Source organism: Lotus japonicus, chromosome 3 (assembly GCF_012489685.1).
Source record: "Lotus japonicus ecotype B-129 chromosome 3, LjGifu_v1.2".
Classification (NCBI taxonomy): Eukaryota; Viridiplantae; Streptophyta; class Magnoliopsida; order Fabales; family Fabaceae; genus Lotus; species Lotus japonicus.
In genome coordinates this window covers 84,992,870-85,064,251 of record NC_080043.1, presented here as the reverse complement: position 1 = coordinate 85,064,251, position 71,382 = coordinate 84,992,870, and the positions used below count along the sequence as shown (strand labels likewise).

Here is a 71,382-nt window from a genome sequence, read left to right as displayed (position 1 = left end):
TAAAAGATAACATGAAAAGTATATAATTCAAAAGAACATTAAAAAATATAACATGCTAAAAGATAACATGGAAAATATATAATTCAAAAGAACATTAAAAAATATAACATGCTAAAAGATAACATGGAAAGAATTGGATATGGTAAGTGATAATTATACAATTACAAAGATAACATTTTTTTTTGACAAAATTACAAAGATAACATGATAAATAGATAACATTGAAAGTATACAATTCAAAAGAAATTTCAAATTAAAGTAAAAGATAACATAGAGATTATGGCTTGGCTGACGGATGTAATTTTTATGGTGTCTCATTCTTTGCAGGTAGAAACTTATGAAAAAGAAAAGGAAAATGTGTCACTTCATCAAATGCATTTATACATTGCTATTATTTATTTTGTAATAAATTTCCCAGTTTAAGTTATTTTCACATTTTTAAGGATCTTTCCGAATCTATTTGTTATGTAATTTGGTTCATTGTACCTCTAATTAAAATACTATTTCAGATGTGGGTCATTTTAGTATTCTAAGTTATGTCAATTTGGAAGAAATTTATCTTATATTTTATTAATTTGTTTTTAACTCATGGTGATCAACGAATGGAAGATTATACCTATGAATATAATCCGTACATGATTCTGCGTACGATAGTGTTCTCTCTAAAATCAAAATTGAATATCAAACATAATCAAAACATACCTGAATGTAACTCAATTCAGTTAAAAAAATGACCATATAAAAATCATTATTCATTACTCTTAGCTTTATTTTTTTTCTTTTTCCATATTATTCTCCGTGCGTCGCACGGGTTCAGATACTAGTTTATAAGGGTCAGATAGGCTCCAAGAATAAAGTTTTTAATCAATGGATCAATGTACTCAATTAGAGTTTGAAATTTTAGAATTTATTTTCTCTCTTGCAACCAATTGTTTTGAATGCATAAAGTTGTTCTTATGAGAGAAAATATATCACAAGGGCAAGTATAAATCCACATTGGTCTAAGTGCTCTTAATAGCCAAAAGAAGTGATTACATGTGGACTAAAAATAATATGCTCAAAAGAATTTGACATAACTAATTCAAGGTTTTCTAAACAAGTGACCGAAAATCCATGATGAATTTGACATAACTAATTCAAGATTTTCTAAACAAGTGACCGTAAACCCATGACATAGCAATGCACGGGTGACTTTTGTGATATAAAATTTAAATTTTATGTCATATTATATTTTAAAAAAAAATTAAATTTTTAATTACAAAAATGTATAAATGGTTGTTAGAAATATATATTTTAAGTTTTTTTCATATTATATATTCATATTTAAAAAAAATTAAAATAAAAGATGTTAATGTCAATTGAGAAAATTTCTTTAGATTATAATTTTGCATAAGATATTTTAATTTAAAATCATAATAATAAAAGAAATGACATCAAGAGTTTAGAATGATAAATTTAGTTTACTACCTTGAATCAGATCAAAATGAAACTCAGAAACACCCGAAGTCGTTGGTTTGTTTTTACTCCCTTTTGGACGATCCTTCCTCGAGTCACCCACCAACACACTCCTGCCACGCTTCTTTGGAGGCCTTCTTCTCCGTTTCCTCAATATCATGCATATTATTAGAAAATAATTAAATAACTTCTATTCTGTCGACACGTGTTCCCTGATTCCAAAACAAATCTTAAAACCAAATTTTAAAAGATTTGTCATAATTATCTAAGATTCAAACGAACCCGCATAATCACGTTCATGATTAATTTATGTATCATATACAATAAACATATTCCACATGCAACGCACTGGAAAAAAAAACACTAGTTTGTAATTAATTAAAACCAAATTAGTCAAAGATTAATCAATCATTAATGTGTCAACGAAAGATTAATTAATGAGGGGGCTCAATACAAAATTCAAATATGCATTAGTCTTTCAACAATGAGCCTTCATACAAAATCTATATACTTATTAAAAGAAAATTCTTATCCACAAAAAATTAACACATGACATTGCCAGAATGATTTTCCTCTCACCCCTCTCTCTGGCTGACAAGTGTCACAGCCAGAGAGACTTTCACAAATTAATTATACAAATCGATTTTCCTATAATTTTGATTCTTTGTCCCCTATTAAATGAAAACATTATAAATGAGTCATGAGTCTCTCCAAAATAGAATTCATGCACAACCCATTATAAAGGAGCTATGGATCAACCAAAAGCCCACAACGATGAAACAATTAAAAAGCCATAATTGCAAAAGAAACAGAAAAATTGTTCAGAGTGGGAATTGGTCAAGGCATCTACAACATATGCCTTCAATTTCGCAAACGAACATATTGGAAAAACTAATCACATTTTTCTGAAAAAGTATTGGAAGATAAGTAATTAAATGCCGAGACTTATTTTGGGGTGTGATCCACGTTTTTTGGCCTCAATATCTTCCACCTTTTTAAGCCTAATGTAAATCTGGGCAATATTAATTTCAGTATATCAATTTTGATATGAACATACATACTTAAATAAAAAGAATAAAATTTGTTGTGCAACGGACGGGTAAGAAACGCTAACAAAAATTAATTGGGTTTCTTTTATTGTTAAATAAATAAATATAATTTATAGAATCACCTCATAGATTAAGGAGTTAATATTCAATTTAAGTTAATGCATTTTCTTTTTTAAAAAATTGTAAACAAAATTGAGTTTGAAATTTAAAATGAGTACGAAATAATAGTAATTGAGCCAAATTTTCGGTCAGATTTTAAAACATTTTTCTTAAATGAGTACTGTATATTTATGTTTAAATCACATGGTAAAAAACTTTCACAAGGAAAAACATTTTACATTAAGAATAATTCAGGTAAAAACTAATAATTTTTCCTAACTCTTCATTCCCCTCCAACCCTTATGTCTCATAGCTTTTACCAGTTTTGCTAACTCTCGGGAACAATTTTTCATCTAATTTAAGTATATTTTTCATAATTTTAAAAATATTTAGGATTAAATATAAAAAAAAATTATCAAATTTTGCAAGTTGTGTGATACCATTGTGATTGATTTTGTTTGGTTAAATGCTTATTTTTTTATTATATCTTTATTTTTTAATACGTGCCTAAATAATGAGATCAATATTCGCCGTGCAACGCACGGGGTAAAAACGCTAGTTCAAATGAAAAGGGGCTTGTAATATTTTGGTCCAAATAAATAGAAGTGTGACACTTGTAAGTTAATGAGAGGGGGTGAGTGGGAGTTAATATTGGAATGTCAAGTCATCTAGATGGGGCTCATAGTGATTATTTTTTCTACATAGATAATATTGATTGATATTTTTTTTTTAAACTGATATTGATTGATAATGATAGGAATAATTAATTAATTAAAAAAATTGAAAATTAAAAAACTCAAATCATTAATTACTTATAAAATTATTAATTAACAAATACTATTAAAAAATACATTAACCATTCATCTTAATCTCATCATCACCATCTCCAAAAAAAACTCAAATCAAAGGCTATGTTCAAACAAGCACCCAGGGAATAAAGATACCGGCATCTACCAACAAAAACGAACCTTCATAACATAAAAAAATAGATCCTCTCCATTACCAAACTGGGTTTCAAAAATCACATTAACTACAATATATTCTCATCTAAGACAAGCCCCAAACATCAAGGCTATCACAGCACCTTCCCCAAAATTTTAATAACCTTCCCGTACCTTCAAATTCACACGTGTAAGCAGCCATCTACTACAGCAAATGTCAGTACCCAAAAACCACATTAGACACCATGATGAACTCACAGAGTAATCCCCACGAAGCCAAGAACATTCAAAAAGGGGTTTAGGTTTAGGATTAACAAGATTGTTGGCTCTTGTGCGGTTGTAGAGAGAAGATGTGAAGAGGGAGGGGATGAGGGGTTGATGATTTTGAGGTTGATAAGGGAGTGGTGGTCAGTGGGTTGGTGTTGTGATTAAAGAGAGAAAGATTGAAGATGCGTGAAGATGATTAGATGATAGATGATTAGGGTAATTTGTTCACAACAACCATTCTTATTTTTTTTTAAGTTTTTATCAAACTTTAATTTTATATTTTTAATTAATTGTTTAAAGTTAATTGAATTATGGCTTAATTACAGTTTTCGTCCCTGATGTATAGTGCTTGTGCAATTTTCATCCCATGTGTTTAAAACGAGCGATTTTGGTACACCTAAGTTTGAAACGTGAAAATTGGGTCCATCCGTTAGTTCACCGTTTAATACTTAACTCCGTTAGCCTATGTGGACATCCAAAATGGTCTGGAATTACTACCTGCACCACCCTTGATTAAAATAATTTATTTTTTGAAACAAAAGAATTGAATTAAAAGTAAATTTAAAATAACTCAACCCTAGTTCCCAAATCTATTACCCGATTAACCTCACCAATCTTAGAAACCTTATCTTTTTCACCTTCTTCTTTGTGCACATCGAACCCCCTTTCTTCCTTCCCCTTCAATCTCCTTCAACCGATTGTGAGGAAGTGTGTGATCGAACGGCTCCAACGGAAGAATCTCCAATGGCTAGTGGGCACGCGCGTGGAACACGAGGCTCACAGGGACAACGACCAGGAAAGGAGCATGTGGTCCCTGAACCTGAACGAAGAACATGCGACAAGCCACATCCATAGAACCTTCTCCCTGGGTTCTCTCTGGTCCACGACGTCCTAAGTGGAGAAACAACCCCACAATCGCAAATCACTCTTCTGCCATGGGGGTCACCCACACTCGTCGCAGACGACGACGAAGCTTGAGGCACTCGCCCATTCATGTCCATTCACGAAGCCTGGAGAAAGTTCTTGGTCTGGGTTCTTGGTCTGGAGAACGTTAGTCTCGAACAACTGATTTCTAGGGTTTAGAATTGGGAAATTTGGGACTGAATCCTTATTTAAATGTCCATGGTAATTTTTTTATTTTATTCATCTTTTTTTTAATCACATGGAAGCTTATCTGGAGTCATAGTGGCAGTACAGGTCATTAATGAGAGCCACGTATGCCAATTTAAACGGTGAACTAACGGATGGACCCAATTTTCACGTTTCAAACTTAGGTGTACCAAAATCGCTCGTTTTAAACACAGGGGATGAAAATTGCACAAGCACTATACATCAGGGACGAAAACTGCAATTAAGCCTTGAATTATACATGTGAAAATTAAATTTTAATTAAAAAAATTTCCACATCAGCCATTAGACCGGTCAACATTGCTCCGGCGTGCCATTTGTCACAGCCACTAGAGCGCCACCCATGAATAGGGACTAATCCCAAAATCTCTGCAATTTCAGAGAGATTGGCAAGTTTTTTCAGAGGAAGGACGAATATCTAAATGGGCTACAATTCTAGGGTCTAATATAACCCTTTTCCCAAAAAAATGATATATGAAACTAAAGTAGAGTTAACAGCTCAATAATGGTAAGCACACAAGTTACTCTGGTGAGAATAATAATATGTTATTTTGCTTTTTCATCACACCAAGTCTAAGTTCATCTGCTAAGAGATTACCTCTTAAGATGCGCAAATTGCACTGATCACCTCAGAGATTTATCATTGTTGCACTAACTTATCGTCTATTCTTAACAAGACACTAACCACTCTTATTTAATAGGAACGCATTAACTTTTCCTCAGGTTTATTAGTATTGCTTTAACCTCCTCTAAAATTTATCATTATAACATTCAACACTCTTCTTTTATTCCTAATAATATATATATCAAAGAAGGGAGATCAATCAAACTAAAGGGGAGTTCAGCACAATAATGTATATCATTATAACATTCAACACTCTTAAAAACATTTATTTAACCCTGTGTGATGCACGGGTTTAATACTAGTATACTAATATTACTTCAGCTTTTGATTCTGAGCAGTTTCAGATTCATCACTTACAAATCTTTCAGAAAACTAGTTCATTGAGGTTTTGAACAGCATTGGCGTCATGCTTGGCAGGGCCAGCCTTTTCAGGTTGTTGTGCCGCGTTCATTTCAGCAGCTGCCAGCTCCTGATATTTGCCAAGTACCAGTTCCAGCTGATCACTAAGACGTATGGCTTCAAGCCACACTAAAAGTTCATCATTTGTACTGGTTTCCAAAATCTCCATGATGACATGAAGTGATTTCTTGCACCTATCCAACCACCTCAGAGTTGAACATTCCTACAACCACATACAAATAATGGAATTCAAAAATTCTATCAACAAATACAATATAGAAATTGAAATTCTATCAGCAAATTTGAAATATGGTCACAGGTGCAAGTCCCAGAAACGGCCTCTTGTGTAAGGAAAAAAAAGAACAAGGTAAGGCTGCATACAATAGACCAAGTGATATTGGTTAACATGGAGGCGGGAGCAGATAGTGATATTGTAATTCTCTTAACATTTCTAATTGGATAACATGGAGGAAAGGAGGGTGGGGGAAAAACATTTTCTCTCTAAACCCTTCTGCATAAGAAAAGGAGGGCATTGAAAAGCAACTTCATTCAAGAGCTCGGGTAAACATCATAAAGTAGTAAACCAAACACCAACTCATTCAGGTAACACCGCATTTCTTCTATTAGAATTCGGGAAGTTTGACTCTAGCTCAAAACCTAACTAAGCCGTGAGTTGCTCAACATTTTATAAGGCCTATCTTGGTCAAATCCCTAGTCAATGTGGAACCTTAACATCTTCTAAGGTATTTAATGGGGGCCAATGGTGGAGAGCCAAAAATCCGCCATATATGACAGATAATGGGGGCCTATGGCAGATTATGTCGGATTATTGCGGGATCTCGTCAATGGCGGAGGGCCAAAAACCAAGGCTAATATTTGAGAACAGAACAGTGATTACTTGAACTTCAAAAGGCTTACCTTCAAAGGTTTTGGGTCTCCCTCAGAATGTAATATGCTAAAGAGTGATTGAAGACTCTTTCGAGCAAGCACAAGATACTTCTTCTGCTCTTCAACTAACTTGGCTGGGCGGCGTCCTTCGAGAAGAAGGAGGTCGATCTTCTCTTGATCTGACATAGGTTGGTATCTATCGAGGAGATCGAAATGGTCTTCTTCAGGTGTAAGAGACTCCAAGGTATGCCTAACATGAACTGATTTTCTTCCTGAAATGTCAGATGAAACTCTGTATGCCAGACCCTGCCATCAATCAGGAAAGATGTAGGAATCAAATAAATTTGAGAGAGAAGGATGCAGAAGACAGTATAATATTAAAATAGAAGTCATAGTTATGCACATGAAAATCAAAATGGAGTACATAGAATAGAATGCAGGTTCAAAACTAAGCTGAAAATATGTGATAGGTAAACATAAGTGTTATTCATAAGCTATTAGGAACAAGTTATAGAAATAAGCTCATAATAACTTAAACATGAAGGGATAGCATGAGTCAAAAGAAACTGACCCAATAAACATGATTAAACACACCACCACGGGGAACTTCACGTGACTCAGCCCAAGCCATTAACAACCTGAAAGCCTTCCTTCGATTGCCATAATCGTTTTGCGGGTTTTCAACCAACCGAACCAAGTCCTCGTGAAGGTTCTGAGAAACAACTTCAGTGTAGAACGCGTCACAGTTGTGGCCAAAGGATTCCAACAAAAGAAGAGCACGAATCTGCACATCACGGCTCTCATCATTGATCTTCTTCTTAATCACCTTAACCACCTCCGAAGCGTTCAACTCGTTGCTTTGAATCATCCAGAATATCATCAGATTCAGGCCCCAGTTCGTATTCTTCAGCGTTAAGGCCTCGTCCACCATCTTCCATGGTGCCGACAGCGTCGGTTCCTGTTCCTGTTCCTGCGACATCAAATTACCCTCATCCGCCATCGAGAGAGAGGAGGAGGATCATTGTGGTGTTGGTGTTGTGTGCCTATAAGAGAAGATATTACACTTGTATCTTGGGCCTGGCCCATTATTGAATGAAATTCTCCTTCTCCCCCTTGGGGGCCTAGCCATGGGGCTTGACACCTCACTTATTCGATACGTGATTTAAAGTTATGTATTCAATATCAGATATAAAATTTTGTATCTGTTTCAATATGTAAAGATAGAGACATTTTCAAATTCATTTGATACAAAACTTTAAGTTTCGTAGGGTAATTCAGGGCCCCCCGACGTTTCAAAAATGATTCAGTTGGCATCAGTTACAACTCCTGCAGAGCCGATGAGTTGTCCTTTTGGAGTGTCGTTTATAGAAGTTGAAAAAGGTTTTAACCGCTCTGGGCTGGATTATCTATTAACTTGTGGGTGTCCTTTTGGTTTTCTCTAACTTATACTTTACGAAATGCTTTTACCTAACATTGAATTTATGAAATGATTTTATCTAACTTAAACTTTGCGAAATAACTTTCTCTAATATTAACTTTTTGAAATGATTTTCTTCTATCTTAATTTTCTCTAACTTTGCGAAATGATTGTTTCTAAGTTTAGCTTAGTGAAACAGTTTTATCAAACTTTAACTATGTGAAATCTTTTTCTCTAACATTGAATTTATGAAATGATTTTCTCTAACTTAAACTTTGCGAAATTGTTTTCTTTGACATTAACTTTGCAAAATGGTTTCATCTAAGTGGGATAATGGTGGACATTCCCGAGTAAAATTAACTGGCTTCCAAACCCCGTTATCCACCAAGCTCTGAATATGACAAGATAATCTCTCCATACAGAGTACAAATAAATAAGGGGACATAGGACCACCTTGTCTTAATCCTCTCCCCGGTTTGAAGGATGATAGTCACTCTCCGTTCCACAAAATAATGATTTGAGAGGAGGAAATGCAGCTCATTATTAGTTTCACCAAAACGCTAGGGAAACCATACAGTTCAAGAGTCTCTTTGAGGATAGCCCAAGAAACACTCTCATATGCTTTCTCCAAGTCAATTTTGAAAGCCAAGTCCCCCAATCTAGACAAGGATTTACTCACATGGTGCACAATTTCCTAGGCCAGAAAAACATTGTCCATTGTCCCGTGTCCAGGAAGAAACTCATTTTGCATAGGTCCCACCGTGTCATTAAGGAATTGCCTAATATGGTTCACCAATACCTTGGTAATCAGCTTATAAGTTACGTTGCACAAGCTGATCGGCCGGAAGTCTCTAATAGTTGTTGGTTGATCCACTTTTGGAATAAGTACTGCTAAAACCTCCACCAATCCCTCGTCAACTTTACCCTCCTCAAAGGCTACGCGCACCAATTTCCAAAGAGCATCACCCACCTGCTCCCAGTACCGCTTATAGAAGAAAGGTTGGAAGCCATCCACCCCTGTTGCTGTGAATGACTTCATGGACATAAGATCCTTCTTCACATCCTCTTTGGAAACCAGCTGCACTATCAAGAATCGCACGACTTCCGATAACTGGGGAATATTATCATGGGGTAGTGTCGCTGCTACAAGAGCCTCATCTGCTGCAAAAAAGATTCTGAAAGTAATTCTGGGCAATTGCTTCCAACTAGTCACTATTAGAATACCAAGATCCATTCTCAACCTTCAAGCGATGAAAATGTTTCCTCTTACGCCGAATCACAGCTTGAGCATTGAAATACACGGTGTTCCTGTCCACGAACTTCACAAAATTATCCCGAGCCTTCTAAAACCACAACAATTCCTCTTGTCTCAAAATAATCTAATACTCCCGTTGTAATTCTGCCTCAAACCGCACCAAGTCCGATGTTATCATAACATCCAACTCTCTCTGGATCCCTTTCAATCGGCTCTCAATGTGCTGCTTTCGATGGACTCCACGCGCGCGCTTTGAAGTTTTACCTTGTAAGACCCTAAATTTATTAAATAATTATATAATAATAATAATAATAATAATAATAATAATAATAATAATAATAATAATATGTGGCTTGTTGGCTTTGACCGTTGTCTGTTTTGACTATGTTGCCACTAATTGTCTTTGTCGAATGATTGACCGTTTGTTGGAAATGAGGAAATGATTAAATTGCATGGTGTGCATGGGAATGTGAGAAATTCCTTACGAGATCATTTTTGTTGTTGTTGTTATTATTATTATTATTATTATCAATTTAGGCTAAATTATTGTTGTGTAGCATAGAAGTTGTTTTGAAGTTAAACGGTTGTCATTAAGCAGCAAAAATAGATATTAAATAGAAATAGACTTAGGAAAATTATTAAATTAAAAATATAAGTCATGAAAATAAAAATAAAATTGAAATAACTCTATTGATGACTAGGAGAGAGAAAAGGGGGGTTAGAAGATTTATTTTGGATTTGTTTGGGGATTTTCTATCAATCTAGATCAAATCTTTTAAAAATTAAAAAGGATGATATAAAATTGAAATAAATTGATATTGAGTCTTTTTTTTTTATATAAAAGTTGATATCAGGTCTGATATGACTTAAGATAATTATTTTAAAAAAATCCTTGACTGATATGTATTTTTTAACTAAATGTTAATGTAGAAACTGTATCTTGAAGATATTTGTTTGAAAATTAAAATATGGGTTCTAAAAATGTTAGAAAATCTTCTGAGGATGATTATAATTTTTTTTTGAAAGTGAGGATGATTATAAATATTTTAGAAGTAATTAAATATTTAATTTCGGAATTTTTGTAATTTTATATTAATTGATTAATTAAACCTAGAAATATAGAATTGCTTGTTAATTAAGGAAATTAAGCCATTTTAGTTTCAAATTTTAAGAGAGACTTCTAAATTAGGAGGAATAACTTTATATTGATTATTTATCAGTTTTTATATGATGCAAATTTAAAATGTTTAATTTAGAAATTTTCAGAAAGAAAATCTGCTGAGTTTTTTTTGAAAATTAGAATAAGGGAAAACTATTAAATCATGACTTAGGAAGAGGCAAAAAGGGGTGAATTCAGAATATTTCCTCCTCTTAGAGTGGGTGTGGCTGAAATTTAGGAGGCGTAGGGTTTAGGTTAAGAGTTTTCTTATAAATAGGACCTTTAGTGTGTGGGCTGAAGCTGTCTCCCTCACTTACAAAAAAAAGAGACTTAATTCCATTTTGGGCCCCTGATCTTTCAAAAATGAGCGATCGGGGCCCTCCGTGTTTAAACGTAGCGGTCAGGCACCCTAACGTTTAAACAACGTGCGTTCCAAGCCCTTCTTTTAAGTGTCGTTTGTTTGACCAAACGGAGCCAATGACGTGGCTTTTCTTTTTCATCCTTAATTCCACTTTGGGCCCCTAATCTTTAAAAAATGAGCGATCGGGACCCCCCGTGTTTAAACGTAGTGGCTAGGCACCCCAACGTTTCAAAAATGTGCGTTCCAAGCCCTTTTGTTAAGTGTCGTTTGTTTGACCAAATTGAGCCAGTGACGTGGCTTTTCCTTTCATTTTACCATTATCTTTTTTACCCAAAAATCCCCCCCCCCCAATTCACAAACACGATTGCCCCCAATTTTTACCCTAATTTCATCCTAATTTAGCACGAGAAGAGAGATTGAGAGGATAGAATTTGTGCAGCTGAATTCGGATGAAATTAGGGTAAAAATTGGGGCAATCGTGTTTGTGAATTGGGGGGGAATTTTTGGGTAAAAACTATAATGTTAAAATGAAAAAGAAAAACCACGTCACTAGCTCTGTTTGGTCAAACAAACGACACTTAACAGAAGGGCTTGGAACGAACGTTTTAGAAACGTTGGGGTGCCTGACCGCTACGTTTAAATACGAGGGGCCCCGATCGCTCATTTTTGAAAGATCAGGGGCCCAAAGTGGAATTAAGAATGAAAAAGAAAAGCCACGTCACTGGCTTCGTTTGGTCAAACAAACGAAACTTAACAGAAGGGTTTGAACGCACATTTTTGAAACGTTGGGGTGCCTGACCGCTACGTTTAAACATGGGGGGTCCCGATCGCTCATTTTTAAAAGATCAGGGGCCCAAAGTGGAATTAAGCCAAAAAACAAATACACTTGAGAGCATCACACTCAATTGCCCTTGCTCGCTCTATAGCTGAATCCCTTCCTCCCTTTGTTAATTAAGAGTGATTTTCCTTCCTTCGTTCGTTGAGGTTTGTCCATCATCGAAACTCCTTCTCCTTGGGTCGTGAATTATACTAGGGCCATGGGGGTGGTTTTATCGTTTTTATCACCTATTGACGGTAAGTATTGTTCTTTTGTTTAGGTTCCCTCGTATGCGCTACCACTTAAGGAGGTAAGGGTAGTAGTATCTTGAATAGTGCGTGAGTATGTATGTTTTTCATTTTTTTGCATGATACGTGAAATGAAGTTGTAAAAAGGTGTGTGAATATGGTTGTATGTTTGTGCTATATGTTGCTCTTACATGTTGATGCATTCTTGTTGATGAAATGAGAAACATGTCTTAAATTTGGATAAAAAATTGTTGAACCATTGAAATTTTGAAAAAAATTAAATGACCCCTTCGTTGTTGATGGTCGTGGGCCTTGAATGCTAACAAGAGCATCTAGGGTTTGAAATTTGAAGTGGCAACATGGTGGTTATTTGTCTCATCGTTGTCCCATCTCGAGGAGATATTTTGAATTACTCGACAACGTGGTTGTCTAGCCTTGTGAGGCTTTTGATCGATCCATCTTGGTAGAAGCATATAGGCATTAGGACTAACCTAATTCGTATGACTTGTTATTGTTCTTGATGTTCTTTTGTTATCTTAAGTTGTTGTTCAAACTAATATTTGAGTTGTCGTTATCTTTTATTTAAAAATATTTTCTCATCTTTTACTTCGAAATTGAAATTCAATATCTTATCTTATCTTAAATTTTGAATTTTTGTTGTTATTTGTTTTGAGACTAACCCTTAATGTTTGCTACTTGTCTACTTGGGCGCTTAACGCTTTAGATGACGAGTCGTAGTAATGAAGTTTGATTGTTCTTGACGACAAGAGTGGATGGGTGACAGCTTGTGCTAGGTGACGAGGCTTTGAGGCGACGAAGATGGAAAGCGTGCAAGTGAATGTTTATTAAATAATTTTATACTTTGTTCCGTACGCCGATATTATGTTTGTTTTGGATTTTGAATTTTGCGCTAGTAGTTTAACTAGGAATTTTATCGGGAAACCAAGGAATTCTGGGACTACATATGGAAATCCAACACTCCACAAAAGGTCAGAATGTTTCTATGGAAAGCAAGTCACAATGCTCTGGTCGTGAGGGACAATCTATGAAAAAGAAGGATAGTGCAAAATCCTTTGTGCTTGATCGGCCACCAAGCCCCAGAATCCATTGAGCATGGTCTGTTGCACTCCCCTTGGACCAGACCTATGTGGTTTGGATCTCACTTGCAGTGGGACCCGGGCATTCCAATACAAACAAGGCTTGATTCCTAGATCTTTGAAAGAGTCCATCCAATGAGGAATGACTCTGATATGCTCCGGCATGCCCTTATTTCCATAAGTTTTGTCCTCTAGCATATATGGAAAAGCAGGAATGATTGGGTCTTTCAAGGGAAACATCCTGACCTAGTGAAGACTCTTAGGAAAGTTCAGGTGTTTCAAACAGAGTGGCATCACCTACTGGCAACCACCCCCTCCAGGCATCATTAAAGCAAACACAAATGCTAGTTGGTGCCAAGGTTTCTTGAGGCAAAGTGTTGATGTTCTTGCCAGGGATCACCAAAGCCAGCCTCTTGCAGGTTCTGCAAGGCAGGTGCTAGCCCCAACCCCACTAGTAGCCGAAGCCATGTCCATGAGAGAGGCTGCCACTCTGGCCCTTAATCTATAATGGACTCATGTCTCCTTTGAGTCAGATAACAAGCTCCTGATAGAGGCCTGCAATAGCAGGAAAACAATAGAGGGATCAATAACATATTTCATGACATTTGGGAACTAACCAAGAACATGACATGGAGAAGTTTCAATTGGGTTGCACGATCTGGTAATGAAGCTTCCCACAATATTGCAGATCTAAGCAGAAGAAGGACCCGAATCCTTCAGAGATGCCATGTTAGCTCAAGAAAGAAGGTAAAGCAGTCACATGCAGTCTCGGGCTGTACCACAGTTTGAGATGCTATTTCTCTATCCTTGACTACTATATGCCAAGACTTGTTGAGTGGGTAGAAATAGTTAGTACTTGTTTGTGGTTTGTTGGCTTTTGTCTTAATTATAGGACTGAGAACAGTTATTGTCTAGGACTCGTTGTTGCATGTTGTTGTTGTTATTTTCCTCAGTGTAAATCGGGGTTGTAGTCCTAGATTGGAAGTTTGTACCTTGTGTCTCTTTGGACTGAGGCCTAAGTTTGGACCTTGTGACTAAAAAAAATCCTTTCTTGGTTTGTCAAGGGTGTCCGACACAAAAAAAGAAAAGAAAAGAATTGTGACTTTTTTTTTATATTGATTTTGCTCTGCTAGGGTTTTTCTTGTGAGCTGCAGCTCCTCCCCCTTAGGGGATTGTCTCCCTCCTTTATGGACGTTCTTTACCTACTGTTGTTAGGTTTTCTTCCCACATTAGTTGGGTTTCTCTCACATTAGGTGAGTTTGTACCACTCTAGGTGGTTTATGTACCCAAATAAGTGGGTTTTTTTCTTTTCCCTTGTATTTCCTTTCCACCACCACCTTCCTCCATTGAAGCAGGTCTACAACCTCCATCACAAACTCGCCGCCACATCTCTCACCATCAGATCTGCATTCTCTTCGCCATCTCGCTGACTGTAGCAGATCTTGGGCACCGCCGCCGCCGCTTCCTCCGCCGCCTCAGCCTCTGCTTCGCAACTAGCAGATCTGTGCAACCACCTCCATTTCGCCGTCATCAGGGACATCCCCACCCCAGCCAACTCCTCCATCATCATCAGATTTGTGCCTCCACTAGTTATCACCGTCTGTGCTTGCCACCTCGCTTTTCTCCCTTCGCCACCCCCACCCTCTACAGCGGTGCCCTGCAGCAGTCTCTCTTCCTTTGCCGTTGTTCACCTCCGTCTTGGTTACCTCTGCTCTCATTCTCAGATTCATCTGAGATATGTATGGAATCTTCAGAAGCCTATGTCTTCCCCATATTTCTAGAGTTAGCGTTTGGACCCCCTGGTGCCGCTGAAGCCTTGTTGAGTTTCTTGTTAGCAGCACGATCAACCACGGCAGAGCCGTTTTGAGTTTGGTCTGGGAAGCCTTAATCAAAAAGAAATTTTCTATTGGCTTAGAAGTCTTTTAGCTACTTTGGTTTGTGGGGTTTTTAGGTGTTTCTGATTAGCCTTTAGGGTTTTGCACCATATAAAAAAAATAAAAAAAAGGGTGTCCCTGACTTGGTGGGTGCTGTAGTGGCTTGACAGTACCTCTAGCCTTGTGTTGCATTTTGGAGTAATATTGATATTGATGCATCTTTGGTTACAAATCCCAAAATCTTGAAAACCGATGTGATTCTTGTTGGAGAAAAGGAAAACAAACCAATGGTGAAGTTTGCAAGTAAAGCTACTCCCTCCGGTCTTATTTATAAGCAACAAAAAAAAATCACATAGTTTAAGAAATGTAGTTAAACTAGATAAAATGCATTAAATTTGTCTTAAATCAAAATAAACTTCCAAAATTGCCCTTTGTTATTAGTGTTGGAAAGTGGAAAAGAGAGAGAATAATTAATGAGACACATTTTACAAGTTAGAATTAATAAGGGCATCATTGGAAAAAATTAATTAATATAGCTCAAACTTTCATTTGGTTCTTATAAAAAGGACCAAGGTTTTTCTTCTCTTTCATGCTTATAAATAGGACCGGAGGGAGTATGTAATTATAAGATTGAAGGGTCGAGAGATACATGGAGGATTGAAGAGGTGAAATCAAAAACAGGTTGGTGAAAGAGAAGACAGAAATGAAGTTGACCCACACCATACCCACCCAAAACCAAGCAACTAAACATTCTTCCACCCTCAATCCCAATGCGCACTCCCAAATCCCCCTTCATCCAAGACTTGCATATTTCCTGCTTAAGCAAAGTGCTTAATTTAAAGGGGAGTTGACCATTGGAAGCTGTGAAAGTCACCATAACACGCGCGAAGGAGACAACCGGAGACATTGCCGAGTGGGCCCCCCACCAAGTCCATGCTTTATACCGGTGATATGTTCTTCACATAATATCAACAAAAAAATATTATGTTCCTCACATGAAAAGTTAGTTTTCTTTTTACAACTTGGAAAATAAGTTTTTTTTTTTTTTACTTTGGAAACACATTAAAAAATTAGTTTAAGTGCCTATTGAAAAACTATTTTTTTGAAAGGACCTATTGAAAAACTATAAATATAATAAATTTTCAAATAAAAATGCTTTTTCAAATAAATTTAGTATTATATTAAATATCTTAGTCTCCGAATGATAGCTCAAGTGGTAAGAGCTGGGGGACATAAGAGTTGGGTGAAGAAGGTTCAAAGGGTGCAATTTATCTTTCCGATGTAAAAAAAATCTTAAATATTTTTTTGGTATCTAAACATTATCCAAATAAAATTAATATATCAAACTTATTTTTTAGTAATATCGAGGAGCAAGAGCCCGAAAAGCAAAAACACTACAACACATGAGCATTCAGGGAGGTAGAAGTCTCAATTGTGTCCTGACACAACAAGCTACGACACTCCGTTAACGGATAATTCAACACATGAAGTCCAAAACCAAGGGCATGAGCACTTCTGGCAACACTGTCAACTACTACATTCGTTCATATTTAACTGCCCGGAGAGAGAAGAAAAACACACATATTAAGGAGTGCAATTAATTTTATTAATTTTCATAAAAATATTATTTATATTTCTATTTTATCCTCTAGAGTGTGTTTTATTTTTCCTCATTTATTTATCATACAATGACACTATCAAGAAAAATATTATTTAATATTCTCTTAAAATAATAAGTGGATAAATATATAAGAACATATTTTTTCCTTCAAAGTAGACGGTTAATAAAGAACTGATGTAGTACAACATTAGCCTTTAGCAAGTAAATCCACAACGGTGCGAATAGCTCATAGCTCGGCTAACAAAAAATTAGAAGTACTCATTCTTTTGCAGTACCCAAACTTACTTTTAAAACAAAAGTATTTAAATATAAATCATATTGCAATCAACCTACACTAACTTAAATTCCGTTAAACAAACTGACATACACTCAAATTTTAATTTTTTTAAGCTGAAATTTAAATACACACTACACACTAGATGATTAAAGTGAATGACTATGACAATACACACATCCAGTTATATATAAAAAGTAAAAATTGAAAGAAAGCATATATAGCAAGAAACAACGACTTCCAAATTCAACGGGACAGTACAGATTTTTAATTTTGTATCAATGGAAAGTGGAGTGGAGTGGGTGTACAGAATCACTGAATCAGTGATATGGGTCCTGGCTGCAAGAAAAATGAGCAACTGACTTGAAACTTGAAGTGCTGTCCGGATCAGGAGCCAAAGCTTTTTTATTTTCATCATCGTTCTATCGCTGTCTTGATCATTTGGAAAGATAGGAATGTCATTCATTCATCTACATATGCAGGTGTCACGAAAATGGTATAGTTAGGCAGTTATTTGGAGTGACGCAAACGGAAATATAGAGCATGGACTTATATCACTCATATAATAGTTTCTTAATGTTTAGAAACATGTACTCACCTTTAATTTCCATTTTCAATTTCTATATATATAGCAAAAAAAAAAATCCATGCATATATATATGTATCCATTACTTTTCATGATTGCTATACCTCGTTTAATTTATTTCTTTTCTATTCTTAAATTTACAATGAACATATTTGTCCAAACCATCGAGAAATAAGAATGCTATGATTTTTTCTAAACTCGGGTTAGTTCTTTTGTGACCCGATCTTTTCTAAACTTGTAGCTCATCAAGTTTTTATAGTCTAGAGACGAGCTCGACTTTAAAAACTTACCCGCTCAATATTAATTTCAAACTAAGTGAAAGATAAGTTTAACTCCCCTAACCTTTCCCACGAATCCTCTTACTTTTGTATATGGAATTTTAACACCTAAATTAAATAATGAAATAAAAGTAGATAGTTATTTGCGCCACAACAACCATCTCACTGTATCAATAATGATGTGTTTACTTTTTAGTTAAAAATCACTTCGGTATATTGAAATTTGAGAAGGCATATTACGAGGTCTTGTATCACTATAACATTTGTTGTTCTTTATAATACTGGTTTAAACAACACACAAAAAGTGTTGCCTAAAATGCATCAGAAATCAACGTGTGACATGTCATATATGTCTCATTAACATGTTTTTTTTACAACACTAAATAAGTGTTTTAGTGTTACGATCTAATAATAGGGAACAATTATTACGTGACATGCAATTATTGTTTTTTTCACACAATATGCTACATTTCCTCACAGTATTATTATAGAGTACGAGAAACTGTTACTAAAGAAAATAGGTAATGTCGAAACATGAGACAAGTGAAAACTGTTAAATGAAGCTTAGGAAACTTTTTTTTATGTCTATGATTTGATTACACATTTCAACAATACTAAAAAGGTAAAAAATGTTGAAATGTGTAATGTATGAAACGCAAAAGAAACCTTAGACCTCGGTTAGAATTAAGTGGAATCAACTAAGAACCATGCACATAATCATCAACAATATCCCGGATAAAGTTACCTGAAGTCATTAACAAAATCAAAAACACATGTGCTAGCTGTTCTTCTGTGTGCAATATTATTTAACTTGACTAAACGGAGCAACTGTAGCCGTAATTTACTTACCGTGTAGCCTGCGTTGTTGCTGGCACTCTCAAGTCTCAAACTACAGGCCCAGTAAATTGTGGTTCCCTACTTCCCTTCTTTGAAACTTCCTCTCACTTTCCCAGTTGGTAAGTAAAGCCAAGTTTTTTGTGGAACATTTTTGTACTTGTTTTTGTGGAGTTAATTTAAACACCTAGAAGACTAGACCTTCCCTTAGCTTAGCTACCCAATCTTCCATATTTCCAATTACATCACTTGTAAATTAATTAAAGTGCCATATTCTACTTTACAATTTCACCCCCATTGTGCACTATCTGATTGGATGATTTCCAAGTTCTCTAACCTTGATCCAACTCTCTTCTTCCCTATATATACTGTACTTCCACTGTGGTATATGTACTCCAACTCACTTCTCTTGTTCTCTTCACTGAACATTTGGTGTTACACTCCAAAATTCAAATTTCTATTTCTCTAGACATGCCTCAAGCTCCTAAACACTTGCATAACATAACAAATAGCAATACTAATACCACCCATGACAACAATAAAAGAGCACTCAAATTCATTGAAGAGGTCACCAGCAACACAGATGAGATTCAAACAAAGGTCCTTTCCCAGATCCTTTCTCGCAGTGCCCAAGTTGAGTACCTCCAACGCCAGGGCCTAGATGGTCATACAGACAGAAACACTTTCAAGAAGGTCATGCCTGTGGTCACTTACGAGGACCTCAAGCCAGATATTGATCGCATAGCTAATGGTGATGCCTCCCCAATTTTGTGTTCCAAACCCATATCAGAGTTTCTCACTAGGTGAATATCCCTCTATACATGAACTTAGTGCATGTTTGCTTGCATGAACTTACTTTGTGTTTCGTTACTTGTTGGGTAACCTCATAGTCAATTCTGATATAGAAAAATGATGACAATTAAATGGCAAGCTTGAAAGAGTAGCTTTCTTCGTTAAAAGTAATCATACCAAAATCAATTATAAATTTATAATCAATTTTGGACAATGTTGATCTAAAACACACAATTTATACATGCGTTATTTAGTTAAGGTGGATGTGGAAATGTATTGTCACAACATTATTCCCTTAGGCACATTATTCCCTTAGGCGGTTTGAATCAAGTTTCCAAACTAATAAACAATTACTTTGACATCTACCTACTATAATTTCTCCACAACATCTTCGATTAATTTCTCTTTTATCGAAATCAATTCTCACACAGAAAAACTATTAAGTGTGTGTTTGGATTTCTGTTGAACTTAACGTGGATCCACGTTGAAGCTAACGTGTCAAAATCTCACTTCCCGGATTCACGTTAAACTCAACATGTCAAATTCTAACTTCTCCATTGGTACCTTGAGATACATGAAATCACATTTACGTTGACTCTAACGCCAATATGTACTAAGTGCTCGTTTGTTGGATGAAATTGATTTTGGTAAAATTGAATATGGTAAAATTGAGTTAAAATGAGTTGGAAGTAAAGTGATTTATGTTTATATGAACACATAAAAGTGATTTTGCTCAATAGGAAATGATTCTAAAGCTCCCATGCATGGAGGATGTTTGATTCTAATATTAGAATTAATTGTAAAAGTATTTCTAAATATGCACTTTGTATAGAATCCAACTCAATGTTACTTAGAAGTTCAGACTTCACTGTCTAACGAGAATTAAATTCATTCTAGAGGATTTCACCAAGAATCAATCAAGCTATTAGTTATCTCAGTAACTATACATCTTTTTGTAGCAACTAATTTTCTTTGGTTTGCTGTTATATTACTTATTGAATGAAGCTCTGGAACCTCTGGTGGGGAGAGAAAACTGATGCCAACAATTGAGGAAGAGCTAGAGAGGAGGTCATTGCTCTATAGCCTATTGATGCCAGTGATGGACCAATTTGTTCCTGGTTTGGACAAAGGCAAAGGGATGTACTTTCTGTTCATAAAATCAGAAGCCAAAACCCCTGGTGGACTCTTAGCTCGTCCAGTTTTAACCAGCTATTACAAATCCTCACATTTCAAGCACCGCAAAAGCGATCCTTACACCAACTACACCAGCCCCAATGAGACCATCCTCTGCACAGATTCCTATCAGAGCATGTATGCTCAATTGCTCTGTGGACTCTGTCAAAACGAGGATGTTCTTCGTGTTGGGGCTGTCTTCGCTTCTGGTTTCATCCGCGCCATTAAGTTCCTCGAAAAGCATTTATTTTACTTATGCCATGACATTAAAACAGGCACCTTGGACCCCAAAATCACTGACCCTTCTGTGAGAGAAGCTGTCTTGAAAATACTCAAACCAGATCCTAAACTCGCGCGTTTTATTGAATCCCAATGCAGCAATGGATCATCATGGAAGGGGATTATTACTAGGTTATGGCCAAACACCAAGTATGTTGATGTTATTGTCACAGGAGCAATGTCTCAGTACATTCCTATATTGGACTATTACAGTAACAATCTCCCTCTTGTCTGCACCATGTATGCTTCTTCTGAGTGCTATTTTGGCTTGAATTTAAACCCTTTGTGTGACCCTAGTGAGGTTTCTTACACCCTCATTCCCACCATGGCCTATTTTGAATTCTTGCCACTGAACAAGGTAAATGAACATGCTGACTCAATTTCTCACTTGGAACAAGAAAATTTAGTGGATCTTGCTGATGTGAAATTGGGTCAAGAGTATGAGCTTGTTGTCACCACTTATGCAGGTAACTTAACTAATCAATCAAATTTCCAATTCTCTCCAATACCCTGATGGATTTTTTTATATAGTTCTAAACTTTACTAATCCAATCTTCAAATTCAGGTCTTTACAGGTACCGGGTTGGTGACATACTCCGTGTAGCTGGATTCAAGAACAAGGCTCCACAATTCAACTTTGTATGCAGAAAGAACGTGGTTCTGAGCATTGATTCTGACAAAACCGATGAAGTTGAGCTGCAAAACGCTGTGCAGATTGCTGCTGAGAATCTTGTTCAGTTTGGTGCATCCCTTATTGATTACACAAGCTGTGTGGACACGTCTACAATCCCTGGTCATTACGTTCTGTATTGGGAGATTAACATGAACAATGGGGATACCCCTGTTCCTGGTTCTGCTTTTGAAGAGTGTTGTGTTGCACTTGAAGAATCTCTAAACAGTGTGTATCGTCAGGGCAGGGTATCAGAGAGTATTGGAGCGTTGGAGATCAAGGTGGTGGAGAATGGGACATTTGATAAGCTCATGGATTTTGCTCTGAGCCAGGGTGCTTCTATAAATCAGTACAAGACACCTCGTTGTGTGAAATTTGCACCACTTGTTGAGCTTCTGAATTCAAGAGTTGTTTCCAGTTACTTCAGTCCTAAATGTCCAAGATGGATTCCTGGTCGCAAGGAGCGGTGCACTTGAAGAGTTGAAACTCTTCAAAAGGAACTAGTAAAACATGTCACTCTAGTTAGGGATGATAGGTCGAGAGACATTCCATAGACATACATGTTAGCGGAGATTTTTAACCTCATAAACATTAGTGACAATTAAAAATCGATGTTAATATGTATGTTCATTGTGTGTCTACCAGAAACATATAAAAAATATATGCTCAATCGTTTTCACAAGTTTTAATATCACTTGGATGTTAAGTTACCTTGTGTGGCCTATTATAGGAATTTTTTTTGCAAGGATGTTATTAATGTTATGAAAATAAGGAAAATAATTGTTCACACACTCTTTTCTACCCACATCAAAAGTAAAATGTTACTAAAAGAGAGAAAAATGAAATATATATTTAAGGATGTGATAGACTTAAAACAGAGATAAGAATCAAGAGGGGTGAAAATGAGATAAAATATCAAATGTATATGATATGGCCAAATTAAACATCTTAAAATAACAAGCAAACAAAGCAAAACTACTTTGGGACAGGGATGCATGAATCTTTTCTAGAGAAGCAAGTAAATATGTCATTCTAATTAAAGCGATATATTTTTTATCACATAATATATTATATTCATTACTTTTCTTTATTTTTTTCTTTAACTTGTCTAAACACATTGATTTTCTACCAAACATAGTTCAACATCTTATTCTTATAATATTATTGCATGGGAGAATAGTACATTTGCAAAATTAGATTCCTACTTTTTAAAAAAGAAGAGAAAACGCCAACATGGTTGGCGATTTATGTAAAAAACGAAAAAAAAAAAACAAAAACGCCAATAGCATTGGCGATTCTTTAAAAAAGTAAAAAAAAAAATAGAATCGCCACTGACAGTGGCGATTTATACTAGTTTGGTAAATAAAAAAAAAGTACCCCAAACCTGTAATTTCCAAAATAAATTATACCATTAGGGTACAAAAGCCTTTTTCACTTCCAAAATAAATTTATTCGTCGTTATTGGGCCATGATTTAATAGTTGATGTAGATGGATCGAGAATTTGGAATGGACCCGATCTATCATGTTTTCATTGCTTTTTTTTGGACACATTTCCGTTCCCTTACCTTCAACTTCAAAGTTCAAAGTACATTTCAACAAAAAAAAAATGTTCAAAGTACATAAACTACCAAAAAAAACTATTAAAGTAATATATTATGGATAATTTGGAACTTTTTTTTAAAGGTAACTTTGAAATTAATTAATTTAGTAATATTTTATATTCAATCTATTGTCGGCAATATGTATATGTGAGACCAAGTCAGAATAATGTAGGGATGGCAGAGAAGCCCGAACCCATGGGCACCCGACCCGACCCGACCCGATTTCTTGGGTGAAAACCCGAGTTAAATGGGTTCGGGTTCGGGTTCGGGTTTTACCCGATCACTTTCGGGTTCGGGTTTGGGTTTGGCCAAACCCGCACCCGAACCCTACCCGAACCCGGATCTGTATAAGTGAAACCTAAGTATTCTGCTTATGCAGTACAATATATGCAGCATCTTGCATATTAATTTAACAGTAACATGGCAATTACAATGTTACATTACATAATATAGCTCTCTTCACAGTCTTTTTCAGGTCGGGTTTCCGAGTTCAACTGTTTGTTTGAGGTTGTGTGCGGGTGTGGGTACGGGTCGGGTGAACCCGAAACCCAATGGGTTCGGGTGTGGGTTTAAGTTCACCACCCATTTCGGGTTCGGGTGCGGGTGCGGGTGTGGGTTTTTGATTTCGGGTTTGGGTTTGGGTTTGGCAAAACCCGCACCCTACCCGACCCATTGCCATCCCTAGAATAATGGAACCATTCATTTTATAATATTTGGTGATGTGATTTTCTCATGTGTTTACAAGTACGTGTAGAAGGGGATAAAATGTTCTCCAACACTTTAAAGAAGTCATTTCTTTTGATTGTATCATATCAACTTTACTTTATCCACCATAACTAGTTTTCAGAAAGAAAAGGGGTGGTATCTAGAGAACACCTTCATTCAGACAATTAATATAGTGGTGACCCATAAAATTATTACGATTGATAACAGTTAGCACACGTTAAGAATATCATTTTGATTCCATGATCAATTTCGTGGTTTAGCAACACAAGCTAGCTTTGTTCATGGTCGGTTGTGTCAACTGTTGCAAGCGATCAATTAAAGTGGCACTGGCATACTCTGTTGGGGACTATTGAGGTTTGGTACCTAATTGCTTTTTGTTTTTGTCAATAAAAAATTGTTAGTTGCAAGAACTGGTTTTTAAAGCGGCCCTTTTACATGGGCTTGGAAAGTGTTGTACTTTTGAATCTCTCTACTTTGAGTTGACTCCCAACCTGCAAGCCTGTACTTAGGCTTGGCCCATTTGTGAGGGGTGCTACCTTTTTTGAATCAATTAAAAAAAGTTCTTGAATGCTTCTATTTTCCCAAACCTTTAAGATGCATTTAATTTTTAACATCATGTATAGAAATCATGAATGTGAGAGAATGTATTAATTTCTGAAAGAGTTAAAACATTTGCTAACATGATTTACAAAAAATGCCATAAGGTTGTTATGCTTGAAAATCACAACATCAAGGTAAAAAAATCAAGTAGAGCATAGCATTTGAAAATTCTGAAGATAATTGATCAAAATCTACAAGTTTACAAGGCATTTGACAAAATCTTCATGAAATCATAACATAGTCTACAAGTTTGATCCATTTCAAATCACCCATAGATTAATCCTCATCTCTCAGAAGCAAGACAACACATCTAAAACTGGTATAAGCAAACTGCAATCAAAAAATCAAATTACATACAAAATTGCTTGCTTTTGTTGCAGAACAGAAACAGGACAAAAAACAGAGGAAGCTAGATTTTCATGTCTTCAGCATCAAAATGAAACTAAAAAACCATACAAATTTACCCAATTGATTACAATTTACACACTCAAATTGTAAGAACTTCAACTTTTCTAACCACTGTTTCATGCAGTAAGCTCAGCCATCTTAAAAGCTCTAGAAATCCCATGAACAACGAACTTCTCTGAAGTGAACAAATCAGGTGCCACAATCTCAACGCCACTAATCACCACCCCTGGCATGAAATCCAGAACTCCATCAACTTCAAGATCCTCACCAGGCACCACCGTCTTCAGCAAAGTCCTCACCGGTAGAGAAGAGAGTTCTCTGTAGGTAATCCTCTGAGGCAGAACATGAAGCCTCACTGCTCTGTCAAGCAAAGTTGCAGGGTACCCAATTAGCCCCAGATCAGGAGGAGCAAAGATCGTAGCAGAAGAACCCCAGTTCATTGAATCTTTCTCAATCCCACCAAGAACAGAGTGCAATGCGATTGAAAACGAAGAGTACCCTTTTGAGCCAAGAACCTGAACAATGCGATTCCACTCAGAAACGTTCTTGGAATCTGCAAATGTTGTTGAATTTGTAGCGTTTTGGTTTGAACGGCAAGTGGGGGAGTGAATGAAATCGGAACCTCCTTGAAGATCTTGACGACGCAGGGGAGAAAACGGTGCGAGAACACCATGAATAACGAAATGCTCTCCGTGGAAAATGTCAGGGTTTGATACCTTGACATGGTTGATCTCGAGTGATTTTCGTTGAACCTTTGTGAGGGAAATGTTCTTTTGACGAAAGAGGGTCTCCATGCAGGTCCCTGTGGGGTGGTGTAAGAGGTCTTTCATGGAAGCTTTGGTGGTGGTGGTGTGGTAGAGGAGGAGGCTTTTGAGGAACCAGCGAGGGAGGGAGGTGTTTCTGAATGCGGAGTCTTTGATGGCGAAGAAGGTTGTGTTTTGTGGAGGGAGGAAGAATGGTGGTGAACGGTGGAGGAGGTCAGCCATGTGTGTGTACCCTGCTTTTCTGAGAGCTCTGGAGGCATTGCGTGAGAGAGATTGGGTTAAGGGTGTGATTTCTTGGGATGGTGATGAGTTCTTGGAACTGGGGTGGATTGTGGCGGTGATGGCTATGACTCCTAGTGTGATAGATGCGGCGAAGTACACTGAAAACCAGCACCAGCAAGAAGAAGCCATGAGAAGTTGAGAAACTCTCTCTCACTATGTAGATGATGAGATGAAGATTGTGTTGTGCAAAGTAGAAGAAGAAGAAGATGGTGATGTTAATGAAGAATGAAGAATGAAGAATGTTTGTTTCTTTTGGAGGGAGAATTGATTTAGGACCGTTATTATGAAGTAAGTTGGTGGTTATGTAAGGGTTGAAATGAGTCAAATGACACTTTCATGCCCAGTTGATGTATTTGATGTAGGATGCAGGGGACTAATTCCTCTGGGTCTTTTTGGGCTGGATTTCTTGAATATCATGTGGGCTTTCCCTAACATATTCTAGGCTTGGCCTGGTTGTAATGACTTTGTCATAGTTTTGGAAAGGTCCAGAATTGAGCTGGAAGTGAGTCACAACTCACAAACAGTTGGCAGCACTTTTGCTGATATTGCAAATACAGTTTCCTATTGTTACTATTTTTTTATGATATAAACCCATTCAGCAAATTATGTTAGTCTCTCTTAATATATAACTTTCTAGAGTTTGAATTTATATCATCACTATTATAAGCATCTAACTTATCTATTATAAACAATTCTTAGTTCCTTTTGTTAGTTTCCTATGTCCCAAAAGAAGTCATATAAAAGGAAGAAAATCTGTTATGGATTGCCATGCAAAGTAGACATGTGGCTTCTCCATCTACAAGGTTATGGAGGCACCGACCTTTGAGTAGAAAGTTTACCACCCCAACACCTTGGACAACTAAAACAATTCAACAAAATTGTTAAAAGAAAATGAAAAGGAAGATTTACTAGATTGAGTGCATAATAGTCAAATCATGGGCCCTTTATGTTAGATTTGCCTTTTTGCCTAAAATAAAAAGAGCAAAGATACTATTATGTCCCTGGTTCAAAGTAATCCCCTTGATCTTTGTCCACAACATAAAGAAAGAATTCCAAGATTCAATCATACAAATCAATGCATAATCTCAGGCTAAATGCATGTGTTGGTTTAAGTAAACCTTTTAGAACACTAGTGCTTGATGGATTGCCTATTAAGAAAACCACAGGAATCTTAAATAGATACTTTAGCAAATGGCAATCTGGATTTAGAAAGCTCATTCTTCAACTGACATATTCAGTTTTTTAAGACAGTTTTTCTAACTGAACAAAGTTGTTGAATTGAGAAAAAAAAACACATTGATATATTGATATATTCCAATAGAAAAACACACACTTAGCCACTTGTGGCTTTCATATGGAAGAACTCCAGAAAGTGCTACAAATTTGTCTCTTAATTCAGTCATACATAACTCAAAGTATACACTACATAGCTCAAAGTATACACCTAATTGTTTAATTAAACGATGTTAGTACTTGATGGGTTGCATAAGGAAAATGATAATCGACAGAAACTTTAATCTGAATCACACATTCATATTATGTAAACATTATCATAGGGATATATGTTGATACAATTTTCATCAATGCATTTGTTCCTAGTTCCTAGACTAATCCAAAGGGGAAAAAAAATCAAATTGACAAAATCATTGAACTAGAACAGGTCAATGACCACTGTCCCTTTTCCTGGTGACCCGAATGTAGCAAAAGACAGCAGCAAAAGTAGCAGTAACAAGGCCACCTAGGATCACACCACCACCAGCCACTGATTTGTCTGTGGAATGATGCTTCCCCATCCTTCTATTATGTGGAGCCTCAGCTACTTCTTCTTCTGCTTTAGACTTTCCTTCTTCCCGTGATGCAGAGCTAGCAACTGATGCATGATTTGCAACTAATTTCTCTGTCTTCTGATCACTTGGCTGAACTTCTCTCTGTGTTTTAAGCTCCATTGACATTGGAGGCTCAGACTTAGCCTCAGACTTCAGTGCCAATGCTTGAAGTACCAAGATCTGAGTTACCAAAACAAAAACAAAAACAAAACCAACCCTGGTCATAGTGAACAATGTTAGTAGATTCTGGTTGATACCTTAGCAGAGATTCCGAATTCAAGAGAAGATTAAGTGTTAAGTAAAGAATGTGGTGGAATGCACACGGGGTGAAGGGGGTTTTATAGAGAGGAGAATGAAGGGCCAAGATCATTTGTGGGGGAGGTTCATCTGGCAACAAAGTAAATGGTCCCACTGATAATAAATAAATGTAAATGGGCTATGATGTGATTATGAAAGATGGAAGGAGGAGTTTGGTTTGGGGATTAAAAAGAGGTTGTGGACTCTGGGGCTTAGGGCAGGGATGCACTGGTTTGATGACAGCTACTGCTCAATCCCCTCTCAACTGAACCATTAAAAACCATTTTATTTGTATCTGAATTATCCATCATTTATAATTTTAGTTAACTCATTGTTTCTCTTTTTTTATCCTTAGTTTATAGTAATTCATTGTTAATGATACTCCTTTCTCATCATCAACTACATATCATTTTCATATTTTTACAAATTTGCTAGAAATGTAATAACAGTGTAATCACTAACAAATTAGTAAAACTAAACTCATTTTATCATTAGTGTTTGATACAACTATTTTTTCCCTTAAAAAGAAATCCCTGCCTTATTGAAAGGCTTTTTCTTTGGAAACCTAATCTAATTATCTAATTATACTATTAAAATGATGACTGGACTTGTGTAAGTTATGAGAGGCTGTTTGACTTTGTGTTGGGGTGAATATGAAATCACATTCGTTTAATGTAATGAATGCATGTTTTTAAGGGTGTGAACAATGAGCAATGAACATCGAAAAAAGGAGTGTGAACGGTAAGCAACAAATAGCGAATGAAGGGGCACATTTGGCGGCAACAATTCAAATGAATTGATAAAAGCCAAGATTAAATTTATTAATTTCCTTTAACATTCGAATACTAACGCTCAATGTTTCAATTTATCACTTATTTCGGTGTCTTAACGTTTGTGCCTTTTTGCAAACGTGTATCCAAACATTGAGAGCCTTCAAAACATGTTTCTTTGAACTCAAAGTGCAATTGGGAATTGGGAGGGAAAAACATCAAAACAAACGAGCCTTAAATCTAAGCTATGGTCCCAGAAATGGTACTACTAGCCTGTTTGGATTTTGACTGACGTAATGAATTTTATTTTCCAAATGAAACAATATTACATTAATTTCAAATTCCAGATGAGGGATAGTTCAGCATAGAATCCCTTTTAGCCTAATTGTCCTTTTGGGGTTTGTAATGCTTGGAAGAAAACAGTTGGCAATTTATATAGCTGGAAATTAGAAGGTGGCAGTTGGTCAATGAATTGATTTCCTATCACTCTCTCACCATAGGTATCATCAATTCTAAATTTTGGGTATAACAACTCTAGCTGCGGGTCTAGCTCTATAACCATCATAGCAACTAGTATAACAACTCATCATTAGTCACTAGACTATTTCCCCACCTCACAAAATTCACTTAATTTTGCATTGACATGACCTTAAACAGATAACTTCCATCTTTGTTTTTTTGTCAATAAAAGAGAGAATGGAACCTTAGCCCAAATAAGGGTCTGATTAAAGATAAATTAAAGTCGGATTTACACTGGGTAAATCTTCATAATCAGGTGAATACAAATACAAGATCTAGTTCACACTGGAAAAAAAGTACAGTAAGAACTATAAAGCCAAGCAAGTATAAGCAGATAGAGTACCCACATGAAAAACCAATTCCCATGATTTGGCGACAAATTATATTAACATAGGGTTAAATAACTAATGTTGAAAATCTTGACCATTAATGAATCTGACCACTAAATAAATAGTTTGTATTTTAAATATTAAAACTTGCCGCAATTTATAATTTCATAAAAGTTACAATGAATTAAAAAACTAAATATATCTCACAATATTTCCTAAAAAATAATTTGCACTCTTGCCTTTCATCTCTAATATTCATCTTTATCCCTTTTGTGTTGTTGTTATTCTCCAACCACGATCGATCTTTAAGCTCTCCCCTATACACTATTGAGATTTCTGGATTCCGCAATGAAGCAACAAATTTGTAGTAATTTTTTTAATTACAACATAGTTAAAATTTAAAACAAATGTAGCATCAAATTAAAAGTAAAAAGATCTAAATGGTTTAACTTCGGTAAATGGGGGGGAACCCCGGCCAATGCAACCAGAAGAAGATGATTGAAATGAAATCTTCATCGTTTGGGATGAAAAATTAATAAGAAGTGAGTAAAAGAGTTAAATCCATTAAGTTAGAAGAATGACACTACGAGCCAAACACCTAGTTGGAAATTGTAAGGCTGAGAGGCCTTAAAATTGATGATATTTGCATGTTTTTTTAATGTTTTATATATGTAATTTAAGTATCATACTTCTACTCTGCATGCTTAAGAGCTTGATGATGAATTAATAAAAAGTTATTAATAATTAGAGAAATAAAATTAATCAAAAGCAAGTACGGGTTAAAAATGTCTAAATGGTGAAAAACCAATAGTATTCTTTTTGAACCAAAAAAAAAAAAAAAAACCAATAGTAAACTTCTCAAAAATGGATATGTATTAAGAAACCTTAAAATTAAGGTATTTTAGAATACACCCCACTTTAGATGCTACATTCAATAACCCGGTTTCGATCCCAGGACACGTTGGTGGAGGAATATTCCTCCAAGCCAACATACCAATTAGGAACCAGCGACTTTTGTTCCTACAAATTGTATATATTTAATTACACTCCTATAATTTTTGGTATTTTTTTTTTGGTCAAATATAATTTTGGTCTGAAGAGAATGATTTCATTCAATAATGGGCCACGCCCAGGATACAAGGGAAGCAACAAAGTAATGCATGGCCAAATAATGAATAATTATACATACACACCTCTTTTTGAGGTGTAAGAGGTGGAATGAGGAGAGAGATAGGAAGAAAGAAAAAAGTAAGAAAGAGAAAGTATGAGATGTGATAGATGATAAGAAGAGAGAGATAGAAACAAAAAGAGGTGGAAATGAAGTGTTTTAAAAATGGGGTGTGTATATATCATTACTCATTTTCATAATACCAAAGATGCATGCCCTTGTTCACGAAAGGTTTTTGGGAATTAAACTCCCGAATGGCTTCACTTTATTGAAAACTTAGGTTTGAGATTTTAATTCCTGGAGTGGTTTGGGAGTTTATGTATCAGAAATCGCGACACCACCCTCATTTTAGTTTTCAGAACGTACATGATTTTATAAACTAAACTCACATGATTTACATATTACGATTTGCTGCAGCCGCGGGCACCATAGACTTCTTCTAATCGGGACTGCACAAGGTATCATTTTTCTCCTCTCTTTTTTTAAGCAGCAAGTCATGCAATTGACAACGGAGATGAAACTAACACTGAATCTTGGTTGTCATGACAAGTTGACAACATGTTATTGTTATCTCATAATCTTTTTTTTTGATAATGTTATCTCATAATCTTCATTCTTCACATATGTGAAACTTTCAAACTCAACCACAGAATTAATAGCAATGCAAAATTATGGACTCTTTAGAAATTACAGAAAAAAGTGAACTGCAAAGCGAGACAAGCAAAAGTAAGTTACAAAGAGTTGAGAGGTAGAAGAATAAGTTGGAGCGATAATGAAAATGAGATGATGTGATAACATATGGGGACAATGTTTCCCCTAACTGAGTATCAATGTTTACAATTGAATATATGATAAATCAATCCCTCTACAATTGAAACCACAATAATAAACTCAAAAACAGAGAATATAAATCAATAGAATAGATTATACTTATGTTTTTAAAATTAATTCACTGCTAATACAAAAGAAATTTAGTTAAACTATAATAATTTTTATAATATATTAAAAAAATAGTGTAAATAAACCCGTGCAACGCACGAGTATTATTTCTAGTATAATGTATATTGTGGATTGATGATGAAATTTAATATGCTTCATATGATTTTGGTGGGCCTTCTGGATTATGATTATTTTTTTATAGGTAAATGTTAGTTATTAGTAATGTTAGTAAATTAGTCCTCATTAGGTCTCGAAGTCATTTAGGTGGGGCTTACCTGATCACTTAGTCGATGAAAATTTCCGTTGATTTTCATTATTGAGTTATGTTCATTACTTGTTTGTTGGATATTTACGACCTTAACCCTTGTGAAAATCGGGGAGTTACAAATAACGAACAAGGTAGATATCTAATTGACATTACAATCTAGAGGTCTTCTCATTCCAACTTCTTTATGTCATATATTTGTTTTTTGTTCTGGTTACAATCATTACAACCACTTCAACTATTTCCACCTAAACTATAATTCACATCTTATATTACTTTAACGATAGAGGGTACTTGCTCTTAAAAATGGTGTGTTATTTTAGTGTGACAACACTCACAAGTGAGGGTCGAGATTCTTTAAAATAGTTTTTCGTTTCTACCCGCTCTTTAACATTAGTCGAACTAGTTTTCAAACTTCAACATGTCCATAAACTCGAAAATAACTAAGTTAGATAGTTGATTAACAAAGACCGAGCCATGAAAGGGTGAGTCTAGTTTAGCTAGAAAAAACAAATTAAATGCCAATTTTAAATCACATAAACATATTTCTCATTTATTAGATCCTTCATACTACATATCTAGAACCAAGTTTTTCAGCTAGTAGCTATGCAGGACATTTTCAAAACAAACTACGCAATTGAGATAGATTATGCTTGTCTCTCAAGCAAGTACCCATATGCGGTAAGTTAGTTTAGTTGTTACTTGTCAGGCCAAAAAAGAAAAGGGCAAAAATGGGAGTTTCAGTTAGTTGAGGGACCAAATATAAAATTAAAACATAGGTTACAATCTCTGCTGACTCCCATCTCTCTCACTCCCATCAACCTCGGAGCTGCTGAAATCGCTTCCCCTGACTCCGACGAAGCCGTTCCAAACAACCGCAGCGAAACGAAGAAGAAGGGAGGTTCTTCCCCTTCCTGAACCCTTCAATTTCACTCTTCCGTTTCGGCTTCTTAGCTTCTTTTTTTTTTTTCAGGTTTTCAATTGGCACAGTTAGCTGAGACTGCTGGATTGTTAAGGTGAACGGTAATTAAGTGCTTATAAGTGCTTATCATAATTTAATTTCAAAAGCTTATTTAAATAAGCTCAAACTATAGTTTATAGCTAAGTATTAGTGTTTATTAACTGATATGGGCAGGCTCAAAATCGCTTATTAGTTTATACATATTGGCTTATATAAAAAAAGCTTCCATAAATTTCTATAAACACTTGTATAAGTGATTATGCCACGAGTTCAAATAAGCTATTCCGAATGCAACTTTTCAGCTCTTTATAAGTTTATATTGATTGAAGGATTTTGTTAAAATTGTTGTTGCTTTACATTAGACAATAATGTTAGCAGGCTATAAACAAGCAATCATATCTTTCTTTGAGAAATGTGAATTTGCGGTTCAATTTTTTTTGCTCAGGCTTCAAAATAATCCTTGCTCCGCTCCGCCTCTGCAACTACCTACTATGTTTCGCGTAGCGGCAAAGTTGTCAGCAAGGGCTTCCACTGCTTCTGCTGCCCTCAGGCCTTCTCCTCTTGCTGCTTCATTCTTCAGGTCATTCAACAATGGCTTGGAGTTGGACAAAGACATGGCAGTCCCTGATGCTGTTCGTATGATCAACTACGCAATGGAAAAAGCTAGGACTGACAAATCAGGTATTTCTTGATGACTCCTTTGTGTTTTTTTTTTTTTTTTGCTATAGTTAACATCTTTTTGCTTTTTCCCTTAATTGGGTGTTTCTGTGAACACAGTTGGATCGTACGGTCTAGGTATGCTGGTGTTGAAGCATTGCGTTACAACTGAGTTAACCGAGGGCAAGGACCCACAACATGAGAATTCCAAAGGAATTGCTTTGCTTGCTTGGTCCACTTTGTTGTCTGAAAGGTTTTTTTTCATAATCATTTAGTTTTATTTGTGTTCTAATACTCAATTTTGTGGATGATAGTTTATACTCATTGGAACTATGTTTTTCCTTAATTTTTCTTAGAGGAGAGTACGGTGATGCAATTGAGAAGCTGCAGAGTGTTCAAGAATTGACCAATTCTTTCTTGGGTGTTAGAGGTTAATTCTTGTTACCCTTTTTATAGGTTATTGCATTTTCTGTGGTTTTATTTTATTTATTTCAATGATTTTGAGTTGTATCCTGGTTGTTGTAGTTGCTGCCTTTGAAGCCCAGGCTGGACTTCATCTCGAGTTGGGGCAGGTTTGTATATGCAAGTCATTTGTAAAATATTTGGCTAATTCTTTTCACAGAATCATTCATGTTTACTCAGATTTTCATATATAGGATGATATGGCATCAGTAGTGGGGGATAAGTGCGTGGAGCTCATGGAAAAACAGAAAACGGAAGATTCTGAGGCTCTAAATGTTCGTGCTAAAGCACTAAAAGGGCTGATTGAACTTGCCAAGGGAAATATTGAGTCAGGTAGTGCTGAAGTCTATTTGTTCAATTGGTTGTTACAATTATTGATGTGTGCTAATTACATGCCTGGTGCAGCGGAAGCTTTCTTTGACAAATCTCTGCGCAGCAAGCTATGTGACGGTATCTTTCTATTCATGTGCTACTCTCTAGCTAGCAGGTGTTCTTCGACGCCATATTGATGTTTGGTTATGTAGGTTCTGCTGCTCTATCATATGGGGAATTCCTTCAAACAAAGCAGGACTATTCAATGGCTACAGAGGTTTACCGGAATGTCATAGAAAGAGCAACTGAAATAAAAAATAGTGGCAATCCATACTTAGGAGCTGGTAACATGAACTTGGAGGGTTTAATGATGGGGGCCATGTGTGCTTTAGGACAGCTCGAGTCACATTTGGGGTATGGTTTTTCTTAGTTACACCCCACTCTTCCTTTCTATGTTGCCTTAGGTATTATATCACTAATAACTGTTGTTTTAGTAACTTTGGTGATGCAGAACAGCATTTGACAAAGGCTTTAAATCAGGCAGAGGAAACCTATGGTATCTTGTCTATTCTTTCAATCTGTTACATAAACTCAATTTAAAAATTCATGTTGCTTATATCTTTGAGCTTGGTAATAGCATGTTGTGTTTCTTAGTATTTTCTTCTGTCTCTGGATTTGTTGAAGGTGATCGTCATCCCAAGGTGGGTGTTGTCTTAACAAGTATAGCTCTTATGTATAGGCGTAAAGCAATGCAGGAGCGTTCAAGTTCAATTTTGGTGCAAGAGGTTAGGACTCTTGTGAAGTCACCTTTTTTATCTTCTGGTATTCCCAAAAGTAGAAAAGAAGGATGATTAATAAGTCATAAGTAAGATGCATCTAGATGTCTACAATCTGGTTTAGTTCCTGTTCTACAGCTCTGATGCTATGAAATTGATCTTTCTCCAGCTTTACTCGTTCAATTATTAAGTTTCCCATTCAGAGATGCGTACTTAACAAATTGGTTGACCTTACCTGTCTTCTGTGACATGTAATTAATAATGTTTTTGTAAATTTGAAAGTGAGCGTCGAGGCTGCTAATTATTTATGTAAATTTTTTACTTCTCTGACTAGTTAATCTGCTGACAGATAACAAATCTTCCGCATGAATTGGTTTTGCATTGCTTCACTTTCTTTTGATGCCTAGTAGGGTAGTAGGTTACCAACAGTTTTTATTGCAATTCAAACTGTAATTATAACTGAAAATCATTGACAGGGTCTCTACAGAAAAGTGACAGATCTTTTGAAGGTTCCAGCAGTTGAAACTGAAACTGAAGGTATCATTTGATTTTCCAATGTCTATGTATTGTGTACAAGATTATTACACAATTAATCATGGTTATGAATCACGGCTATACCAATGAGTGACAGTTGGAGGCTGCTACACATTCTAGTTTAAATAGTGCTTTTATGATGCTCCACATTTTCACACCAAAATCATGTCCATTCATTGCCTTTCATGACAATATTGACTCCATGCCTGATGGAGGTGAAAGCCTCAGTTTGCTCCTGGTTTTTCACTTTACAACCCTAATTTCTTTTTTTCTTTTTTCACCATTCCCTTACATGTTTGGCATAAAAAAAATTGGAAGCCATCCTTTCATTTCCAACCATGATTCGCGCATAATGTTCGCAGTTACCGTCACTCCTGTTTGCAACCTACTGATTGCTGATGTCATTTCTGGCCATTACCATCACTCCTAATGAGGGCAAGCCTTGGCGCAATGATAATGTTCCTGCCATGTGACTTTGTAGTCATAGGTTCAAGCGGTGAAACCAGCCTCTTGCAAAAATGCAAGGTAAGACTGCCTACATTAGGTCCTCAAAGTAGGTCTGGCCCCTCCGTGGATCTCCCGCATAGTGAGAGCTTTATAGCACAAGGTTTTCCCTTGACCGTCAGTCCTAATGTTCGACAGCATCCCCTATTACTTAACCACACACTGTTTTCCTAGTTCACAGCTTACTGTATTGACAGCACTGACACAAGTTGTGGTTCGTGTTCCTTTTTTTTCACCCTCTTCTGTCATCTCGCTATAACATTATCCGGCCTGGTATCTAACTTGGATTCATAACTTTGCAGTTATTACTTACTAAAAGATAACTTTCTTTGTGTAGGTGTTGCATCATCAGTAGATAGAAGTGATATAGCAGCTCTTGCAAGAGGTATGATGGATTATTTGATCCACTATAATATATGATTGACAATGTGATCAAGGTGCTTTGATATAGTAAAAAGAGAATCGACTATTATCAAGGAGTAGTAGTTATGTGTGGTCAAGATGAATGTACAGGCAACCTGATGATTTCTCAAATCTAGAAGTTCTCTATCTTGAGTGTTAGAGATAGATGCATCTCTAACGTTAACCATACAGTGGTATATCTGTTTAGTATTAAATGGAGTGTCTACAATAGGCAGTTCTTGCGTAATTGGATACTAAATCAGTTCAGATTTTGGTGTCGTATGATGAATGGGAGACTTCAATTCATCCCTCTATAGTTTGTCGGTATCTGGCACATTCATTACGTGATGATAGTTAAGTTGTGATCTTGGGTTCAAAGGCTCATTCTGTGCATGCTGATAATTTAAACCTCAGACTGTGCTGTTTGTTGACTAGTTTCTTAATATTTTAGGTGCATATGCTGAAATACTTTCCATCCAAGAAAATAGAAAGGATGAAGGAGAAAAGTTGAAGAACTTGGCTGAGGCTATATGGAGAAACCGTAGGATGTCTCTGGATGAAGCTCTAGGAGATACAGAATCAAATAAAGTTTCGGTTATTGATGCTCGTATTAGTAGGCTCCTGTAAATTGTCCCCCCTTTTCTTCCGCTCTTGCTGCTGTATGGTCAGGCTGGACTATGGCACTTGATAAGAAATGGACTAATTTTGTATAAAATTGGGCCTTGTTTAGGTGGACGGCTTTGTTAAGTGCTTATGCAATAAGCACTTATCGTATAAGAGCTTATGTCATAATGTTTCTTCTAGTTAAATTGTCAAGCCGGTACGTATAGGATGTTGTGCATACAACATTTCTGAGGTACACAATAACACTTTAGGCGGCATCTTGATCTTTCAAGTTCAATTTTGTTTATACTAGTGTTTGGCCCGTCCATCGCACATAATTTTTTTATTTAGACTTAATTGCACTTTTGGTCCCTCAACTATTGGCTTCTTGTAAAAATCGTTCCCAAACTTCAAAATTAGCAAAAAAATGTCCTTCAACTATACATGTCTTTGCACTTTTGGTTTGCCGTTTGCCTTCCGTGAGAAAACTAATGTGAGAAGCTGATGTGGCTCCCTCATGTGTGTCTCACGTGACTTTCTTCAGAGAGATTGATGATTGGACAAGTCACATACTTCTCACGTGACTCTAAAATGCTTTAACGGTTGTGAAATTGCAAACCTTAATTAGACCTTATCACCTCTTTTAGAGTCACGTGAGAAGCATGTAACTTGTCCAGTCATCAAACTCTCTGAAGAAAGTCACGTGAGACACGCGTGAGGGAGCCACATCAGCTTCTCACGTTAGTTTTCTCACGGTAGGCAAACGGCAGACCAAAAGTGCAACGACATGTATAGTTGGAGGACGTTTTTTGCTAATTTTGAAGTTTGGGGACGGTTTTCGCAGGAAGGCAATATTTGGGAGACCAAAAGTGCAATTAAGCCTTTTATTTATTAAAACCTCCTCCCGTGATGAACTTTTAACCATGTAATTTAGAAATAAATAAATATATATACATATATTTTATTTATATTCCTTGTATGAAATATCAGATTACAATCCCTTTGTAAAATGTTTATTTCTTGTGGAAACTTTTAACTCTATAATATTAGTTTTCTAATTCTCGTTACCACATTTTTTCTGTCAGAATTTCAGATTTTTATATATATTCATTCATGTACTCATGGTTTTTGGCGACAAATTATATTAACTTGGGTTAAATAACTAATGTTGAAAATCTTGCTAATTAATAGTCTGTAGTTTAACTGTTAAAACTTGCTAATTTATAATTTCAGAAAATTTACAATGAATTAAAAAACTAAAATATATCTCACAATAATTTCTAAAAAACAATTTGCACTCTTGACCCCTCACCTCTAACATCATGTGTTTTGGACAAGTGACCAACCTATCCCCAGTTGTGGTGATGCGGTTTCGAAATTGGTTAGACAATGTGGATCATTTGCAACCTATTTCCATGAAAAGGACAGACTCAGTCCAGTTGACAGCAAGCAACTCATGTATATGCCCAAAGGGAGCTGACCCTATCCACAATTAAGCTAAGAAAATTGGTACATAATTGAACTCCTTAAATATTTAGTTTAGAGTTTGATTCTTCGCAGTGCATATGGAAAATGGTTTATTAAAAAAGATTTACCCACTTAACGTTATCTCAGAGCCTTAGGAGGTTAGTCTCATGACGACCGACTATACGAACGCTTGTGAAACCAAAAACATCAAGCTACTTTATGAGTAAGAAAATGAATGCAAATTTTGGTTTGATGAATATTCAAAATATTTAATCAAGCAACACTTATGTAAAATTTATGATGAGAATGATAAACACATACTATGATACAAAATTTTAATGAGAATAACCATTCATAAGATGGAACAATTTCAAGATCAAAAGCGAATTAATTATTGGCTTAATCCAGTTTTTGGTCCTTATCCTTTGTCATAAATATGGCTTTAGTCCCTCGCCGGAGCAAAGGTGGGGATTGGTCCTCAGTTTTTTGCAAAATAGTTGGCTTTGGTCCTTCTGACCGGTTGAGTCAACGCCGGAGCTTCGCCAGCTGATGTGGCCCTTGACATGTCAATTAATGAGTCTCGCTGGATTTTTTTTCTTTTTTCATTAAATTAAAATAAATTTAAGACACACTAATTAATAATTAAATTAGCTAACAACATCATCTTCATTCATTGCATTTTCTTCATCATTATCAACATCATCTTCAATCCATCATCATCATAAAAAAAACCGAACCCATACTTGCAAAGAAAAACCCAGATCTGGTCTACAACCCATCATCATGTTACGACACTAAATCAAAGCAATTGAACCCAAAAACAGAGATCCTCATGACTTAAACACATAGCATCTCTCCCTAGCAATCAAAAGCAATTGAACCCAAAAACCATTGAATGAAGCCAGGAAACTCAGAAACCAAACCCAAAACTCTGGACATAGATCTTGGTGTGGTGGTGGCAGAGAGTTGATCGAAGACTTGGGGGGTTTTTTGGGTTCGGAGAGACCCTGATAGACGAAGAGAAGAGGATGACGGTGATGAGTTTGGAGAAAATGGGTTTTGTGGGTGGAGAAGAGAAGAGGTCTGGGTGTTGAAGAGAAAATGGGTTTGTGGGTGGAGAAGAAAGGGAATGGAAGCAGATCGAAGAAGAAAGGGAATGATAATCAATGAATGAATGAATTAAGGGTTGCTCGTTGAGTGAAACCACCAATAATGGCGACGGTGGTTGGCGTTGCTATGAAGGGAAGGAAATGGAAAAGGGGGAATTGGGGACAACGATGCAGCAAAATTGAAAATTCATTACTACTTTGATTTATTTTATTTTAAATAAATGAATGATTTAATTAGGTGAAGGATTAATTACGAAGAAGAGATTTAAGGGTTTTAACTTTTAATTATGGTTTTTTATTTTTAGAATTTTAATGAAAAAAGAAAAAAAATCCAACGTGGCTCATTAATTGACGTGGCAAGGGCCACGTCAGCTGGCAGAGCTCCGGCGTTGACCCAACCGGTCGGAAGGACCAAAGCCAACTATTTTGCCAAAAACTGGGGACCAGTCCCCACCTTTACTCCGACGAGGGACTAAAGCCATATTTATGACAAAGGATAGGGACCAAAAATTGGATTAAGCCATAATTATTTATCCTTGATAACAAACTTGAACTTGTATATATATATATATATATATATATATATATATATATTCATATTTAAATATTGTGAAATGATCATTTATTTTATTATTTACAATGTGAATAGAAAACCAAGAAATTAAGAATTGAAATTGTGCAATATTCATCTTTCTTGTTGGTCCAAGAATAATCCACGGATATGTTGAAATAGAAAAGAATTCAAAAGGTTCAACTTCCAACAGATAATTGAAATCACATGTCCGGTACCAGTTCCATAGTCCATACTTCCATTCATTGACTCCGCAATCTAAATCAACATAGAATGAAGGGTGTCTTAAATCTCACACCAGACACAGAACGAGAAACCTTTAAAGTACAATAATAAGATTCCAATTTTTAAGGGGTATGATGAATCTTTATTCTCCAGCTATCAAAGAATTTCATCTTTTCTTTTTTCCTTAACTCAATGTCTTATTGTAGACAAAAGTTTCAGAGATTCGCATGCATGTTAGTTTAGGACAGCAGAAAATTCAACACACTGAATATTCCTGCTTTCTTCCTAGTTCCAGTCTTGTGGGAGATTCATTATCCTATCCCGAAAGCTACCACTTCGTACAATCCTATTACTACTACTACTATAACCCAACAACCCATGGTAAATCCATTGTAATAAGAGAAATTGAAGCATTTAAAATTTAATAAACCATATTTGCATTTCACTGGTCTAAACTATAATCATTTCAGCAGGTCAAATCACACATCATGCAGTATAAAATAGAGAGAAGAGCAACTTGGGATGGGGGTGAAAGGAGTCATCTTCCATCTTACTAGTTAAAACTTGACTGGATATCCAGTGCAGGACAAGGACATGGCCACAAGAAATGACCAATTTCCATCCAAGTTCAATTTAGTTTTACAACAGCTAACTTCCATGACAAAATATCAACATTCATTAACACTAAGCTGATCATTAGCAAGTACGACCGCTAACAATTCATGTCATAACCAAATCACAGGTGTGCAAAATGTACATCACAAGCATAAAGGAGGGGATGAAGTTATGCCGGATTCACCTTCTCCATTCATGTGCTTTACACTCAGGGATAAGGAAATGGGCTCCATATCAACATCCTCTTCTGTGCCTACCCCAGAGTTATTTGATGATACCTTGGACTCGGTATTTGCCAAAACTGCCGCCATTGAGGAACCAGAGTCATCATTTGCAACTGAAGAATCTTTCAAAGATTCCTCAGAGAAATTGGAAACAGCAACATTAGGAAAGTTGAGGCGGGCAGAAGAACCATACATTGCCCTGGCCGCTTCATCATATGCAAGAGCAGCTCCAATGGCAGTGGCAAAAGTACCTAGCCAGAGCCTTTTCCCTCTGTTCGGCTCTCGAATCTCAGCAACCCACTTCCCCCACGTCCTTTGCCTAACACCTCTGTAGTTACATCGCGAGTTTTCAGGCCCTCCTTTGCCTTTCATGCACCCCTTCTTCGACCCCTTGGCAGGAACTTTCCGAACCGGCTTATCCCCATCATTGGAGGAATCAAGCTGAGCATTATACTCTTTCCATTTGGCTAGTATCTTAGGCAGGGACTTAGATCCATCCCCTTTATTTTCGGCTTTCTCTAACATGTGCATGCAAGGCAAGTTGCACTACATCATAATTAGAACAGCAAAAAATCTGATATGTTAATATATTACTTAGGCAAACACATTCCTCATTCCATATCCTTATGCTCATTATACATATATAACCATTTCAAAAGGTCACTCAGCATCCCAATTTGCTAACCTAGCTATGATCAGAGTGAAACACATAATCCCCATTAATACGCAAAATTGCAATTATTCCACAGCCCCTTCCATATTGTTCTAATAATGAATCATCACTCCCCTTTAAAAATGTTTCTACTAACTCAACTCAAAATTCACCAATATAAACACTATGAAACAATTTAAAGCAACACGTAGTGCATATACAGATTCAGCTCTCCTTGACATCATTCAAATTGGAAATAACATGAATGAAAAACAAACAAATTTTCAAAAGGGTAACAGAAAAACTCTTCCTTTGAATCAAGTAGAGATTATAAATAGAAAACCCAAAAGGTTGGAAAATTCCCAAAGAAAAAAGAGCGGAAACGGGTGAAGAGTTCACCTGAGCGGAGGGCGAAATTTTCTGATTCCCTCAGCGAAGGAATTGGGTGGGGCTTCGCTGGGAGCTTCAGAGGTCAAAGGTTGAAGATGAAGGAAACGTGGGGTGCATCTTTGGATGATGGAGAAAACGGAGGTGAACTCTTCCAAGACGCCACCGACAACAAACTAGGTTTCACCAGCCGCCTGCTCATCGTTTTCGAGACAGAACAAATAAGCATACATAGATAGAACGAAATTAATATTTAATATATATTTATGATTTTCTTTTCTTTTTGGATTTTACAATAACACTAACATAACTATAGAGTATGATTAATTTTCAATGATAGCTCAACTGGTAGAAGTTATTAGTTGGGTCGGGAGATCTTGGATTAATTCCGAGAGAGTGTAATTCCGATGTACCAAAAAAAAAGAGTATGATTAATTTTTAATTCAAAACACATTCAACTAACATAATGGGCCTTGCAATGTAATTATACCAACTAATTAGGGTATGTTTAGATTTGTGTTGGTGCAACATGAAAGAATCTTCTTGTAATTCAACTATTCCATAAAGTACCTTCCAAAAAAAATTATTCCATTAGGTGAATCAATAATACTATTAAAAGAGCAAAGGTTCAAAGGACTAAATGCTGATGTTTCGCAACCACAAGCATTCTGCTCTCTCATGCAATCTTAGACGTAGTGAAATTCCACATGGCATTCTACAAGCTCTTCTCTCCTTTTATTGTACACATGGCATTTTCTTCTTTTTTCTGTTTTTTTATCAAGCTTCACTCATCATTCTCTCTCCCACTATCTTCCTTCATTATTAAGAACTCATTCTCTCTCCTACTATTTTGTTTGTTTCCAAAAAAACATAAAATTACTCCCCCATTCACGATGAAGCCTTTCATGGCATTTTTTTTATCAATCAATTTTTATCTGTACATTTTTTTCTTGGTATAAATATGTTTCTTAATTATAATTATAATGAATTTATGATAATAAACAAAATTATATCATCTTTTTTTTTGAAATAACAAAATTAAATCATCTATATATATATGTATCAAAATTTCCTATAATAGAGATGCCACCCATCAAGATCGTCGACCGAAGCATAAAGAGCCTGGGGAACAAGGAGGTGCCTTTAGTGAAGGTCGTATGGAATCAAGTGACCGGCGACACAACTTGGGAGTTAGAGGATAAGATGCGGGGGTCACATTCCGATTTATTTGTAAACCCTTAAGTTTCGAGGGCGAAACTATTTTAAGGGGGTGGTATTGTAAGGCCCTAGATTTGTCTTAGTGCCATTTATGCAAAACTTTGAATAAAATGAATTTTTAAGTTAAGTTTGAAGGTTGACAGCTTCTTCCTGTCAACTTGTGTGAATTTTAAGAGGGTCTTAACGACCTCATTTATGAAAACTTCCTTCATGGGAGTTGTAGCCCTTTAAATTAAGAAAATTCTCCAAGTGGTTTCGCGTTAATCCGATGTCTGTAGCTCCAGATATTCGTGATTTAATGGACAAAGGTCCAACTGTCCAGACCTTGCGAACTCTAATTTAAAACTTTGGGTTAAAGCCTTGTTTAATGTGTTAATTGGGCCGATTAGTGGGCTCAGGAGATCATAATCAGAAGATTAAGAGGAAGCTTAGTGGGCCAAGTGTGTTTGGATTGCAAAAGAGGGAGCTATGGTTATGAAAACCCTAGCCACACTAACAAAAGGGGGGAAATCCTATTTCTTTTTTTTTCCCTACTGTGCAAAACAGAAAACAAAACACGTGAAACACCAAACACTACAGAGAGCCATCATCATCATCTCCTCACCATCACCGGCTGCCACCCCAGCACCCACCCAACCACCGCCGGCCGCCGCCAGCAAGAGAGGAGGAGGGAGCGACTGCGAGAGAGAGTGCGACGCGAGCGAGAGAGAGAAAGGAAGAGGAACGCGTGGAGAGAACATTGGACAGCAAGGGGAGTCGACTTTCTGAACCTTACTTCCTCTATATTCAGATCACCCTCAAGGTAAGGGCTGGTCTAGGATGGGTAGCTTCATTAGGAAATTGTTTGCCATGACTTGATATGAAAGGTTTGTGTTGGAGGGTTTTGCATGAGGGTTGGATATTGGGATTAACTTGCTGGATTCTTCTTATGATCATGTTCTTACTGGATTTGCCATGAGCCATGTGTTATTCCATATGCTATACTTGCTTTAGTTCTTGATGCTTTGTGAAGATCCCATGCAATACTTGCTAAGTTTGACATGAAACTTAATTGTCCAACATGATGTTTGAGATGTGTTAGGTTCTGAAATCTTTTCTATGGATGATTTCACATGATTATAAAATATTTTAGTTGCTGGAAAATGGCTTTGAAACCTTGTACTCGCATCTCCAAAATTTTAACTTAGGGCAGAAGTGACCCTGCCAGTTTTCTGCACTGGACAGCGCACTTCATGGCCCAATATCACCTATTTCCGGTCTTCAGATGAAAACGTGGTAAACTAGAAATTTGTGGGATTTTGAATTATCTTTCCATACATGTGTATTGCGAAAATTTTGGTTGAGAAACGAGCTCTGTAGGTCGATTTTAGTGAGCGCTGTTCCTGCTGTCTTAAAAAAAAAATGGCCGAGACTCTTTTTAAGGGTTTTGGTGAAATTCTTTCTTCCGATTTATGCACAAGTTCACATGATGCTATGATTAATGGAATTGCTATGAATTATGTGTTGAGATGCATGAGATTTATATTCATGATACTTCTTAAGTAAATTATTGTGTTTATTAATTAATTGAATAAGGGGTCGCTCACCTAGCTGTAATTCCCTTTATTCATTGTGCATGTGATATTGTGCTAACATAGTTGAGACAAGATTTAATAAGACTCTTGGATAACCATAGAGCCAAACTTTAAAGAGAATGAGACATAACTCGCATGCAAGTGTAATTTTAATGATGAGATTTGAGATGGACATAGGTCTAGAGTGGACTATGGGCCATGAGAACGATGGTACCTTGCACGCGAGGGATATTTTCTTGAGAACTGTGCCTCTGCGGACGCACGTGATGTGTTTTGTGGATACTGTGGATCCACGTGATTGAGGTCTTGGACGGTGAGTCCCCCTCTGAGAATTGTGCCTCTGCGGACGCACGTGATTGGCCAAGGAGTTTTGGTGGGTTGTGTGAAGTGAGGAATCCGTTAGCATTGACTAATTAACTTGAAACTTTCCATAAGAGATATGTTATGTATATAAATATACTGTTCCTTACTGTGATTTGTTATTGTTTTTCTGTTTGACCTGACCCTTTCTTGGTTGCTATGTGTTTATTTGGGGGGGGGGGGTAGATAACGAGAACGACGACGATGGCACATGTCCATCGGTGGACCATGAAACTTGAGGACCAGTACGATGACGAAGCCTGGGGGACCGACACCTCTGGGATTCGGAAGATCTATGCCGGAGATGTGTGCATCATTGGGGAGGACGAGTACGGCAACATAGTGGAGAGTCAGATGATTCGGGGAGGGATCTATGACATGCCATACCCGCCAGCGAGGTTCCTTCAACCCAAGGATGAAGAATCACGAGTGTCACTGGTTAAGCACGAGGATAGTGAAGAGTCTGTCACTTCAGTGAACGCGGATGCTGGAACGAAGCGACGTCCTTATGGTGGTGGTGCCCGTTGGATATTCAACAGGAGGGTTGTCCAAGGCCGAGGAAGAAAGCGCGGGGTGGCGAGGTCGAGGTTCCGAAGAAGGACTCTGCGGGGCAAGAGGGGCAGTGAGTGCATGGGGGTCCCAGTGAGAGCGTATATCTGTCCTTGGAACTTCATTTATTTATTTATTTTCTTATTTTGCTAAACGTGAGGAGGCAATTGGCTATTTTATGTAACCGGATTACTTTCGCAGTGGGTTTTTCCACACATGGGTGTGGCCACGACATTATTTTCTACGGTTGTTTTATGATGATGTTATTTAATGCTCGACGTTGATTATGACTTTATTTCAAGTTATCATTATTATTCCGCTGTTTATATTTATTGTTCTTTCGTCGGAGATAGGATAAAGAAGTTTTCTGGAGTCGTGATAATAAAGAGTTTTCTAAAAAGGAAAAATGAACCCTTATCAGTAAATAAAGAAGAGTAAATGAATCGGCGAAAATTATTTGCGAAACTTTGGTAATTACTTGACGCTTGAGAAATCGGGGCGTTACATTGGGGCGTTGACATTGGCAAAGCAGTTGGATGATTTATCCTCAAAGGGATTCAATCGACCTAGTGTATCGCCATGGGGTGCACCTGTGCTATTGGTAAAGTAGAAGGATGGGAAGTCCAGATTGTGTGTAGATTACCGACAGCTGAATAAGGTGACAGTGAAGAACCGTTATCCGATGCCTCAGATAGACGACCTGATGGATCAACTTCGAGGAGCGGTGATTTTCTCGAAGATAGATCTAAAGTCAGGATACCATCAGATTCGAGTCAAGGAATCTGACATCCAGAAGACAGCGTTCAGAACTCAATACGGGCATTATGAGTACTTGGTGATGCCGTTCGGAGTTACTAATGCTCCCGCAGTGTTTATGGACTACATGAACAGAGTGTTCAGACCATTTCTGGACAAGTTTGTGGTAGTGTTCATTGATGACATTTTGATCTACTCGAAAAGTAGAGAGGAGCATGAAGGGCATTTGCGTCAGGTGTTGGGCGTATTGCGGGAGAAGCAGTTGTATGCTAATGGCTCAAAGTGTGAGTTCTGGATGGAAGAGGTGAAATTCTTGGGTCATGTCATATCTAGTCAGGGTGTGGCTGTAGACCCTAGCAAGATCGAGACAATTATGTCATGGGAGCAACCCAAGACAGCAGGTGACATCAGGAGTTTTGTTGGACTCCCTGGCTATTATAGGAGATTCGTCAAGGACTACGCAAAGTTGACTTCTCCGTTGACTCAATTGACAAAGAAGAATCAACCTTTTGCGTGGACGGAGAAATGTGAGGCTAGTTTTCAGGAGTTGAAGAAGTGATTGACTACCGCTCCCATACTAGCTTTACCCAAAGAAGGAGAACCTTATGATGTGTATTGTTATGCGTCACACAACGGGTTGGGATGCGTGATGATGCAGGACAAGAAGGCAATTGCCTATGCTTCAAGGCAGTTGAAGACTCATGAGAAGAACTACCCCACGCACGATTTGGAGTTAGATGCTATAGTTTATGCTCTCAAGATTTGGAGACACTATCTCTATGGCAGTACGTTCACGATCTACAGTGATCATAAGAGCTTGAAGTACTTATTTGATCAAAAGGATCTGAACATGAGACAGCGAAGGTGGATGGAATTCCTACAAGACTATGAGTTCGCTCTACAGTATCATCTGGGGAAAAGTAATGTTGTAGCTGACGCTCTCAGTCGGAAGGCTATACATGTGTCCTCAATGATGGTCAAGGAGTTAGAACTGTTGGAGGCTTTTCGAGACCTGAGCTTGGATGTTACACTCGCACCAGGAAGATTGAGTTTTGGAATGGCGACGGTGTCAAGTGGACTTTTGGAAGAGATAAAGTTTAGACAAGAGACTGATGAAGGGATAGCTGAGTGGCGAAACCTTGTGACTCAAGGAAAAGCAACAGAATTTTCTATTGGAAACGACAACATTTTACGTTGCAAGGGACGAATTTGTGTGCCTAACGATGCAGAAATGAGGAAACTGATCTTGGATAAGGGGCACAAGAGTAGATTGAGTATCCATCCCGGAATGAACAAGATGTATCAGGATTTGAAACTTCACTTCTGGTGGCCTGGGATGAAGAAACAAGTCGCTGAGTATGTTTCTACATGCTTGACTTGTCAAAAGGCGAAAGTAGAGCATCAGAAACCTGCAGGGAAGCTGCAACCGTTAGATGTTCCAGAGTGGAAATGGGACAGTATTTCCATGGATTTTGTGACAGCTCTACCTTTAACTCGACGGAGATTCGATGCAATTTGGGTTGTTGTTGATCGTTTGACAAAGACCGCTCATTTTATCCCGATCAACCTGAAGTACAAGGTGGAGAAATTGGCGGAGATTTATGTGGCCGAGGTTGTGCGTCTACATGGTGTGCCGACCAGCATCGTGTCGGACAGAGATCCGAGGTTTACCTCTCACTTTTGGGGAGCTTTGCAACAGGCCCTCAGAACTAAATTGAGATTGAGCTCTGCCTACCATCCGCAAACCGATGGACAGACAGAGAGGACAATCCACTCGCTGGAAGATTTGCTAAGGGCTTGCGTGTTGGACCACAAAGGCAATTGGGATGAGGTGTTGCCATTGATCGAATTCACCTACAACAATAGCTTCCATGCGAGCATATGTATGGCACCTTACGAAGCTTTGTACGGTCGGAGGTGTCGTACGCCTTTGTGCTGGCATCAAGATGGAGAAAACTTGGTGATTGGCCCGGAATTGGTACAACAGACCACCGAGGAGGTCAGGCGAATTCAAGAGAAGATGAGGACCGCGCAGAGTCGCCAAAAGAGTTACGCCGACAACCGGCGGAAGGAGCTAGAGTTTCAAGCCGGAGATCATGTCTTCGTGCGGGTTACCCCGATGACAGGTGTCGGAAGGACAATCAAGTCCAAGAAGCTTACTTTGGACCGGTGGCGTATAGGATCGCCTTACCACCGTTCCTATCCAACATCCACGATGTTCTTCATGTGTCGCAATTGCGGATGTACATGGCGGATGATTCGCATGTGATTGCGCCAGACGATATTCAGTTGAAGGATGATCTGACGATAGAGATGCCACCCATCAAGATCGTCGACCGAAGCATAAAGAGCTTGAGGAACAAGGAGGTGCCTTTAGTGAAGGTCGTATGGAATCAAGCGACCGGCGAAAATTATTTGCGAAACTTTGGTAATTACTTGACGCTTGAGAAATCGGGGCGTTACATTGATACCACAATGCAACGCCCCGATTTCTCAAGCGTCAAGTAATTACCAAAATTTCGCAAATAATTTTCGCCGATTCATTTACTCTTCTTTATTTACTAATAAGGGTTCATCTTTCCTTTTTAGAAAACTCTTTATTATCACGTCTCCAGAAAACTTCTTTATCCTAACTCCGACGAAAGAAAATAAATATAAACAGCGGAATGATAATGATAACTTGAAATAAAGTCATAATCAACGTCGAGGATTAAATAACATCATCATAAAACAACCGTAGAAAATAATGTCGTGGCCACACCCATGTGTGGAAAAACCCACTGTGAAAGTAATCCGGTTACATAAAATAGCCAATTGCCTCCTCAAGTTTAGCAAAATAAGAAAATAAATAAATAAATGAAGTTCCAAGGACAGATATGCGCTCTCACTGGGACCCCCATGCACTCACTGCCCCTCTTGCCCCGCAGAGTCCTTCTTCGGAACCTCGACCTCGCCAACCCGTGCTTTCTTCCTCGACCTTGGGCCAACCTTCGTGTTGAATATCCAACGGGCACCACCACCATAAGGACGTCGCTTCGTTCCAGCATCCGCGTTCACTGAAGCGACAGACTCTTCACTATCCTCGTGCTTAACCGGTGACACTTGTGATTCTTCATCCTTGGGTTGAAGGAACCTCGCTGGCGGGTATGGCATGTCATAGATCCCTCCCCGAATCATCTGACTCTCCACTATGTTGCCGTCCTCGTCCTCCCCAATGATGCACACATCTCCGACATAGATCTTCCGAATCCCAGAGGTGTCGGTCCCCCAGGCTTCGTCATCGTACTGGTCCTCAAGTTTCATGGTCCACCGATGGACATGTGCCATCGTCGTCGTTCTCGTCATCTACCCCCCTCCCAAATAAACACATAGCAAACAAGAAAGGGGTCAGGTCAAACAGAAAAACAATAACAAATCGCAGTAAGGAACAATATACTTATATATATAACATATCTCTTATGGAAAGTTTCAAGTTAATTAGTCAATGCTAACGGATTCCTCACTTCACACAACCCACCAAAACTCCTTGGCCAATCACGTGCGTCCGCAGAGGCACAATTCTCAGAGGGGGTCTCACCGTCCAAGACCTCAATCACGTGGATCCACAGTATCCACAAAACACATCACGTGCGTCCGCAGAGGCACAGTTCTCAAGAAAATCTCCCTCGCGTGCAAGGTACCATCGTTCTCATGGCCCATAGTCCACTCTAGACCTATGTCCATCTCAAATCTCATCATTAAAAATACACTTGCATGCGAGTTATGTCTCATTCTCTTTAAAGTTTGGCTCTATGGTTATCCTAGAGTCTTATTAAATCTTGTCTCAACTATGTTAGCACAATATCACATTCACAATGAATAAAGGGAATAACGGCTAGGTGAGCGACCCCTTATTCAATTAATTAATAAACACAATAATTTACTTAAGAAGTATCATGAATATAAATCTCATGCATCTCAACACATAAGTCATAGAAATTACATTAATCATAGCATCATGTGAACTTGTGTATAAATCGGAAGAAAGAATTTCACCAAAACCCTTAAAAAGAGTCTCAGCCATTTTTTTTTAAAAAGGCAGCAGGAACAGCGCTCACTAAAATCGACCTACAGAGCTCGTTTCTCAACCAAAATTTTCGCAATACACATGTATGGAAAGCTAATTCAAAATTCCACAACTTTATAGTTTACCACTTTTTCATCTGAAGACCGGAAACAGGTGATATCGGGCCATAAAGTGCGCTGTCCAGTGCAGAAAACTGGCAGGGTCACTTCTGCCCTAAGTTAAAATTTTGGAGATGCAAGTACAAGGTTTCAAAGCCATTTTCCAGCAACTAGAACATTTTATAATCGTGTGGAATCATCCATAGAAAATATTTCAGAACCTAACACATCTCATACATCATGTTGGACAATTAAGTTTCATGTCAAACTTAGCAAGTATTGCATGGGATCTTCACAAAACATCAAGAACTAAAGCACGAATAGCATATGGAATAACACATGGCTCATGGCAAATCCAGTAAGAACATGATCATAAGAAGAATCCAGCAAGTTAATCCCAATATCCAACCCTCATGCAAAACCCTCCAACACAAACCTTTCATATCAAGTCATGGCAAACAATTTCCTAATGAAGCTACCCATCCTAGACCAGCCCTTACCTTGAGGGTGATCTGAATATAGAGGAAGTAAGGTTCAAAAAGTCGACTCCCCTTGCTGTCCAATGTTCTCTCCACGCGTTCCTCTTCCTTTCCCTCTCTCGCTTGCGTCGCACTCTCTCTCGCAGTCGCTCCCTCCCCCTCTCTTGCTGGCGGCGGCCGGCGGTGGTTGGGTGGGTGCTGGGGTGGCAGGCTGGCAGCCGATGATGGTGAGGAGATGGTGATGATGGCTCTCTGTAGTGTTTGGTGTTTCACGTGTTTTGTTTTCTGTTTTGCACAGTAGGGAAAAAAAATGAAATAGGATTTCCCCTCTTTTGTTAGTGTGGCTAGGGAAAAAAAAAAGAAATAGGATTTCCCCTCTTTTGTTAGTGTGGCTAGGGTTTTCATAACCATAGCTCCCTATTTTGCAATCCAAACACACTTGGCCCACTAAGCTTCCTCTTAATCTTCTGCTTATGATCTCCTGAGCCCACTAATCATCCCAATTAACACATTAAACAAGGCTTTAACCCAAAGTTTTAAACTAGAGTTCGCAAGGTCTGGACAGTTTGACCTGTGTCCATTAAATCACGAATATCTGGAGCTATAGACATCGAATTAACGCGAAACCACTTGGATAATTTTCTTAACTTAAAGGGATACAACTCTCATGAAGGAAGTTTTCCTAAATGAGGTCGTTAAGACCATCTAAAAATTCACACAAGTTGACAGGAAGAATCTGTCAACCTTCAAACTTAACTTAAAAATTCATTTTATTCAAAGTTTTGCATAAATGGCACTAAGACAAGTCTAGGGCCTTACAATACCACCCCCCTTAAAATAGTTTCGCCCTCGAAACTTAAGGGTTTACAAATAAATCGGGATGTGAGCCCCGCATCTTATCCTCTAACTCCCAAGTTGTGTCGCCGGTCGCTTGATTCCATACGACCTTCACTAAAGGCACCTCCTTGTTCCTCAGGCTCTTTATGCTTCGGTCAACGATCTTGATGGGTGGCATCTCTATCGTCAGATCATCCTTCAACTGAATATCGTCTGGCGCAATCACATACGAATCATCCGCCATGTACTTCCGCAATTGCGACACATGAAGAACACGTGGATGCTGGATAGGAACGGTGGTAAGGCGATCCAATACGCCACCGGTCCAACTCGCTCCGTAATCTGGTACGGCCCAATAAACTTCGGAGTAAGCTTCTTGGACTTGATTGTCCTTCCGACACCTGTCATCGGGGTAACCCGCACGAAGACATGGTCTCCGGCTTGAAACTCTAACTCCTTCCGCCGGTTGTCGGCGTAACTCTTTTGGCGACTCTGCGCGGTCCTCATCTTCTCTTGAATTCGTCTGACCTCCTCGGTGGTCTGTTGTACCAATTCCGGGCCAATCACCAAGTTTTCTCCATCTTGATGCCAGCACAAAGGCGTACGACACCTCCGACCGTACAAAGCATCGTAAGGTGCCATACCTATGCTCACATGGAAGCTATTGTTGTAGGTGAATTCGATCAATGGCAACATCTCATCCCAACTGCCTTTGTGGTCCAACACGCAAGCCTTTAGCAAATCTTCCAGCGACTGGATTGTCCTCTCCGTCTGTCCATCGGTTTGCGGATGGTAGGCAGAGCTCAATCTCAATTTAGTTCCAAGGGCCTGCTGCAAAGCTCCCCAAAAGTGAGAGGTAAACCTCAGATCTCTGTCTGACACGATGCTGGTCGGCACACTATGCAGACGCACAACCTCGGCCATATAAATCTCCGCCAATTTCTCCACCTTGTACTTCAGGTTGATCAGGATAAAATGAGTGGTCTTTGTCAAACGATCAACAACAACCCAAATTGCATCGAATCTCCGTCGAGTTAAAGGTAGAGCTGTCACAAAATCCATGGAAATACTGTCCCATTTCCACTCTGGAACATCTAACGGTTGCATTTTCCCTGCAGGTTTCTGATGCTCTACTTTCGCCTTTTGACAAGTCAAGCATGTAGAAACATACTCAGCGACTTGTTTCTTCATCCCAGGCCACCAGAAGTGAAGTTTCAAATCCTGATACATCTTGTTCATTCCGGGATGGATACTCAATCTACTCTTGTGCCCTTCATCCAAGATCAGTTTCCTCATTTCTGCATCGTTAGGCACACAAATTCGTCCCTTGCAACGTAAAATGTTGTCGTTTCCAATAGAGAATTCTGGTGCTTTTCCTTGAGTCACAAGGTTTCGCCACTCAGCTATCCCTTCATCAGTCTCTTGTCTAAACTTTATCTCTTCCAAAATTACTTTCCTATAATAATATATTTGGATTTTTTTTAACTATTTGGATCCTTTTTTACTTTTAGAAATTATGGGTTTAAATAAATTTAGGATTTTTTTTAATTAATAAATTTCATCAATCTTTCCAAATATCATACACTTAATACTTTTTAAAATTTAGTTAATGAATTTTAGAGAAAAAAAAATAAATAAATAATTAAAAAAATCAAATAAAAAAGAAGTGATTTACTCCTTCTTTCCTATCCTTTCTGTATTCTTTATTTTTTGATTTTTTCACGTGATCAATTGTTGGAGAACTCCCTCATTCTGCACTCTTGGACTGGGCGAGCCCCTAGAGGGGCAACGCCCAGGGGTTAGCCCGCCAAAGAGCGAGAGCTTGGCCTTGGGTTGGGCCTCAACTCCGGAGGCCCAACCAGCCCAATAGGTAGTGCCCAAGCCCTATAAATAGGAGGTAGTCACCAATTGTAAGGGATTTTTTGGGGGCTCACTTGATGAAATAACACATGAAATTCAGCATTCTCTCTCTCATTCTCATTCTCTCTAGCACAATCCTCTACTCTCTAGGTACTACACCTATCCTCAATGTTCATTGCTAGAACATTTGGCGCCGTCTGTGGGGAACTATAAACTTTCTACTCCCATTCACGTGCAAGAAGCTATCTCTGATTGCGATCAGGCGATTCTCTAATTTTCCGATTTTGACTCCGTGACCGGCGTTTGTTTTTCGGTCGAGTTTGCGTTGTTCCTATTTGGATGGAGACTCGACGTAGGAAACAGCATCATTCACCGGTGCGACAACGAATTTCGCCTCCTCGACGGCCTCATCGAGTTGTCCTGGATTCTCCAATACGAACGGCAGGAATACAGGCTACACGCACTTCTGTGCCGCCTTCACCTCCTCCATCGCCTTCACAGATCGGATCTCAGGAGCGCTCACCAGCGAATTCACCTGCTCCGGAGCAGCAGCCGGCGGTGTCACAGGAGCAATGGCGCCATCTGATGCGCAGCATTGGTAACATTCAGGAGCGGAATGAGCATCTACAGGCTCAGTTGGATTTCTATCGCCGCGAGCAGCAAGACGATGGAAGCAGAGAAGCGGATTCCGTAGCTGAGTTCCGTCCGTTCTCGGAGGATGTTGAGAGTGTGGCGATTCCAAATAACATGAAAACGTTAGTTCTGGATTCTTACAGTGGAGATTCTGATCCAAAGGATCATCTTCTGTATTTCAACACGAAGATGGTGATAATTGCGGCGTCAGATGCGGTGAAGTGCAGGATGTTTCCATCGACGTTCAAATCGACGGCGATGGCATGGTTCACAACTTTGCCGCGCGGATCGATTTCGAATTTCAGAGACTTCTCATCCAAGTTCCTAGTGCAATTCTCGGCGAATAAGAATCAGCCGGTGACGATCAATGACCTATACAATATTCGCCAGCAGGAAGGAGAGTCATTAAAGGAGTACATGGCAAGGTACAGCGCTGCGTCGGTCAAGGTAGAAGACGAAGAGCCTCGAGCCTGTGCTCTGGCATTCAAAAATGGTTTGTTACTAGGAGGGTTGAACAGCAAGTGGACACGCAAGCCAGCACGTTCGATGGAGGAGATGCGTGCTCACGCCAGCACTTATATTCTTGACGAGGAGGACGATGCTTTCAAAAGAAAGCGCGCGAAACTGGAGAAGGGCGACACGTCGCCCAAACGCGCGAAAAAGGATACGAGTGGCGAGGATAAGGGGGATGGCAAGCAGCAAAGACAAGATAAAGGGAAGGCGGCGTTCAGGCCAGCAAAGGAGCAGTTGTATCCACAGCGTGATGATTATGAACAACGTCGCCCTTGGCAATCTAAATCTCATCGCCAGCGGGAGGAAGCTGACATGGTGATGAACACAGATTTAACGGATATACTCCGCGAGGTGAGGGGCGCCAATCTGGTGGATGAGCCAGAGGCCCCGAAGTATCAACCACGGGACGCCAATCCCAAGAAGTGGTGTGAATACCATCGGTCCGCCGGGCACGATACTGATGACTGCTGGACTTTGCAGCGCGAAATTGACAAGTTGATTCGGGCGGGATATCAAAGAAGTCCCCAAGGCCAGGGGCGCAACAACGACGATCAAAAGAAAATGCACAAAGGAGAAGAGGGGCGAGAGGACACTAAGGGCAAGAAGGGATGGCAAGCAGCAAAGACAAGATAAAGGGAAGGCGGCGTTCAGGCCAGCGAAGGAGCAGTTGTATCCACGGCGTGATGATTATGAACAACGTCGCCCTTGGCAATCTAAATCTCATCGCCAGCGGGAGGAAGCTGACATGGTGATGAACACAGATTTAACGGATATACTCCGCGAGGTGAGGGGCGCCAATCTGGTGGATGAGCCAGAGGCCCCGAAGTATCAACCACGGGACGCCAATCCCAAGAAGTGGTGTGAATACCATCGGTCCGCCAGGCACGATACTGATGACTGCTGGACTTTGCAGCGCGAAATTGACAAGTTGATTCGGGCGGGATATCAAGGAAGTCGCCAAGGCCAGGGGCGCAACAACGGCGATCAAAACAAAATGCACAAAGGAGAAGAGGGGCGAGAGGACACTAAGGGCAAGAAAAAGCAAGAATCAGCGGCTATCGCCACAAAAGGGGCTGATGACACGTTCGCTCAGCACTCAGGACCGCCCGTAGGGACCATAAACACCATCGCGGGAGGATTTGGCAGTGGTGGCGACACCCATGCGGCGCAGAAACGCCATGTTCGCGCAGTTAATTCCGTTCACGAAGTTGCTTTTGGATTCGTGCACCCTGACATAACAATCTCGATGGCAGACTTTGAGGGGATAAAACCCCACAAGGACGACCCGATAGTAGTGCAATTAAGGTTGAATAGTTTCAACGTTAGAAGGGTACTTCTGGATCAGGGTAGTTCGGCTGATATTATCTATGGTGACGCATTCGACAAGTTGGGATTAACTGACAATGATCTGACTCCATACGCGGGAACCTTGGTAGGATTTGCGGGTGAGCAGGTAATGGTGCGAGGATACATCGATCTAGACACAATATTCGGAGAAGATGAGTGTGCCAGGGTTTTGAAGGTAAGGTATCTGGTTCTCCAGGTGGTGGCATCTTACAATGTCATCATTGGGAGAAATACATTGAATTGCCTCTGTGCTGTGATTTCGACAGCCCACTTGGCGGTCAAGTATCCTCTAAGCAATGGAAAGGTTGGCAAGCTGAAGGTTGACCAGAAGATGGCGAGGGAATGTTATAATAATTGCCTCAATTTGTACGGCAAGAAGAGTGCGTTGGTCGGACACAGATGTTATGAAATTGAAACTTCGGATGAAAATCTTGAACAGGCTCACGCCAATTGAGGAGACAAAGGCGCTAAAGTTTGGCGATCGCACTTTGAAGACCGGGACCAGGTTGACGGACGAGCAGAAGACGCGCCTGACAAAGACTCTCCATTGTAATAAAAGCGTGCTCTTTTTCTCCAAAAGGAGTTTTTTAACGAGACGCCCCATCAATAAAACGAGGGTTCATGAAATTCACATCCAAAAATTCCAGGGATTCCCTGACGATCGGAATTGCCGATCGATATAAAGAATTACGGCGATCACTAGGTGGGACAAGCTTGATCCCCAAAGGGGCTTGCTGGAACCCTGAAGGCGGGGCGATTCCACAAAGGGCATTTGACGCCTGGGAATCGCCCCCCGGAAAGTCTGATGTGATCGCCGGTCCCGTAAACGACGTGCTGGGTAAGTCTCGCCAGAATACGACGAGCACCGTAAACTAGGCAAAAGACTTGGGACCCCCAAATGGCCATTGGGACCCAAGCATTGTAAGCCCCGAGCGGGCGAAGCCCTCAATAATGGAGGCCGTTTATCCCTCCGTGGAAAACGTATAAAGTCTTGGCGGCGGAATACCAAGCAACAAGTCCTAGTTAAAACCAATGCACGAAGATATAAGGTCGGCGAATGAATATTTGGCGAAAGCATTCCAACATAATGTACAAAATATTCAACGACGGTATAAAAAATATGGCGAAAGGTTGCTTATATATATGAATGGCGGAAAAGTGCATTACAAGAGACAGTAAAGGCTAAGTGACATTAAAATTACATTATTCATTGTTTCTTTCTCTTTCTCCTGTTTCTTCTTCTTCCTTTTCTTCTTCAGTCGTCGTCCAGAGGTGTTGGTCAATCAGGGGAGGATCGTCAGGACCAACCAGTCCTTCAGCGGTTATCTCTTTCATTACTCCCATAGCGCTAAAGTCAAAGTTCGGGTACAAATGTTGGGCCTGATCTTTGGCGAGGTAGAAACCACGCTCGCGGTTGTCAAGGGAAATGTCAGCGGCTTGTTCCCTCGCCTCGGTGGCTTTGGTTTTCTCCGTCGCCAGCTCGTCCTCTAGCACTTTGATCTTGGCCAGTTGGGAAGCGATCTCGGCATCTTTCGTGGCGAGGGCCTCAGCATGAGCTTCGGTCGCTTTCTTGATTTCCTCGGACGTGGCTTGCATCACCGCCTCCATGTCAGACTTCGCCAGGGCCAGGGACTCAGCAGACTTTTTCTCTTGCTCCGCCAGCGCCTTCTTCACTAACTCCAGCTCAGCGCGTAATATTGCGAGCTCTAACTCCTTAGCAACCATCGCTTCGCCGCTGGCGATCAGGTCCTTCTCAGCTTGCTCTTTTTCCTTTTGGCAAGCTTGAAGACTTGCATCAAGATCATCCGCTTCTTCCTTCATCAACGCCAGCTGATCCTCCAGTTCGCCGATTTTAATTCCCGCCGAGCCAATCAACTTGTCGGCATGGACTTTGTCTTTTCCTGCCTGCGTCGCCAGTTTGTCGAAGCGCTTTTCCCAAGCGGCGGCGGCTTCTTGATGCTGAGCACTCTCGGCCTTCAACCGCTCAGCTTCGGCGGTGGCGGCGTTGAACTTTTCAAACTCATGGGCAAAGATGCACCCAGCGCGTAAGAGACAAGCAAGAGTCTCCTCCGTGGTTTCATTAATGCCCCGACTCAAAACTTCTTTTTCTACAGCGTCACGGTTGAGGCCAGTAAGTAAGAATTCTGAGGGTTCAATGGCGTTGGGAAGCATATTATAATAGCTTGAAGAACTGCCCTCGGGTGCAGGAGCTTGCTCAATCCGGGCTGCTTCGGAGGTAATGGCGGCGCAAGGACAGGATTTTTCTCCTTGTTGAGGCGGAGAAGGCATGGAGCCCGGGGGCGGGCTAGGAGGTGCGTCTTGGCGGGAGGGAGACTTTGGAGTTTCATTTTCTTTTTCTTTCTCCCCAACAGGATGAAGGTATGAAAAACGGTAGAAAGGGGGGGTTTGAATAACGTTTTCAGTATAAAACTTCCACCTTAAAGATTTTGACAAATCTTTCGAGAACTTAAGTGCTAAAGATAAGAGATAGAAAAGCACACAAGGATTTTATCCTGGTTCAGTTGATAAATCACTCAAGCTACTCCAGTCCACCCGTTAAGGTGATTTCTTCCTTCTTAGAATGAAGGCAATCCACTAATCAGGTAAGAGTTACAACTGCACTTGAAACCTACAAGTGACTAACAATTACACTGACTTAGCTCACACTAAGATTCACTCTCTTAGTCTTCTCAAGGATCCGATCAGCCTTGATCTCCTAAAGGAACTAAACAAACTGTTTATCAAAGAATTGTTTACAAGAGATTTGCTTCTAAAAAGCTAATAGTAAACTCAATGAATTTCAGATGAAAGAAAGCTTAGAAGAATTTAAGTTTGTCTTGCGCGTATGTGAATGCTTCTAGCCGTTTCTTTCAGTCTTCAGCCTCTTTATATACTCCAAGGATTAGGGTTGAGCGTTGCATGGGAAATGCTACCGTTGGAGGGCAGTTCTGGAAAATCCAGCTTCTGCTGTGTCTGAGACTGTTAGGTAGGTCGTCAGGAAGGTACAGTTGCTTTTGTACTTGGATAGCGACTTGACCTTTAAACCTAGGAGACTTCTGATCAGGGGAATGCTTCATATTGGAACTTGTGAAGCCGGTTGATCAGAGTCAGAGGGAAAGCCCAGATCCTCTGACCATTGTTTCTTCTGATTCTGAACTCAGAGGGAAGAACATGGTCTTCAGAGTATCTTGCTTCTGGACAACAGAATTTCACTAATCAGCTTCTAGATCTTCAGAGTCTTCTACACCATCAGAATATCTGAGCCTTCAGTGTTTCTTGGTTATCAGACTTTCTGGATCTTCAGAACTTCTAGTGACTGAGTCCACATCAGAGTTTGTATAACTTCAGAACTTCTGAAGCTTTTCCACTGTTCATACTGAACATGGTGAATGCGAAAGCGTTGCTTGGGTTGCTCTTTATACACAGTGCTTCTGATTTGTGTGAGATTGAGTTGAGGTCAGAGCCTGTAAATAGCACACTCAGAAGAACACGTTAGAGTACCACAATTGTTCATATCAAAAGGTTAACTTGTAATCATCAAAACATAGAGTTGTACTACTAGATCAAAACTTGATCTTACAATCTCCCCCTTTTTGATGATGACAAAACTAAGATTTTTGATGAACAATTCTTAAACATTAAACTAAATTCACTCAGAGTTTAGAGATATAGAATAAGACTTATCCTGATGTGAATAGTTTATCTTGCTCATTCTGAATTCAAGTCACTGCTTGATTATGAGCTTAGCTCCCCCTGAATCTAATACTTGATGAAAACGTTAGTAAAGTCTAGATTCTGAGCTAAATGATATAAGAGTTCAGAGTGAAAAACTTATGACATAGATGAAAATCGAGTAATCAGAGCGCATAAGTAATCAGAGTCACGGACAAGGTATCAGAGTCTTGGGTATCAGAGTCAACTTGGAATCACTTCAGAAGAAGTGAAATGTATTCCTTGTATTTGCCCAGTGACACATCTATGGTCATGAAGGTGGAACTCTTAAATTCTCCAAAAGAGAAAAAATAAATCACACTAACACATCTTACACATCAAAAACTGGGTGTACTCCCCCTTTTTGTCATAAGCAAAAAGCTTGGGGTGTGAAAAACTTAGCTTGAAGTACAAGGTACTCCCCCTTAGAGAAGATCTAAGTTTAAAGAAAATGAAAACTATGCAAGAATCAGAGTTAGGTGAAATAAATAGAAGAGTTAATGCAAGAGAAGAACGTTTACCACCAGTCAAGGGAGTAAAGAGAAGGGTCAGTTACCAAGAACTTAACCTCGAGAAACCGTAGGAGCATTAACTTTCAGAGAGAAAGTGAAGCCTATATAAAGCGTTGGAGAGAGAGGTAAGCTTCACACCTCGAACAATTTTCAGTAAGGAAAAAATGGCATCATACATCGTAGCACTAGAAGAGCTGAGGAAGAAGGCCTTCGAGGAGGACTTGTTCCTGAACATCAGGCATCCAGAGGGTACAACGACCATCTCGGAGCTGACACGGACACTGCTGGAGGAGGACCTGCGTCCAGAGTTGAAGAGAGACCTGAGGGAATTTCTTGCCTTCGTGGAGGAGGTGCAAGAACTCAGCCGGCTTGAACTCAAGCTGCTGGAAGAAAAAGAGAGTTTGGAAGAGAAGCTCAAGACTGCAGAAGAGATTCTGGAGAGGGATGAGCTAAAGAACAGGCTCAACAACATCCAACATGCACTGGAGCGTCTGGAGAAGGATAGGTCAGAGCAGCGCCAGGAGTGCAGAAGAATGAGGAGGGATCCTCCATTCTAGACTTTTAGGGAAAGAATGTATGATGTAAACATAAAGAGATTATGAATAAAAAGATGTTTGCAAACATATGTGACAAAAATATATATAGATATGCATAGATAATCACAAACGAACAAAGTAGAATAATTAAATAAAAAGAACAGAAGTTAACAAAGATAAAACAACGTTAAAGAAAAAGAAAAACGAAGAGATCCTAAAACTAGGGTTTATCAGTTCGACGCAGAAGTTCCATCATCATGTGCTTCATTTCAATTAGCATGGATTCATGAGTGTCAAGACGCTGTTCCATGATGTCGAGTCTGGATGAGCTTGACTGAGTAGAACCGGAAGGAACATTCTGAGCAGCTTGAGGATCTGGAATGGAAGCAGAAGCAGCAGGAGTAAACACTACTGGTGCAAGTGCTTGGCATCTAAGGGCTTCAGCCTCAGCCTCAAGTCGTTCTGCCTCTAATCTGGCTTGTTCAGCTTGAGCTGCTGCTTGACGTGCAGCTTCTTCTGCTTGAGCTTTCTTTTTCTTGGCTTCTTCAATAGCTTCAAGAAGCTTATGTCTCTGTTCTTGTTCATGAAGAGCCACCCTTCGAGCAAACCTTTGCTTTGCAGCCTCAATCCTCTGACTTCCCTCTGCATGCAGGAGCTGCATCATAATTGGAACTTGAGCCACTAGCCAAGTGCCCAGATTGTTCCACTCATCAGCCACACGTTCAGCATTCTCACTTAGGTCAGTCTGACCGTGCACATTGCGTAGCATCAAAGAGGCTTCATGATAGAAAATATTGATGCACTCAGAGAGAGATGTGGGTCGGAGGTGAGTGTAAGGAATTATGGAGAGGTTGGTTTCAGGAGAGGCTGGGTGATTGCTGCTGTGAGCTTCAGAGGCACCTTGTGGAGAGCCAATGTTAAACATTTGAGCATTGGGTTCAGAGGTTCCAAGGTGAGGTTCTGAAGTTTCAACCAGAGGATGAGGTGATCTAACCGAGGATTGGTTAGACACAGATTGTTCTGGTTCAGGTTCTGGTTGAATAGGCTCTTGTTGGTCAGGGGCAGGGTGAGCTTGTTGAGCCAAAGGGTCTGCCTCATGTAAAGGATTGACCAAGATAGGTTCATCTGGGTCAACTAGACGTTCAGGTCTAGGGCCAGGATATCTCCTAGGGCTTGGACAAGTGAGATAATATTCTTCTAAGGTAGACACCTTTTCTTTTCTGACCTCCATGAATTTTCTAATGGATTCAGAGTTATTAGAGGGAGAAGAGTCAGCAACATTGGTTGGGAAGGATACAGGTGTAAGGGCGGTGGAAGAGTCTGTATCCGTGGGTTTGAGAGCCCGACGTTCTGATGCTCTTGGGACAGAGTGATCAGAGGTTCTGGGTCTAGGTTCTGTTTGGGTAGGCTCTGGTTGTTCAAGAATGATGGGTTCAGAAGTTAATGGGTTGTATGGAATGGTGATGGGAGAGGTTGGTTCATCTGACCTAGAAGGTTGGTTCTGGAGCAAATTCCAGAGAGGTGCTTCAGTAGGAGAAGGTTGAAAAAAAGAAGACCTTGGGGAATGTGATGAAGAGGTGGTTTGTGCAGCTGGTTGGGATTCAGGAATAGGAGTGAGGGGATTTGAAGAGTGTTTGAGCATGACAGATATGGGGAGTGCATCAAATAAATTCAAATCATCATCAGAAGCAATTGCAGACTTACTTGAATGTGCTGATGATCTTGTCACTCTGGCAGGAGGTTCAGTCCTTCTGAGCACTTCAGCAGCTGGTTCCACCCGAGTAGGCTTCACCACAATTCTGACCTGCTTCTTCTTCTTCTTAGGAGGACCATCCTCATTATCACCATCATCACCATCATCAGGCTTGTTGGTTTCATCTTGCTTTCTCTTGGATTGACCAGCCTTCTTCTTTTTGATCAGAGGGACATCTGATTCCTCAGAAGATTCTTCTAGGATCATCTTCCTCTGAACTTTCTTCTTGGGAGGAGAAGGAAACTCTGGAGCTGGCGGCAGTCTGCTGAAGAAGTCATCGAGATCAATTTCGAATCCTTGAGCCCTTAGGTCTTCAACATAGCACCTTATGGCGTCAGGATTGTCAGCCTGTGTCCACAGAGGGTAGTCATTCAGAGGCATCCTTCTACTTCTGATCTCAGAAGATGTGTCTTCATGGGCAGGAGAAATCTTCTTCTTGATTAGGCCCATCTTCTTTAGAGAATTTGCCGTGAAGACATCACTGACAATGGTGGTCAGATCCTCTATGCATCCAGCATTTATCAGATCTTGAATGAGGCCACTCTCAATGAAGAGATCAGACAAAAGTCTCCCGAAGGGAATATACTTGATCGCTGACTTGATGGAGGCAGTGGTACGAGACTTTCGGATACATTCCTTCAAGTAGGAGAACAGGAAGTAGGGAAGGCAGATCTTCTTCTGGTCTTGGATGAAGAACAACATCACCTTCTGGTTGAAGTTGATGTAGTTTGGGGAACTGCCCTTTGGTCTCTGGTTTATGCAGTGGAGCAAAATTTTGTGTCAGATCCTGAGCTTGGGATGAAGGTCCATTACCTTGTAATTCGTCTTGCCCGGTTTGTAATTGGTGTACAGGGCCTTGTTGATCTCATCCTTCGTCTTGGGTTTCAGCTTCGATTCCGTGAATTGGAAACGATACCCAAAAGCAGTTTCTGCACCCAGCAAGTTCACGAAGGACTTCTCTGTGATGATGATCTTTCTTCCAAGAATGTGAGATACCACCTGAGTATCATCGCTGTCGGCGTGCTTCCAGAATTCCTTGACCAGTTTATCATACACCGGTCCTCGAAGTCTGTTGAAGTAATTTCCCCAACCTTGAACTTGGACTTCAGGACGAAGATCATACCCATTTGTAGCCAGGTTGTCGAGGTCGAATCTCCATTCTGCCAGGACTTGAAGTTCCTCAGGAGCATATACGCAGTGAACGGCACAGCCCCGTTCTGCAATTGGAATAATCTGCTCTTGAGCTTGACCTTGATCTTGTGTCGGATTCTCAGGGCCCCTTTGACCCGTTGCTAGACCAACTACCATGTGAGGGAACTGGGTTGCATCTGCAGTAGCTCTTCTGGTTTGACTCACCATTTTTGAAGCGGTTGAAGGTTTGAGGTAGAAGATGAAGGTTGAAAGATGAAGAGAGATCGAGAGAGAAAACGAGGATAAGCGGTTTTGAAATAGCAGAGAGAGAGAGAGTAAACACCGGAAGTGAAAGAGATCGTGTGTGTATAGTGGGTTTTGACAAATAACCGTTGTTGATTCAAAAAGCAATTTAAGATCAACGGTTGAAAATTAAAGATAGATAGTAACAGTAAATACACAAATCACACACAGGAGAGAAGCACATCTACACGCAATCATAACAGACTGTCACACGGGCACAAGGAACTATGCATCAGAAATACTGACACACGTGTTGCTGTCTCAGCTTCAGAGTCAGTACCAGTGGGTACACACACTCTGATTGAGTTACCTTCTGGACTAGACATCTTCTGATCAAGAAGTATCATAGTCAGAGGTTCTGATCCATCTTCACTCTGGACAAAAGTCCATGTTTAGATTTTTCAGAATAAAATTAAATCTATCCTCTGCTAAGGGCTTTGTAAAGATATCTGCCCATTGATGGTCAGTATCAACAAACTTCAGAAGAAGTACGCCCTTCTGTACATAATCTCTAATAAAGTGATACTTTACCTCAATGTGCTTTGCCCTTGAATGCAAGATAGGATTCTTACTCAATGAGATTGCAGCAGTGTTATCACAATAGATTGGGATATTGCTCTCAAGGATCTGATAATCCTCCAGCTGATGTTTCATCCAGAGCATCTGAGTGCTGCATATTGCTGCTGAGATATATTCTGCCTCTGCAGTTGATAGTGCAATGGTTGATTGCCTCTTGCTTGCCCATGAGACTAGATTGCTTCCCAGAAATTGACAATTTCCAGAAGTACTTTTTCTCTCTGTTCTATCTCCAGCATAATCAGCATCACAGTAACCTGAAAGCTTATACTCTGATGTTTTCTTATACATCAAGCCAAGGTTAGTGGTGCCTTTCAGATACCTTAGGATCCTCTTAACAGCAGTTAAGTGGGTTTCCCTTGGATCTGATTGGAAACGAGCACATAAATGAACACTAAATAGTATGTCTGGCCTAGATGCAGTTAAGTATAGAAGTGAACCTATCATGCCACGATAGAGCTTCTGACATACTTTACCACTTTTATCTTCTTTCTCCAGAATGCATTTGAGTCTTGGCCACTGTAGATTCCAGCATATTGAACTTCTTCAGAAGTTCTTTAGTGTACTTGCTCTGATGGATATATGTTCCTTCTGGTGTTTGATCAACTTGTATTCCCAGAAAGTACTTTAATTCTCCCATCATACTCATCTCAAATTCAGCCTGCATCATCTCAGAAAATTCTTTGCATAGAGATTGATTAGCAGAACCAAATATAATATCATCAACATAAATTTGCACAATTAAGATATCATCTTTATAAGTCTTGCAAAAAAGAGTTGTATCTACTTTACCCCTTACAAACTCATTCTCTAGAAGGAATGAACTAAGTCTCTCATACCATGCTCTGGGAGCTTGCTTCAGACCGTAGAGTGATTTCTTCAATTTGAACACATGGTCTGGTTTCTTCTCATCTTCAAAACCTGGGGGTTGATGAACATAGACTTCCTCTGAAATATAACCATTTAGGAAGGCACTCTTCACGTCCATCTGATGTAGAACTATGTTGTGATTTACTGAAAAAGAGATCAACAGTCTGATTGCCTCCAGTCTTGCTACTGGAGCAAATGTTTCAGTGTAGTCTATTCCTTCCTGCTGGCTGTAGCCTTGAGCAACTAGCCTTGCCTTGTTTCTGACTACATCTCCTTTCTCATTCAGCTTGTTTCTGAATACCCATTTCGTTCCAATAACATGGACATTCTCAGGCTTCTTCACTAAGCTCCAAACATCGTTCTTGGAGAATTGATTCAATTCTTCTTCCATGGCCAGAATCCACTCCTTGTCCTGAAGAGCTTCATCTATGGACTTGGGTTCAATTAAGGACACCAATCCTTTCAGACTGAGCAAGGTCTCTTCAGAGGGTCTGAAGGCAGATATGATTCTGACTGGTTCGTCTTTGTTGCCCAAAATCAATTCCTTAGGGTGAGCTGCAGTGATTCTGCTCTTCTTCAAAGTTTGTGAGTTAGAGGGACCAGCTTCTTCCTCTGGTTCATCTTCCTCTGGCTCAACTTCCTCTGGAGCTTTGCCTTTGTCAGAAACATTAATGCTTAAATCTGCAAACTTTTCAACTAGCTTTGACTGGTCAGAGTCAAGCTTATCGTCAAATCTAACATGAATAGATTCTTCAATAGTCTTAGCATCAGTATTATAAAATCTAAAACCTTTAGATCTCTCAGAATAACCAAGTAATAGACATTTAGAAGACTTAGCATCAAATTTATGCAATCTATCCTTAGTATTGAGAACATAACAAACACAGCCAAAAGGATGAAAATAAGAAATGTTGGGTTTTATGTTCTTCGACAATTCATAAGGAGTCTTATTCAGAATTGGTCTCACAGAGATTCTGTTCTGAATGTAACATGCTGTATTTACTGCCTCTGCCCAAAAGTGCTTAGCCATGCCAGTTTCTTGGAGCATGGTTCTAGCCATCTCCTGAAGAGTTCTGTTCTTCCTCTCAACAACACCATTTTGTTGAGGAGTTCTGGGACAAGAGAAATCATGTGCAATTCCATAGGAATCAAACAGACTCTCAAACTTGTCATTCTCAAACTCTCCACCATGGTCACTTCTGACACGCACAATCCTACAAGCCTTCTCGTTTTGCACTTGATTAATGAAGGTAGAGAACACAGCATGAGACTCATCCTTGCGGGTTAGAAACTTTACCCATGTCCAGCGTCTATAGTCATCAACGATAACCATCCCATATCTCTTGCCACCTATAGACTCAGTTTTCACTGGTCCAAAAAGGTCGATATGTAGAAGTTCTAACGGCCTTGAGGTTGAGACAACATTCTTTGCCTTGAAAGGGACTTTTGTGAATTTGCCTTTCTGACATGCTTCACAAAGAGCGTCTGAAGCAAACTTCAGATTGGGTAAGCCCCTGACAAGGTTTAGCTTGCTCAGCTGAGAAATCTTTCTCATACTGGCATGCCCTAACCGTCTATGCCATACCCACTGCTCTTCATTAACAGACAGAAGGCACTTCACATTATGAGCCTCCAACTCAGATAATCTGATCTTATAAATGTTGTTCTTCCTCTTGCTGTTAAATAGAATAGAGCCATCGATTTGACTTACAGCCCGGCAGGACTTTTGATTGAATATAACATCATAACCCTTGTCAGCTAATTGACTTATAGACAATAAGTTATGTGTTAAGCCGTCTACCAATAACACATTATCAATGCATGGACTACTATCTACACAAATAGTACCAGTACCAACAATTTTACCCTTTTCATTTCCTCCAAAGCCAACTTCGCCTCCAGGCTTAAGTTTCAGCTCTCGGAACATACGCCTTTCTCCCGTCATGTGACGCGAGCATCCACTGTCCAGATACCATGATTGGTGTTTCAGTGGAGCTATCAAGGATATCTGCAACATAGATAATCTTGTCCTTAGGTACCCACTTTCTGGGTCCTCTCTTGTTAGTTACCCCAGAGGTTCTGATCACCTTGGGTGTCTCAACATGATATTTTAAAGGAATATTTGCATGATATTTAGTCATAGAGAAAGATCCCTTTTTAAGAGGGTTTTTAGCAACTTTAGCAGGTACAGGATCAGGCAATATGGTACCAGAGGGAACAAAGCATTCATACAAGGATTTAGCTTTAGACACAGAGGACTCATTTCTAATTGGTTTAGAATAGCCAATGCCATGCATTCCATTTCTGCTTACGCCATAGATCATTGAAGCCATTAAGCTTCTATCCACGCTTTTAGCTAGGAATCTTTGAAAAGACTTTTCATACTTAGATTCATTTCTACAATCAGAGGCATCACAGGCAACAATTTCTTCTAACTTAGCAATCTGGTTCTTAAGCACAGAGTTAGAATTGATCAAGGCATGATTATCATTTTTCAAATCAGAAATAATTTTCTCATGTTCAGAAGGAGTCTTGGAAACAGCAGATAAGTTCTTTTTCAGCTTCTTATGCTTAGACAATAAGGAGTTATACTTATCCATAATATCAGACAATGCATGTTTCAGTTCAGAGGTAGAGAAAGAAGCGAATACCTCATTTTCATCGTCTGAGTTAGGATTTCCTTCTGATTCTGAGTCAGAGTCAACAGCTCCCTTTGACTCTGCTTCCTTGTCTTTGACAATAGCCATGAGTCCTTGGACTTCACCATCAGAGTCAACATCCTCTGACTCTGATTCATCAAATGTCACCATCAGACTCTTCTTTGTCTTGAAGTGCTTCTTTGGCTTCTTGTCCTTCTTCAATTTTGGACAGTCACTTTTGTAGTGCCCTGATTCTTTGCACTCAAAGCATGTGACTTCCTTAAGTGAGGACTTCTTCTGACCTGAGGATTCAGACTTTCCTTTTGCCTTTCCAGAGCCTTTGTATTTGCTCTGCCTGTGCTTCCAGATGCGATTGAGTCTCTTGGAGATCAGAGTCAGCTCATCTTCATCAGAATCTTCTGACGCTTCTTCAGATTCCTTTTCTTTAGCATGAAGAGCTTTTGACTTCTCAACCTTAGCCTTTTCAGATTTAGATTTCAAGGCTATGGACTTTTTCCTCAGATCTTGCATCTCTGAGCGCTTCAGCTCATGGCATTTCAAAATGCTGATGAGTTCTTCTAAACTCATATTCTCAACGTCTCTCGTGAGCTCTATTGAAGTCACTAAAGGCATCCAACTTTCAGGAAGACACCTGATGACCCTTATGACATGATCTTTTGTTGTGTAGCTCTTGTTGAGAGGTCGTATGCCAGCTACAAGCAACTGAAATCTGGAGAACATTTCTTCAATGGACTCATTTGGCTCCATGATGAAGGATTCATACTTTTGGATCAAAGACAATGCCTTTGATTCTTTGACTTTCTTGTTTCCTTCATGAGACATCTTCAGAGATTCGAAAATGCCTTTCGCAAACTCACGATCTGTAATCTTCTGGTACTCTTCATAGGAAATAGCACTTAGAAGAATTGCTCTTGCTTTGTGATGTTGTGAGTACAGCTTCTTTTGATCTGCAGTCATCTCTGACCTTGGGATCTTCTTGCCATCTGCATCAACTGGACGCTCGTAGCCATCCACAATAATATCCCAGAGATCTGCATCGAAACCCAGAAAGAAACTTTCCAGTCTATCTTTCCAATATTCGAACCTTTGACCGTCGAACATAGGAGGCTTTGCATTGTAACCATCTCTTTGAGTTTCACTGGTGGTAGCAGCCATTGTTTTTCACACCGGCCCGGATCACTGAACACTGTTAGGTGTGGTAATCAGAACTTGCGCTCTGATACCAATTGAAGGTATGAAAAACGGTAGAAAGGGGGGGTTTGAATAACGTTTTCAGTATAAAACTTCCACCTTAAAGATTTTGACAAATCTTTCGAGAACTTAAGTGCTAAAGATAAGAGATAGAAAAGCACACAAGGATTTTATCCTGGTTCACTTGATAAATCACTCAAGCTACTCCAGTCCACCCGTTAAGGTGATTTCTTCCTTCTTAGAATGAAGGCAATCCACTAATCAGGTAAGAGTTACAACTCCACTTGAAACCTACAAGTGACTAACAATTACACTGACTTAGCTCACACTAAGATTCACTCTCTTAGTCTTCTCTAGGATCCGATCAGCCTTGATCTCCTAAAGGAACTAAACAAACTGTTTATCAAAGAATTGTTTACAAGAGATTTGCTTCTAAAAAGCTAATAGTAAACTCAATGAATTTCAGATGAAAGAAAGCTTAGAAGAATTTAAGTTTGTCTTGCGCGTATGTGAATGCTTCTAGCCGTTTCTTTCAGTCTTCAGCCTCTTTATATACTCCAAGGATTAGGGTTGAGCGTTGCATGGGAAATGCTACCGTTGGAGGGCAGTTCTGGAAAATCCAGCTTCTGCTGTGTCTGAGACTGTTAGGTAGGTCGTCAGGAAGGTACAGTTGCTTTTGTACTTGGATAGCGACTTGACCTTTAAACCTAGGAGACTTCTGATCAGGGGAATGCTTCATATTGGAACTTGTGAAGCCGGTTGATCAGATTCAGAGGGAAAGCCCAGATCCTCTGACCATTGTTTCTTCTGATTCTGAACTCAGAGGGAAGAACATGGTCTTCAGAGTATCTTGCTTCTGGACAACAGAATTTCACTAATCAGCTTCTAGATCTTCAGAGTCTTCTACACCATCAGAATATCTGAGCCTTCAGTGTTTCTTGGTTATCAGACTTTCTGGATCTTCAGAACTTCTAGTGACTGAGTCCACATCAGAGTTTGTATAACTTCAGAACTTCTGAAGCTTTTCCACTGTTCATACTGAACATGGTGAATGCGAAAGCGTTGCTTGGGTTGCTCTTTATACACAGTGCTTCTGATTTGTGTGAGATTGAGTTGAGGTCAGAGCCTGTAAATAGCACACTCAGAAGAACACGTTAGAGTACCACAATTGTTCATATCAAAAGGTTAACTTGTAATCATCAAAACATAGAGTTGTACTACTAGATCAAAACTTGATCTTACACAGGAGTGTCGGGTGACGCAACAGTCTTTGTGGCATTGGCGGCGGCAAGTTTCTCAACAGTTGA

At 39.1% G+C, this 71,382-nt stretch overlaps 5 protein-coding genes across 6 annotated transcripts; 2 read left to right on the top strand and 3 right to left on the bottom strand.

The window, feature by feature from the left end:
* Positions 1-5,928: 5,928 nt before the first annotated feature.
* LOC130744898 (TOM1-like protein 2) lies at positions 5,929-7,851 on the bottom strand. Its single transcript, XM_057597058.1, has 3 exons — positions 7,423-7,851; positions 6,882-7,157; positions 5,929-6,186 (listed from the first exon to the last, which is right to left on the bottom strand). Exons 1-3 carry the CDS (start codon positions 7,849-7,851, stop codon positions 5,929-5,931), a joined length of 963 nt encoding a protein of 320 aa, XP_057453041.1.
* An 11,076-nt stretch (positions 7,852-18,927) lies between these two features.
* LOC130746719 (indole-3-acetic acid-amido synthetase GH3.6-like) lies at positions 18,928-22,277 on the top strand. The gene is made up of 3 exons (XM_057599435.1): positions 18,928-19,475; positions 20,470-21,383; positions 21,482-22,277. The coding sequence occupies exons 1-3, from the start codon at positions 19,144-19,146 to the stop codon at positions 22,060-22,062; spliced, it is 1,827 nt and encodes a 608-aa protein (XP_057455418.1). The 5' UTR covers positions 18,928-19,143; the 3' UTR covers positions 22,063-22,277.
* A 2,627-nt stretch (positions 22,278-24,904) lies between these two features.
* Positions 24,905-26,266, bottom strand: LOC130742864 (fasciclin-like arabinogalactan protein 21). Its single transcript, XM_057594962.1, has one exon. It carries the CDS (start codon positions 26,095-26,097, stop codon positions 25,039-25,041), a length of 1,059 nt encoding a protein of 352 aa, XP_057450945.1. The 5' UTR covers positions 26,098-26,266; the 3' UTR covers positions 24,905-25,038.
* A 6,563-nt stretch (positions 26,267-32,829) lies between these two features.
* LOC130746717 (uncharacterized) lies at positions 32,830-37,604 on the top strand. 2 transcript variants are annotated; one of them, XM_057599432.1, is made up of 14 exons: positions 32,830-32,982; positions 33,055-33,097; positions 33,488-33,723; positions 33,820-33,952; positions 34,056-34,129; positions 34,225-34,271; positions 34,356-34,494; positions 34,567-34,611; positions 34,686-34,887; positions 34,968-35,029; positions 35,158-35,258; positions 35,726-35,786; positions 36,625-36,672; positions 37,141-37,604. In XM_057599432.1, the coding sequence occupies exons 3-14, from the start codon at positions 33,534-33,536 to the stop codon at positions 37,314-37,316; spliced, it is 1,278 nt and encodes a 425-aa protein (XP_057455415.1). In that variant the 5' UTR covers positions 32,830-32,982; positions 33,055-33,097; positions 33,488-33,533; the 3' UTR covers positions 37,317-37,604. The 2 variants fall into 2 exon arrangements, with proteins under 2 accessions (XP_057455415.1, XP_057455416.1); XM_057599433.1 differs by having other exon boundaries at positions 33,055-33,104.
* Positions 37,605-41,187: 3,583 nt separating this feature from the next.
* On the bottom strand, positions 41,188-42,771 carry LOC130746718 (putative dehydration-responsive element-binding protein 2H). The gene is made up of 2 exons (XM_057599434.1): positions 42,555-42,771; positions 41,188-42,049 (listed from the first exon to the last, which is right to left on the bottom strand). Exon 2 carries the CDS (start codon positions 42,032-42,034, stop codon positions 41,423-41,425), a length of 612 nt encoding a protein of 203 aa, XP_057455417.1. The 5' UTR covers positions 42,035-42,049; positions 42,555-42,771; the 3' UTR covers positions 41,188-41,422.
* Positions 42,772-71,382: the final 28,611 nt, after the last annotated feature.

What these genes read in the sequence shown, in the direction of transcription:
- LOC130744898 (XM_057597058.1), bottom strand. Translation starts at nt 7,851, where the DNA reads ATGGCGGATGAGGGTAATTTGATGTCGCAGGAACAGGAACAGGAACCG. An exon ending in TGTTTAATCATGTTTATTGG is followed by an intron (nt 7,158 to 7,422) that starts GTCAGTTTCTTT and finishes GATTGATGGCAG; the next exon opens with GGTCTGGCATACAGAGTTTC. An exon ending in GAGACCCAAAACCTTTGAAG is followed by an intron (nt 6,187 to 6,881) that starts GTAAGCCTTTTG and finishes ATGTGGTTGTAG; the next exon opens with GAATGTTCAACTCTGAGGTG.
- LOC130746719 (XM_057599435.1), top strand. Translation starts at nt 19,144, where the DNA reads ATGCCTCAAGCTCCTAAACACTTGCATAACATAACAAATAGCAATACT. An exon ending in ATATCAGAGTTTCTCACTAG is followed by an intron (nt 19,476 to 20,469) that starts GTGAATATCCCT and finishes TATTGAATGAAG; the next exon opens with CTCTGGAACCTCTGGTGGGG. An exon ending in TGTTGTCACCACTTATGCAG is followed by an intron (nt 21,384 to 21,481) that starts GTAACTTAACTA and finishes CTTCAAATTCAG; the next exon opens with GTCTTTACAGGTACCGGGTT.
- LOC130742864 (XM_057594962.1), bottom strand. Translation starts at nt 26,097, where the DNA reads ATGGCTTCTTCTTGCTGGTGCTGGTTTTCAGTGTACTTCGCCGCATCT.
- LOC130746717 (XM_057599432.1), top strand. Translation starts at nt 33,534, where the DNA reads ATGTTTCGCGTAGCGGCAAAGTTGTCAGCAAGGGCTTCCACTGCTTCT. An exon ending in TCCACTTTGTTGTCTGAAAG is followed by an intron (nt 33,953 to 34,055) that starts GTTTTTTTTCAT and finishes AATTTTTCTTAG; the next exon opens with AGGAGAGTACGGTGATGCAA. An exon ending in GTTCAATTTTGGTGCAAGAG is followed by an intron (nt 35,259 to 35,725) that starts GTTAGGACTCTT and finishes AATCATTGACAG; the next exon opens with GGTCTCTACAGAAAAGTGAC.
- LOC130746718 (XM_057599434.1), bottom strand. Translation starts at nt 42,034, where the DNA reads ATGCACATGTTAGAGAAAGCCGAAAATAAAGGGGATGGATCTAAGTCC.